Below are 64,998 nucleotides of genomic sequence, written 5' to 3'. Positions count from 1 at the left end.
CCAGTTGAAAATGACATCATCACGCCTGAATCTGCTTCCAGGAGCTGTCCAGCTCAGGCTTGTTCAGGATTTATAAGCTTGATAGTGTTCAATCTTCCTAACAGTTGAAAAAAAAACAGAGAACAAAGTTACTATATAAGATTATAATAAATAAAAAGAAACTATAAATAAAACTACTTCTTTCATTTAGAAAAAGGTCTATCAGTCCTCTTGTCGTGTGTGTTTGCAGCTCACACAAGACGACTTACTGGATCCAAAAGGTGTATCTACCAAATTCTTAATGTGGAAAAATGTCCATGTGTTTTCTTCTCCAGGAGACGATGAGACACCGTTTGTCTGCATGATGCTCGTTGCTCTTTGCTTCCGATTTGCAAAGTGAACAATTTCAACCCAGCGAGCACCGACCTGAAGCAACACCTTATGAAAAGTTTAGAAGACAGCATGTAGATGCTAAGATGACTGAAAAGCTGTGTAACACAGAAATATCAATGGAATATCTACAAAATTGACAACAGTTGTAAGGAAACCAACACATTCTCCTCAGCATTCCAGCAAAGGTCAAAATCCATTTGTAGAGGTGTGGGAGGTACGATGAAAATAGCGGCATGACGTATAGTACCGCAACTTTCGCATAATTAAATGTAAGCTAAAGCATCAGGGAGCCCGGAAACCAGCTGCCCGTTGAAGGCAGGTTTCTACCCACAGGATCTTGTCGTGAATGTGAAGGAAGTTACCTGTGCACTTCGACGGGACCTTCTGCCCTCTGAGAGCAACGATGGCGAGCAACTATGAGAAAGAGTGGTGTGGCGGGGGGGCGTGGTCTGCGTGCTGCTGCAGTGAGATGGATGTACCTGCCTGCCTTGCTATCACGCCTCGCCAACTTAAAAGGCTTTCTGGCTGTCTGTTGTTGGTGTTGTGAGTGTGTTGGCTGGCAGTCCACAGACAGACTGATTACACAACTGTGGAAAAAATAAATAAATAAATAAAATAATTGGAAAACATAGATGTGTCATATTTCATATAGATTTCAAATAACATACCTTTGATGTCAACAGTGTTTAGTTGCATTTGCAGTGCTCGTGCGTGTGTTATTTTCTTATGATCTGTTCATTTATGAGTGTATCCTTCAGCCTTGCTTCACATATTTACTGCTGCTTGATCAGCTTTAGTCCGCTAGCCATCAGCACAGGTAGAAACAGATCCACACAGAGAATCGGCCGTGCATCTAAATGCAAATGGAAACTAAAATGAAAACTAGATAACTTAGCTGAACTTCATAGATCTGAAAGTTGACCAATGCATACATAGTGCTAAATGGTATCGGGAGGGAAAACACATTATTTTATATTATGCTGAAGTCAATTGTTATCCCTTTTTAAAACTATATATAATAAAGTCTGTTTTGAGTTTACTCTGGTAAAGAAAATATTTTAAGGCTTTCGATATACTGTAACTTCACTAGGTATGAACCATCAAAGCATTTTCATCAAATATAAACTTCATTAGGTAGATCTGTTTCAAATACTCATTAATGCACAATATCTGTCACATACAGCAACTCAATGCAGGTGTAAAAGGTGAGGTCTAAAAGAACCTTTAAGAAATATGAATCCATTCTATCAGTCTTTAATTATGAAGCAATCGCCTACTCCCTCTGACAAACAGACCTGTGGCCAATTTATAAACCACTTTGACTTTTCCAAGGTGAATATTGTTCTGGCAGCAGGTGCCCTTCCCCTCCCAGATCCCGGTTCATATCTTATTTTCAGCTCTTAAGTTTATTTTCTCTTCATAACAACTGTGCAAGGATGATTTCTGAGGATGTGACTCATTTAAAATGCTTGGATGCTGACATTTGCAGAGTCAGCTGGAAAGGCTGCTCTTTGTGACAGGTGGGTGCTGTCATACATGGGTGTAGCTGCCAGCTGTCCTCGAGGCTTCACCTCTGCTAACTTGTGTTCTCTGAACTTGACCTCGTCTCATAAACTCTCCTGTGATTTTTTTTGCAGCCTTGGTTATTCAAATGAATTAATATATTTAATATAAATCTATACAGTTGTCCACACTGGATATGACAGTAAGAGTTAGTAAGCTCTGTTAACTGTTCCCTCTACAGCCTGTTGTTTCTTAGTTTCACCAGTGAAAATGAATTAAAAACAAACATAGATGACTATTGTCGCCTAGGCAACCACCAAGCTCCCCATGCCTACAGACCTTCACTAAAACATGCGGTCGTTGGACTGTTTGAATATACTTTAACTAAATATCAATGTTTCGACATGTCTAGTTTACCTTATTACACCAGTTATTATGGTGAGCATGTCTAATATTTTTCCACTAACAGTCGTCTTCTACTTTGGTTAGGTTTGTTGTAACAACCATTTATAAAAACTTGTGTTGCTTTTGTTTTATTTTAACTGCCATTCTGGTCGAGTACTTTTATAGTGTAATTCAACATTACTACAAAATTAAATGACTTTTAAAAGTACATTTGTGGGCAGTTTATTTTGGAATTATCCAATCACAGAATCAAAGGCACAAGCCTGAGTCATCAAAGGCACAAAGCTTGTGATGTCATCACATTTGTCATTGGAGGAGAAATTCAGTCAACTGTAGCAACTCTTTGGTGGCAGAACTACAAAACAACCTGTTTGTTTAAAACCAAGTAAGGAAGACACAGAGACGCGAAGCAGAGACGCAGAAGGAGAAGCAGACGCATAAAAAATGGCAGAAGCACCAGATGGAAGTGGTCGTGAGCCCAAATAACAGTTTTGCAAGATCGGAAAATGACCTCCAAAAACCCCAAACACCCAAATCCTGAAACACGTCCTCTGGCACAAGTTCAAACCGAAGTGGTCGTGAAAGGCAAGAAAAGGGGGCAAAAACAGAAAGGTGGCTGAAGAACCCAGACGACCGATTATCTGGCGTATGCTCGGGCTCTTCTGAAGCCCAAAACAACGTGGCTGATGGAAGCAACCTGAGAAGAGAATGAAGAAGTGTCAGGAAACCCTGAGGAACCTCGAAGGGAAAACCCTGGATCCCTCCCTATGTCCGAACCCAAGGCGGACGTGAATATGGAGACAGAGGCAAACATGAATAACGCCAGTGGACAAAACCCTGGGCCAAATGGAGGGCGTGGCAACATCAGCCAAATCCCAGATTTATACCCCCATCAGCAGAGTCCAGTATTGATTCTGTTGTGAGATTGCGCTCTCTAGGCATCAACTACAAGCTTCCCAAAACCACCAGAACGAGCTTCTGCGAAACTGGTAGCTGCTATAGAGGGCTTCTTATACCAGTCTCGTGACCAAACTTCATGCCATGATCGCCGACAAAAAACAGCATGAAGAAACAATTAAAGAGCTCATAGAGCAACTGGAGGGGCTAATGATAATAATAAGCCTGATAAGAAGCAAAACAGGGTTCAAGAAAGGACAACCCGCAGTGTCATGCTGGTGACATGATCCGTGTCCTGCACGAAGACGTCAGGGACCCCTACCCAGGCAGTGTGTGGATTCTTCTACCACAAACACAGAGCTTCCACACGGACTGTAGGTCTGAAGGAGGCTCCAATTGAAGTCCAATACAAGACTCAACAGAGCAAATAGGAACACTCCAACAACAGCTCCTAGAAGCTCAACACCAACTCACAGGAACATGAAGATAACATAGGCAGGAACCAGGAGACACTGAACATGGAAATCAGTGAGCTTAAATCCAGCTCTGCTCCAACAAGGAGCTTCATGACATGAAAGTAGAGACTCTTTATCAAGAGTTGAAGAAGTCAAGCGTACACATTAAAATCACACAGGAGCAAAATGAACACATTCCACACAGCACATGGAAAATCTGAGCTTCTGGTTGAAAAAGACACAAAGAAACAGGACAAGGAAGAAGAGACTCCTGACATCAACTGAGATGTCTCGCAGACTCTCTACAACAACAGAAGACAGAGAGGAAACAACAACTACCAATCAGCTGAACTCGAAACTGAAGCTAAGACTGTGTCAGAGAAAAAAAACCCAAGAAGAGAAGAAGAAGAGGAAATGCTGCGTCGGCTTTTCAGCTGTACCCGTCCACAGACAGACTGATTTACACAACTGTGGAAAAATAAAATAAATACAAAAAAAAATAAAAAAAATTGGAAAACATTAGATGTGTCATTATTTCATATAGATTTCAACACATACCATTGATGCCAACCTGTTTTAGTGCATTTGCAGTGCTCGTGCTGTTATATTCTTATTGATTCTGTTCATTTTATGAGTTGTATCCTTCAGCCTTGCTTCACATATTTACTGCTGCTTGATCGCTTTATCCTGCTAGCATCAGCACAGGGTAGAACAGATCACACATCAGAGAATCGGCCGTGCATCTAAATGCAAATGGAAACTCAAATGAAAACATAGATAACTTGCTGAACTTCATAGACTCGAAGTTGACCAATGCATACATAGTGCTAAAATCAGGTATCGGAAAACACATTATTTTATATTATGCTGATGTCAGGGCTCTGTGTGCGGGCAGGTGAAATGTGGATCCAAAGCAGGACTCCGAGACGAAAATGTAACACTAATACACCACAGCTTTTATGCTGGCATGAAACAAAAGAAACACGAAAACCAACCCATAAAAACCAAGCAGTGACACACAGCCGGGCTGAGGGTACGCCCGCGGACCACCGAGCATGTGGGAAACACGGGCTTAAATACCCAGCGGTAGTAATGAGGGAATGGCCACAGAAGGGAGACACCGCTGGGGGAGCTGAACTCATAGATCTGAAAGGCCCAATGCATACCTAGTGACAACACAATTTCTTATTATGCTGAAGTCAATTGTTCCTTTTTAAAACTATATCCTATAATAAGCTGTTTTGAAGTTTCTTTGGTAACAATTCATCTTTTTAGGCTTCGAGAAACACGTCATTCACTAGGTATGAACCAACAACCATTTTCATCTGAAAATAAAACATAATCTAAAGGAGATTAAACATCACAACTGTTCAACCAAGCATAAGTCCATTTTGAAACAAAGAACAATGTACACTCAGCCAATCACATGCGCAACTCACTGCCGTGTAAAGGGTAGATGTAAAATTAACAACAATTAAAAATGCAGTTTATTACCTTGCAGCGGGCTTACAGTGACATACCGTGAATAAACGGTAGTATACCAATTTCTTAATCACAGTATGATGTTACTTTGTTGACGTAATTTACGACATAAAGACATAACGGTATCTCACTGGCGTCACTGTCGCCAGTGAGATACCGTAAAAAAAGGCTACGGTGCGTTACCATAATTTGTCCAAGAGTATTATACCACACCAGCAAAAAACGGTATCATCCTGCAGAACGGTAAGCTACCGTAACACGGCGTCACGGTATGACGCTGGCAACAGTGACGCCAGTATGTTACCGTAAAGTGGCGATGAAAAGTCTAACAGTGTACGAGTGTGCGTATATGAATACCACCTGTCTCCCTTTACAGCATGGCAGACTGCGCGTTTATGCATTTATTTCCTCTTTTAATGGTCTTTTCTAAAGGTAAGCTGTGTTCCGTGTAATCTGATTTGTGTTTTAAGGCTGTGTGTTGTGGCTGAAACAAGAAAAAGTTTACTCGTAATAATAAAAAAAATGGTTAAAAGAGGTCATAAATATGAGAGCTTTGTCTCTGAAGCTATAAAGAGATTGTATTCAATAGAGATTGAGAAATTATTTCCATAAACTTTTACTGCAACAGATGCTCCATATGGAAAGACATGTAAATGAATGAATGAATGAATGAATGAAAACTGAAGCATCACATGTATAACGAAGACAGACCATCCATCCTTTGGGAAGCTCTGTGATCAGTTTTCATGGTCTGCTGGATCAGCGCACTTAACATTGTGTATGTACTGGAGTTCACACCTTGATTGGAACATTTTAAGTTCTTTAAATGTAATGTGGTTAAATGCTAAACTGTGCCTTTTTTTCATCTTGGGATGAGCCACTCCAGCTATTTTTGCACTGTTTTTTATTTTTTGTTTCTGAAAGGGTTTTATAGATCAGTCCCAAATTGTAATTACACCACTGATTACTAACACTGCAAACACTGGATAATACAGACTACAGTAGCTGTGGGTCAACAGCATTTACTGGTGTTCATTGGTGAGACTTGTCTGCACAAGTTTTATTTATAATTCAGGTTAAAGGACCCAAAGATAATCTGTCTTGGGCTGATTCATTTTGTGACGTGACAACAAAGAGACTTATCAATTTCATTGGCAGCTGTCTGTTTTCAGACACACTCAGAGATCAAGTCTCACATGTCAGTTTGTTTGTGCAGCTCTAACAGCAGTGATCCAAACACAGCAGACTGTGCTGGCAGCAGTGGGAGAAGATGCTGAATTCAGCTGTCAGCTCTTGGAGACTAAAGACGTCCTTCAGGTCACATGGCAGAAAATCTCTCCTGATGTGGAGACAAATGTCGCCACCTACAACAAGTACTATGGTCAGAGAGTGAACGATGGCTTTACAAATACATTTAAGTTTAAACATACTGAACTACAGAACTGCTCCATAGTCGTCAGGAATGTGACGGTGCAGGATGAAGGCTGCTATCACTGTCTGTTTAACACTTATCCTGAAGGAGCCTTTACTGGTAGAACCTGCCTCCAAGTTTATGGTAAGAACTTTTACCTTCTTTAACCAACAACAGGAGACTCAAACTAATGTAATGATTTGATGTAATGATATTTGTCAATCCATCACAGAGCTGCATGAACCTGTTGTTGATGTCAGAGAGTCAAACTCTACTGAAGAGTGGGTTGTTTCCTGTTCAGCCACTGGTCGACCTGCTCCCACTGTAACACTCAGTGTCTCACAACAAGACCTCAGCTTCTCACAGTACAACACTGTCAGTGTGTCCAACACCAACGCTACATTCACTGTCACCACTACAGCTGTGCTCTCAGGTTCACGTAAACACAGCACACAGGTGGGATGTGCAGCACGAGTGCTCTCTGCTCCTCACAGAGAGGTGATGGTGACGATTCCTGAGGTCCAACAGACACCTGATGATGATGGTGAGAAAATCTAAGTCATATATTTACAGATGAATGATAAGTGGGTCCATTTAATTACGATCTAATAACACTGACTTGTCTCACAGATTCCACCTCAATCATTGTAGTAGCTGCAGTGGTGTTGATGGTCTTTGCCTGTGTAGCTCCACTTGTCACTAGTTCGTGTTAAACAAAAACAGAAGAAGAGGTAACTTTCACTTTTGTTTCAACATGTCTTCTTCTAACATGTCTCTGTGTAATAATATGATAATAATCCTAGCACAGGATACAGTTACTTTCATCTTTATCTTTTAAACTGGGCGTCCTTCATGAGGCAACGCTAAAGGGATTTGTCTCCTCTCAGAAATGAACCGAGCATCTTTTATTTGTTAAATATATGCATGAACCATATGCTTGTATGGAGCCACTGTTTGCAGTGAATTCGAATCGTTTAAATCATTTAAGTCCAAAACATTAGAAAAAGCAAACATTAATGGTAACAGTTAGCTAATCTGTAATTTGGAAGACTGACAGATGAGCAGTAGGATTTAAAGTACACAGAGTGGAGGCTAATTGGCCTGAAGAAGGATATCAGAAAGATGATTGGACTAGACTAGTATGTTAGAGAACCTCTTAAACAAACAAACAATGTATGATTAGACCCTGAAAAACTGGACAGAAAGGAACAAAGAGTAGATGAATATTCATATCTATAAAGGACAGATTGTGATTGAATTGTATCGCCAAAGACTATTCACTCATCAATAAAAGGTCACCTACAACACTTCCACTGTCAGGGTCCTGGGTCTGAGCGACCCAGGATCTCTGAGCAGTAATAGACTTATGTTACTTGTGTATTTTTGGTGTTGCTACCTCTTTTCTATGATTTTACATATGTGTGTGTGGGTGGCTGTGTGTCTGAGCACTCGTTTACAGGCGCCTTCAGGCCTGGTGGGTGTGGCCCTGCTAGGGGACTGGCCACACCCGAAACCACACACATGCTGCTGATCAGGCCTCATCGGGGGAGCTACTTAGGAGAGTCTTGGAGCTCCCACCGACGCGGGATCATTGCGTGAGACTCCACGTTAGTCATCCAGTTGAGCTTAGTTAGTGTGTGTATGCCTGCGGTTAAATGTGTCCTGACGGCTGCTTCTATTGTGTCCCCAGGAGAAGTGTGGAGCGCCAGACAGCAGCCAGCACGAGGAGTGCTGAGACACGGACTGTTCACGGAGAGACACGACACGGGAGTCAGGGGAAAGCGCAGGGATTTATTGTTGTTATTTCCACACACTGTAAATAAACACACTGTTTATACACAGAGCACCGCGTCTGGGTCCTCCTTCCCCACATCCCCACGGTCTGCCATGCCTACAGTGACATCCACACCATGCAACACTGAACATATCTTAAGACATGGAAACCTTTAAGAAGTGAAAGGACAGACAGTGAAGGTTGAGAAAGAATTGCACTTAATAGATTTTTTCAGACCATTACAGTACTGGTATGTTTACTCTAGAAAAATGGTTGAATCATATTCCATATAGTACTTACTTAAAATGAACACACTTCAAGCCTCCAAAAATGACTGACAGCATCTGAAACGAAACAACGACAGATTAAGACTATACAAATACATGTTTATAAATGCCTAATACCCGGTAGAGGAGCTGAAAACGCTTGAACAGCAAGTGATAAAATTCCTTCAAACGAAGAATGTAAGTATTCAGAGCCATCATATTGCAGCATGCCACACGCTCCCCAGAAAAGACAGTAAAACAAAGCCATCAATCATTCTTCGGTTTGTGAGTCGCAAAACAAAGATTGAGTTACTGAAACAGGGTAAGAAGCTAAAAGGGACTGGTGTGTATTTAAATGAACATTTAACGAAAAAGACTGCTGAAATTGCAAGACAGGCACGCAGCCTGAGAAAACAAAATAAGATACAAGCGACATGGACGAGGAACTGCAAAGTAATGATAAGACTAAATGGCAATCCCGAAGAAGCGAAAGTTGTGATGATAAGAGAACTCAAAGACTTAGAGCAATATAAATAATCAGGAATCTGCTATGGAATCTATTGGAAAAGTGACGATTGGATAATGAACAATGGGTATGGAAAGTGTTTCTGGCCTTATGGCTCAAAAACAATGGAAACAACAACAACAAAAACACATAAATGACAAGTTTGGACACAGATTATAGGTTTCCATTCGGAGATATTGAAGAGGAAGACTTTGATTATGAAAAGGACTGTCAAGGTGGTTATTTTGCCACACACGCTGAGAAAACGAACTTCAAAACGTTTAACTATGCAGAGCACAACATGAATGACCCTGAAAGTAACATTGACCCAGATACCCACTTCTACAATAACACCAATAATACTTGTGAGTACTATACAGATGACCAATTCAATGTGAATATTAAAATGGCAAATGCATTGTCGGTCATACATTTCAATAGTAGAAGCCTGTATAAAATTTTTTCTAAAATTACAGAATGTTTAAGTAAGTTAAAAAAGTTTAACATAATTGCAATATCAGAAACATGGCTCGATAATGAGAAAGTTAGTGAAATGGGACTGGAAGGATACCAATTATTTACAATGAACAGGGTGAATAAAAAAGGAGGCGGTGTTGCTTTATATGTAGATAAAGTTTTGAAATGTAGTCTGATTGAATGCATGTCAAGCACCATAGATAACATATTGGAATGTGTCACTATTGAAATTCATGTTGAAAAAGCTAACAATATAATTATAAGTTGCATCTATAGGACACCAGGTTCATGCCTTGAGATATTCAATGAAAAACTTGCTGCTATGTTTAGCAACCTAAATGATAAAAAAGTGCAAATAATTTGTGGTGATTTTAATATAGATTTGCTAAACCCAAATGGACATCAGAAAACAACAGATTTCATAAATACAATGTATAGTAACTCCCTTTTCCCTGTAATTATAAAACCAAGTAGAATAACAATTGATACAGCTACATTGATAGATAATATATTCACAAATAAAATTGACCATGAAATAGTAGGTGGACTTCTTATAACTGATATAAGCGATCATCTTCCTGTTTTTGCAATTTTTCAAAATTATTTTGGGATTAAAACTAAACAAAAGAATCAAATATTTGATATGATACGACATAGAACAACAAGAGCCATTGCTGCCCTCCAGGTGGACTTAAAGGAACACAATTGGAATGAGGTTTTTGCAAATGAAGATTCAAATAGTGCGTATGATGCATTCTTATCAACTGTAATTTCACTATATGAAAAACATTGTCCTTTAATGAAAATCACTAGAAAGCATCACAGATCAAATAAGCCATGGATCACAAAGGGGATAGAAGATGCATGTAAAAAGAAAAATAATCTATATAAGAGATTCATAAAACAGAGGACAAAAGATGCTGAAATAAAGTACAAGTTATATAAAAATAGATTAGTAAATATTATAAGAACAAGTAAGAAAGAATATTACCACAAATTATTGGAGCAAAGTAGAAGTAACACACAAGAAACATGGAGGATATTAAACAGTATAATCAAAAAGGGCTCAAAAAATAAGAATTATCCAGATTATTTTAAAAAAGATAAAGATATTGTGCTTGATAAAACTAAAGACATTGCAAATGAATTTAATGATTTCTTTGTAAATGTTGGCTTTAATTTAGCAAAAGAAATTCCAGAGTCAAGAAATAATAACGACCTAAATAAACATATTACTCAGAATGTGTCCTCCATGTTTATTGGTGCTGCAACTCATAGAGAAATAATTAACATTGTGAAGACATTTAAAAATAAAAAGTCCACTGACTGTTTTGGTATTGACATGATATTAGTTAAAAGTATTATAGAATATATAGTGCAACCTTTCGCATACATTTGTAATCTGTCCTTTCAAACTGGTGTGTTTCCCTCACAAATGAAAATAGCAAAAGTTATTCCAATCCATAAAAACGGAGAGAGATGTCAGTTTACCAATTATAGGCCAATATCACTACTCCCACAGTTCTCAAAAATTTTAGAAAAGTTATTTGTTAATAGACTTGATAAATATATTGAGAAGCATAATCTCCTAAGTGATAACCAATATGGCTTTAGAGTGAAAAGGTCCACTTCAATGGCAGTGATGGAACTTGTTGAAGGGATATCTAATGCAATAGATAATAAGGAATATACTGTTGGTGTTTTTATAGACTTAAAAAAGGCGTTTGATACAATTGATCATTCTATATTAATGAATAAACTAGAGAGATATGGCATAAGAGGGATAGCATACAAGTGGATGAAAAGTTACCTGGATGAAAGATATCAATATGTCGAATTCAATAATGTAAAATCTAAGCAGTTGAAGGTAACTTGTGGTGTTCCTCAGGGCTCTGTGCTGGGCCCTAAATTATTTATATTATATATAAATGACATATGTAGTGTTTCCAAACTGTTAAAATGTGTATTGTTTGCTGATGATACCACTCTGTACTGCTCAGGTAAAAACTTAGAACAGCTTCTGACTACAGCGGAAAAGGAGTTAAATATATTAAAAAACTGGTTTGATGTAAATAAGTTATCATTAAATATAAAGAAAACAAAATTGATTATTTTTGGCACTAGACAAATGAAAAATGTATCTAAAATCAGGGTTAATGGAATTGAAATTGAAAGAGTGTACGAAAATAAATTTCTTGGAGTGATAATTGATGATAAGCTGAGTTGGAAGTCTCATATAAACCACGTGAAAACAAAAATGTCAAAAACCATTGCTATTCTCTATAAAACAAAGCATGTCCTGAACAAAAAAACATTATACACACTTTATTGTACTCTGTTGCTTCCATATATGACTTACTGTCTGGAGATATGGGGTAATGCATATAAAACGAACACTCTTCATATTTTCAAGTTACAAAAAAAAGCTATAAGAATTATAAACCAATCAAACTATATAGAACCAACTAACATTTTGTTTATTAATCTGAATACCCTGAAATTTTATGATTTAGTTGAATATAAAATGGCACAGATAATGTATAAAGCACAAAATAACTTGCTTTGTCCCAGTACTCAGAAGCTGTTCAAAGTCAGAGAGAGTCAATATGACTTAAGGGGAACAGATTTCTTTAAAAAAAACAAGATAAGGACAAATATAAAGCAGAGATGTGTTTCTGTTAGAGGAGTTAACCTGTGGAATAGTTATGACAGTGATTTAAAAAGGTGTAGTTCATTTTCCTTGTTTAAAAACATGTTTAAAAATAGAGTAATAGAAAAATATATAAATCAAGAATGAAAAGAGCAAAAAGGAGAAAAAAAAAAAAACAACCTCTTGATTCTTTTGCTTTGATGTAGTTACTTATCTAAGGTGGAAAGTTTTTTTTTTCTTCGTTTTGTTTTTTTTGTTTGTTTGTTTGTTTGGTTTTTGCTTTGTTTTATTATTTTCTTCAAGCCCTGTGTACAGGAGCTGCATACAAAAAGATATTTTGTGGTACGGGTTGGCGTAATAAGCAAATGCTTCAGCCAATACCTTTTGATTAGCCTTGTCTCATGCTTTCTTTCTTTATGGTAGATTTTTGTTCTGTTTTCACTGTTTGTTTGGTTTTTTTTTTTTCACTGTTTTCACTGAGATTGGAATTTGAATGCTAATCAATAAAATCAAAAAATCAAAATCAAAATCAAATCTCATATTTATTCTATCTATTAAGATGGACAAATTCTAAGCATTTGCTGAGCTCTTGACTTGTCTGAAGTGAAGGTAGATACTAAACGTATTCTGTACTTTAGGTAATAACAATAAAGCTGAATTTAATATTAACAATAGATAATTAGGAATGTTTTGCTCATTTTTATTCCACCTCACCACGTTACAAAAGGAGCTTTCTCAGCAGGTCACTCTTCTCAGCTGCCCCGTCAATGACCTTGTCAGAGTCCAATGACATGAGAATGTCCTTTTCAGTGGCCATCAGCATAAATATCTCCTGCTTGTTTGCAGAGAGGCTGCTTCGGGCTCTGCTTTTAATGAACTTGAGTGTGGAGAATGTTCTTTCACAGGCAACCTGAGTGAGGGAGAGGGTCAGCAGGTACTTGTATGCCAGCCCAAGGAGACGATAGGCATCAGACAGCATGTTGAACCGCCTGAGTATTTGATAGCAGCACAGTGGGCAATTTTTGCAAGAACCACAGCCTTTGGTCACAATTTCACTTTCTTCGTCCCATTCTTCAGATCTGTCCTTTGCTGTTCTGGTCCTGTAGTCATCTACATGTGATGTCTTAAGCCTTTCCCACTGTTCAGCAAAACGTTTCAGTTCTTTTTTCTTTTTTCTTTTTCTTTTTTTTTTTTGCCTGTCCCATTTGGTTCTTTAGCCGTCAGAATTGTTGCCTGAAGACCAACAAGGATTCCCAATGGATTTACTTTGCCAAATGGATCATCACCGCCTTGCCGTATTGGTCCATTTGATCAACCCTTGTTGTTATTTTTTATTATATTTTATTTTCAGTTGTTACAGACGGGACAGACATGACTGAGGGATAGGAAAGGGAGAAAGAAAGATGAAGGAAAAGAAAAACAGAAGGGAAGAGGGGCAGTGAGAATGGGCACTTAAAAAGAGAAAGAAGAGGAAAAAAAATCTCCTGGATCACCTGTTGAGAGAAAAAGAAGAGAAAACAAGCAAAAAGACAAAGCAACATACGAAACACAACACCATCATGTTAATCTAGCTAAGTGTAAACAGCAGTAAATACTAAATATTGAATGTTGTTGTGTAGCAAGCAGGACCGACAGCGCACAATGTGCTTGGAAGTAGCAGCCAATAGAGGTTTAGCTTATGTCTATGAACAGTGAACACCCATGTGCACACCTGTGTGGATCAGCGCGCTCGTATTCAAAAGGTTTCCCCATGTAATGGTCTGCAAGAGGATGTAGAGAGCCATAGCCCCGTCCCCCAGGGCATGAAGCAGGCATGGAGGAGATCCAGGCTCCAGACATCCAGAGGCCCCAGAGTGCGAAAGCCCAAGGAGGACCCCAAACCTCTCTCCTCTCGCCCATGTGTAGTGTTGCTGCGTGTTGTTCTAAGGTGCATTTAAAACACAGGAGAGCATGGTGCTGCTGCCAGAGAGCAGCAGGTGTTAGCACGGCCTCTCCCGAGAACCCTCAATGTCTACATGGATTTAAAATTGAGAGGTGGGCACCAGCGCCAGAGGTGGGGTTGAATACACAGACCGTCCACTGGACGCCTTTAACGTGCCCACCCTCAAGGCCCTATATGTATGTGTTATGAGAGTGTGAGTAATGTGGATGTCTAAGTTGTGGAATAAAATTGAGGCACAGGTGGCCAGAAGGGGACGGGGGGGTGCCTCCCCTGCACCCTGGTGACACACCCGCACCCCAAGGCCCTACTTGTGTGGGTGGGTGTGTTGGAGCGGGAAGAGGGAGGCAGCCGGGGAAGGGGAGGAAAAGAAGGGAGGAGCAAGATGCCCCCCGCTGACCCCAGTAGGCACTCCCGTCCTTCGGCACCCATCAAGGCAAGGGAGCCCAGGCCCATCCAGATCGGAACCTACGGCAGCAGGACCACCCCGCCCCACAGGACCCGGGGCAGCCCACCCGACCCCACCACAGAGGAAACTGTACCCACCCTAACATTCAATCATCTCCCAGACTGCACAAGACAGTAGACACCCAGGTTAAGTTTATTCTCCACCTCTCCTATGACTCTCCCCCACGTTTCAGTTCTGACTGAAGGTTATTAACTGTAGCCCTCCTGTCAAATTTAAGTAGACGGGTGCTGAGGTTTTGATATGCATTACTTGGAAGAGAAACTGTTCTGACCTGGCTAAACTTCCTGGAGTCCAACCATGCCAAATCCGCAAGAAGAGGGCCATGTATGACAAATCGTCTGTGGATTGCTTCAATAACTGTGTCCAGGATGATGTTGTGCCTCATATGATTTCTCAGCATTGATTTGCAACTCATCTTCAGTCACTCATGCCTGTGGGCTCGTGTCAGTCCACCTTGCAAATGCCAGACACACAAAGCAGAACAATAAATGGCGTCCTTTGCAATAAGTAAGCCACTTCCTGTTGGTGCCATCTTTACAGCTGAACACCCTCATCACAACTGCACTGCTGCTGTTCTGCTGTGGGTGGTAATCTAAGAAGGCCTGTAATATGGCAGGTTCAGGGCGAGCAAAGTAATCTATGCCCTGGCTCTCACTCTCCTGTTCTTCCATCTCTCTGCTGCTCTTCTGTCTCCTCTGTCACAGACTTCTCCCCTTGTGATGATCACAATCAGCCTGGTGCAACATGTAAGGATTGGCACAATTTGTTAAGATTTTGAGGAGTTTGAGAAACTAACCTTAAGCATAAAATAAAATTCACTATCACTAACACCATAGCACCCGCCCAGTAGTATAGAAACTCCGTCATGCTAGCTAGTACGCAGTGCGAGTTATTGTAATCGACTGTAAAAAGTCAGCACAACGAAAATAAACTCCACCTAAACTTGGTTTATATCTGACCCAGATAGACTGCAGGTCATAACTTCTTACCTGAAGTTCAGTTCACCTGACACTCGAACCGACTGCTGCCTCGGGTCTGTCCTCCTCCTGCCTCCCCTTTCCCTCATCCACCTGCTGGCATCCACCACTTGCTTATGTTGCAAAATCTGTGGAAGCTCCGCCATAGCCACCACCAAACAATTCAGTTATTTTTACACATTTGGCAGCGTCTGCCTGAAGGGCTTGTTTCTTTTTTACCCTCATTTTTTCTGCACCTCCTTTCCTTTTTTTGTTCTCCATTTTCTTTAGTTTGTCTATAGGGCTTTGGAGCGTGATGTCACGGGAGGGGACGTGGCCACGATTTTTGGTCGAGCCACCATGTTTGTAGGCCAAACAAAGGGCTACAGGAGCGAAAGCACACGTAAACATCAGCTATGGCTCGTACTTGCTATGTTGTTGGTTGCAATGTTAGATCGCACCATTGGGAAGGGAACAAGCTGGAAAATGGGCTCTCTTTTTATCGTTTCCCCTCCTGGAAGCAACATGAGGGTTCTCATGTATCTGATGTTACCAAACGAAGACGTCAAGCTTGGATAGCAGCGGTGAGACGAGCTGATATCGAGTTCTCTGCCATCATTTTTTGTTGGTGTGCTCCCAACATTTTCATTCCGGTAAGTTCTAAAGAAATTCATATTGCTCTTTATAGGCTTTTAGTTTTATTTTCAATGCGCTGAGGTCATAGAAAATTAGAACAAACATCCTAGTGTGTGATGCAGCAGAACTATGTTCTGTTTATGGAGTAGCTTATCGGTGACAACTCCTCCAGAGTAGCAAGTGGAATTTGCCTTTTTTGCGGACGGCTCCTTTTGCCTTTCACTGCAGTGTGTTTATGTTTTCATCTAGAGCAACTTTTGGGGGCAGCTGCTGAGCAGAAGTCAATGTTATGTGCAACCTCTGGCTGTATCTTGGTCATATGGTCATCGTACTCACAACATGGAGGCTTAAAAACGGCCAAATCTTGCACTCAACCGTTTGTGAATTAGATGTGCACCTCCAGTGATTTATAATTCCGAAAATGATTCGCCATGTATGCACTGACTCCACAGACAAGGTACGAGAAGGTGTCAGGGTAGGACAGTGGCGGTAGGTCTTCAGGGTTTCTACTCCACTGCCGTGTTTCATACGGGTCCACATTACCAATGCATACTATTTTTTCCAAGTACTGTCTCTTGGCGTCCGGGCGCAATCAGTCTCGATACAGTCCTTTGACTTCTGAGCTGATTTTAAGCATGGTTCTGGCAGTCGTCCTTCCAACACTGTGTGTTTGCTTTGATTCATGGCCCTCTAAGATGGTGCCGTGATCCCACAATGCATTGCGGCGTTACGTCAGCTGCAAAGCCCTATACCAGGTGCTGTAAGCTTTTCACTTCTTCACACAAACTGCAGAGGGCGCTGATGCTCATTCAGCGTTGCCCTTTGAAAAGATACAAATAAGAGTTTAAACATTGAAGCTAATTTGAGCTGTTTTATCTCATTTTCTAGTACAGGTTTGGGTTGTGAGTTCTACACAAGGAGCACTTCCACAGATGCTGTAAGGTCAAATTTTTCAAGCATTATATCAATATTACTGTACATGCACAGAGCATTTGTACATGGTTTTTGTGCCCACGACCTCCAAAATGCAATACGATTGTATTCTAATTTTGCCGTAATTTGCAGGTATGTCAAAAAATATTATATTTAAAATAAAATATTTAGAGATTAATAAATAATTCTCACTCATAAAATATATGTGGAAATAGAAGTTTATCACAAAACATCAGTGATGGGAACAACGGTGATAAAAGTAATGCCGTTATTAATGCCTGTACTTTTTTCAGTAATTAGTAATCGAATGAATTACTATTTCTATTGTTACAATGCCGTTACACTTACTAAAAAGACAATGTGGTGCAGGCGCATTACTATTTTTCAACACACAGACGAAACTGTCTTCAGCTTACTGCCAACTATGAGGGCAAAACAATCGCACAAGTGCTACTGATTTGCATGATAAACCAATCGCATGACCAATTTACAGTTTTTCTGAATTGCTAAAATACATTTCCTAAAATCTCATCTCTTTGTCTCAAAACACTAAACACAAACTGTAAAAATTCAAGCTACACTCACAAAAAATTCGACTTGTTTTCCAAAAAAACCCCCAATTTTACCCAAAACTAATTATATATTTATATATTTATAAAGAATTTCAAACAACAATTAATTGATGGTCAAAGCAGGTTTATTTAATTAATATCCAGATTTCCAATTAGTTCCGAATTCATTCAGCAGCAAATCACATCACCAGTCACTTCAAGGCTGTATGTATTATTGTAAGGTAGACCCTACAATAATACATACAGAGAACCCAACAATCATATGACCCCCTATGAGCAAGCACTTTGGCGACAGTGGGAAGGAAAAACTCCCTTTTTACAGGAAGAAACCTCCGGCAGAACCAGGCTCAGGTCGGGGCGGCCATCTGCTGCGACCGGTTGGGGTGAGAGACGGAAGACGTTTGTTGTAGGTCTGATTGAAGGACTGATGTGATGGTAAGTTGTCTGCTGCTCCGCTTTGAATATTGAGAGATTAGTTGATGGATTTCAAGCCAAATTGTGCCCAAGTTTAAGACCACATTCATTGCTTGTTTTTGTTGATGTTATTGTTTTGGGCTTTTTTTTTCCACAAGAATTTCTAGCTCCCCTAGAATTCTGGCCACCCAAACGATGATTGCTGCTGAGAGAGCACAAGGTTTTGTCCCCCTGTACTATTGATGTCAGTGCAGGGGGTTCTCCTTGAGAGGCCAGGGTGGAAAAAGGGATGCTTCAGAACCTCCGAGGGTGTTATGCGCTGATTTGCATCCAAGGCCAACATTTCTTTGATTAGCCTTACAAATAATGATTGGCCATTTTCCGGTCCTCGCCTAACCTTCAGCAGTTGTTCGAGGTCATCGAGACGCTTAAGTTTTATATATCGAGTTTCCTTGGATCGATAATGTGTCTCGTATTGAAATTGTTCTTTGGTCTTAAATGTCCAGCGCTGTTTGTTGTGGTTATCCTCAATGAAATAGCTGTCAGTGTACAAGCCAGACTCTAGAAGATGATCTGGTAGCTGACCCTGGGTTTCAATTATGAATTTTAAAACATCATAATCGTCTTCCCCAGGATAGAGAGGCACCCCTGTAGCAAGCTCCACAGCTACCAGCCCCAGAGACCACATGTCGATTGCTTTGTCATATGGAATGCCAAGCATAACCTCAGGTGCACAATAACCAGTTGTCCCCACACAGTCACCAGGAATCACTGCAGAAGCAGGACATGCGAGGCCAAAGTCTATGAGTTTGACTTTGACGGGAGACTCACTGCGGTTCACAACCATGATATTTCCAGGTTTGAGGTCAGCATGCACTATTCCCACAGAACCCAGGTGGAACAGAGCATTTACGAGCTGATGCAAAATTGGCCTGAGTTCTCTCATTGGGAGACCTCGGTTATTCCGGTCCCCAATGTAGTCCCACAGGCTTTGGTCGAGCAATTCGAAATTCAAGCAAATGCGCTCTCCATCGAGGAAATAGCCGTTCCATTCGACAATGTTGCACCTGTCTGGATCCAAGCGTCGTAGCTGCTCCAGGATGAAAATTTCCAGTTTTGCCTGGAGCAGAATTTCAGGGTCGCTCTTGTTGACTTTAATAGCAACCGTTTTGTTGTTTTTTGTATTGCGACATCTGGTTACTAAACCAAAGCCTCCTTCTCCAAGGAAGGCCTCTACCACGTGGTGATCTCCTAAAATGGTCCCTTCCGTTATTTGAAGATCATCTTCAGAGGCAGATGGGTTGGCTGAGGTGTTGATGTCTCTTTTTTGAGGAAATTCAACTGAGTTTTGGAAACTGCAGCTGAATTTTTGCCATCCATGACTTTTCCAGCTTGAAGGCTGCTGAGAGAGCACAAGGAGTTCTCCCCCTGTACTATTCATGTCAGTGCAGGGGGTTCTCCTTGAGAGGCCAGGGTCGAAAAAGGGATGCTTCAGAACCTCCGAGGGTGTTATGCGCTGATTTGCATCCAAGGCCAACATTTCTTTGATTAGCCTTACAAATAATGTTTGGCCATTTTCCGGTCCTCGCCTAACTTTCAGCAGTTGTTCGAGGTCATCGAGACACTTAAGTTTTATCGATCGAGTTTCCTTGGATCGATAATCTGTCTCGTATTGAAATTGTTCTGGGGTCTTAAATGTCCAGCGCTGTTCGTTGTGGTTATCCTCGATGAAATAGCTGTCAGTGTACAAGCCAGACTCTAGGAGATGATCTGGTAGCTGACCCTGAGTTTCAATTATGAATTTCAAAACGTCATAATCGTCTTCCCCAGGATAGAGAGGCACCCCTGTAGCAAGCTCCACAGCTACCAGCCCTAGAGACCACATGTCAATTGCTTCATCATATGGAGTGCCAAGCATAACCTCAGGTGCACAATAACCAATTGTCCCCACACAGTCACCAGGAATCACTGCAGAGGTGTTACATGCGATGCCAAAGTCTATAAGTTTGACTTTGACATGAGACTCACTGCGGTTCACAACCATGATGTTGACAGGTTTGAGGTCAGCATGCACTATTCCCACAGAACCCAGGTGGAATAGAGCATTTGCGAGCTGATGCAAAATTGGCCTGATTTCTCTCATTGGGAGACCTTGGTTATTCCGGTCCCCTATGTAGTCTGACAGGCTTTGGTCGAGGAGTTCGAAATTCAAGCAAATGCGCTCTCCATCGAGGAAATAGCCGTTCCATTCGACAATGTTGCACCTGTCTGGATCCAAGCGTCGTAGCTGCTCCAGGATGAAAATTTCCAGTTTTGCCTGGAGCAGAATTTCAGGGTCGCTTTTGTTGACTTTAACAGCAACAGTTTTGTTGTTTTTTGTATTGCGACATTTCGTTACAACACCAAAGCTTCCTTCTCCAAGGAAAGCCTCCACCACGTGGTGATCTCCCAAAATGGTCCCTTTAGATATTCCAAGCTCATCTGAGCCGAAGGATGGGTTGGCTGACATGGTGTAATGTGTCTGTTTGCGCTGTGAATTGGTGAGAAACAAAACTGAACTTGTTTTGGTTTCTCTCGTAAATTGCTCTCAAAACTTCTCAAAAGGGTTTTAGTTGCTGCAGGTCAACGTCCGTTAAGCATAAAGTAACAGGTGAGCGCTCCTATTTATAGGTTTTGGAATCAAAGCAAAGTTATGACATCAGAAAGGATCAAAGCAAAGTTATCACGTCACAAGCGATCGAAGCGATTCTAATATGTGCGCATGCGCACATATGAGAAGCGATCGAAGCGATTCTAATATGTGCGCATGCGCACATATGAGAAGCGATCGAAGGGATTCTAATATGTGCGCATGCGCACACACGTGCTTGTTTGTGTAATATTGTTCACACTAAACTTGCACCCTAATCAATTTAATATCAGTCAATCAAAGAAAATGTTAGTTTTGGAAAATTTTAAAATGACATAACTGACAGTTAAAACATTTTTTGTTCATGTATTTGTATTTGTATTGTCTTCGGGGTTTTTTTTTTGCATACCATGTTAAGCTTTTCTGTATATAGTCATGTCGTAGATTTCGGAGCAAACAAGAAATTGAATTGGATTTTAATATTGCAGTGCTTGGATTTCGGATTTGGTGCTTACAACTTCTTGAAACTGTAACCGTATTTCATTCACCACAAATAACTATCTGATTGAATAGTTTTCTTATCAGATAGAGAAATAAAACGAGTCGCAAAGTCTAAAAGCAACATTTCTCTGCCTGGGCTGTACCTCTGCACGTTAGTCTGTTTCAATGTGTGACCCCCCACCCCCTCCCTGATCAGTCGGGGGTGAGTGCGCTAATGTGCCTGGAGGCCGTTTTAATGAGTGTTTGCTGGAAAACGAAAAATACAAGAAGGATTTGTACGTTTTCACAACGGGGGAGTTGCGTAAGTACTAGTAAATAATTTTGTCGAGTGTGTACGTTACACATGTTATTTGTTTAAAATTGGTATTATTATTTTGCTAGCTAGCAAACTCGCGGGATAAAGGATTGAAGTGCACTCAGTGCGATACAATACGGTGGCGCTATTCTAACAGTTAGTTATTGCAGGGTAACTTGTAGAATATGCTGTGAATTGAACCAAGATTACACAGCAGTAGCAGTAATACGAGTTACTTCCCTCAAGTGAAAGCGTTAAACGTTAGCCCGATGCTTAACTAGCCAACGTCAGGCTTTCTGATTGAAGGCTAAAAGCGACGTTGTCACCAAGTAAACAGAATATTGATGATATTTTTGTGTATCGCTGCAGCCTTTTCAAGTATTAACCTGGTGTCTTTGGGAACAGCTTAGGGGGAAATGACGGTAATATGACTGAACCATATGGGAAGAAAGAATAGGCACTTTTTTGTGCTAGCGAAGTTTCCTCGCTTTCATTCAAAATCTGTTTATCATTAAACAATTGAAACATAATGGCTTCAAGCTGACATTGAGGCCTGTGGGGCACTATCAGCCACTGAGACAGTAGACAAGTGACTATTTCACACTTTAAGGCTGCCTGTTTATTTAAGGGAGATGAACAGTACATTCTAACTGTACATAATAATATCAATGATGATAGATTAAATAAATGGGTTTTTGAAAGACGCTTGTGCATTTTTAAAGTCTAAAGTGTTGAATTGATCTGAGTATGTCATCTGTTCAAAGCCTCTCCCAGTCAGTGCTGTTCTCTATGCCTGTCTTACTCTACATGATGTTATTAGCACAAACACTTTAAAGGTGATAATTAGGTCTACAACAATAACACAGACTGCAATGTAGTTAAGCGTCTTACAGTTAGTTTTGAATGAATGAACTTAAAAAACAACACAAGCAAAGATCTGTCTCCTCCTGTTTTTTGTGTCACATAAGAAAGAAGCATCAATATCTGATGAGAAGACTTATTAATTTGGCCTTTCACGTGCTCTTACTCAGGTGATGCGAAGTGAAATATGCATCCTTTTTATGGTAATGTGCTGGAAAATGTTGAAAATGGACATTAAACGTGCTTACAAAGTGCTTGAATTTGACCCTGAAAGGTGTATGAAGCCAGAAAAAGTCACACTTGGAGTAAAAACCTCTCATAGCAAGTTAATCATATTCAATTGATTTGATGCTTTCAGCACAAAATTTAGCCACACAGTCAGGACAGCGTCTGCTTTACCTTCATCGGTAAACGTGTTTATGCAGTACATAGTAACAGTGTGGCTGAGTCCTCTGGTTCAAATCAGTTCCAGTACATTTGGAGATGTAAGTCTTAACCTTTCACATGCATCGGGAAGGAAAAAACATTTAATCTGCACAGTACTGCCGAAGTGCAGCGATACATTGTGAAGTGCACATTTGCATTTCTCATACAGTACCGAGCAAAAGTCTTGAACCACCCCCTTATTTTTTCGTGTTTTGCCAGGTCAGTCTGTGTTAACGGTGTTATTAACTGCATTCTTCAACTAAAGAAGTGAGAACAAATGATGTGGGCTTTTGTTTTTTTGCAATAGGCTGCAAGTAAATGTGTACAGATACAATTTAAAATTGGTTCTTTGTTAAGTTTTCTGGTCCTTTCCGTGACTTAGGTGTCTGTTTATGTTTGAATGTTTCAGAGATTAGTGTGAAGGGTCTTAACAGACAAAAAGTGGTCAAATACAAGCCCTGGATTAAAAATCAGAAACACTTTAAAAAGCCTGGAGAGCTATTCCTTAATACCACTTTAAAGATTACAGGGAAGTCCGGATCCCTGGAAGCAAATGAGGGATGGCTCAAGACTTTTGCACAGTGCTGTACATGTCATGTTCCCTGTTTTATAGCTCAGCTCAAACTGACACGTTCTCACTAACTGCTTCTCATTTTCTCCACAGTAAACTTTGACCACTTCCAGATACTGCGGGCCATCGGGAAAGGAAGCTTTGGAAAGGTAATGCAGCCTCCATTTTTCACGCGACTTGTATATTGTTTGCCCTTAATTACCCACCACGGTCGTCATCTCTAAAGAATCAGTGCAAGCGAAGCGAAATGTGCTGGGATTACACTTTAGTTCTCGTGTGCTGCTGTTATTTAATAACAGTTATAAATGCAGCTTCTGTAATTATTTCTATAAAGTCAGTTAGAGGAGAGCCGATTTCTATTTCATCTCACTCAATCTAGGTGGGAATTTTGACCCCACGTCTCAATTTAATTACACAGCAGCAAAATTCTGCGGCTCTATTTGTCATCGCGCTCAACGGTTGGGCTGAAGGCAGGAGGAGAACTTAGTGTGTGTGTGTGAGATACACAATTGGGGCTGCAGAGATTGGAATAGTTTACCTTCATTTTAAATATCACTGCCCTGTGCACATTGTCGGCTTTAAAATTCAAACTTAAAGAGTTTGTAAGTAAACTGGCTGAGATGAGACAGACGATGCACCGGGTCCTCGTCTGAGTGCTGGCTTTCAGTTGTGCTGTCTCTCTTGCCCAGCCATGCACACACAGACACTGTGCTACACTTACACAGTGAGACAGATGCTCACAGAGACGTCCAGATACATTTTGTCCTTGCTGGAGGTCATCTTGTGTTTTTTGGCCCACTGTGGCCTCACACCGAGCTCCTGCTGTTCTTTGAACACTTTAACAGCTAACAACTTTTAGCTTCCTGTTGAACACACTTAAGTGGGGGAGGTGTTATTATTAGTGGTAAATGATTTGTGTATTTGTTGGACGCACCTCAGAGCAACAGGAAACATGACACGACACGCTCCAGTAACCTGCAGTCTTTACAGTGAGGACACACAAACATTAACCCTCTGCTCCTTACAGAAACTCTCTAAATCCTGTAAGTTTCTTGACTTGCCACTTGGAAAGTTGAAACTTCAGCTCCCTCCACAGATTTTCTACAGTACTGATGTCTGGAGGTGGATCAGCTGTGAGAGGGCGCTGCTCTTGTGGCGACCTGCAGCAGGCGTTTACTGGCCTTTTCTTTTTGTTTTTAACTTTGTTTTAACTCTGTTCTTAACCGTGGTTTTAACTTTTTGCCGAGATGGAGATCTTCTACACCTTAGTTTTATTGTTGTTGGCGATATTCACCTGGAGTCATTCACTCTCACTGACAATCACTTATACACGCGAGGAACTACTTGGATTACAGTGGTCCTGTTTGTCTATGTACGACTCTTCTAATGCTCGGACAGATGTGATTCTTGGTGAGGATTTATTTGCCCGGTCAAAGACTAATTTTGGAAAGCCCCGCCGCTTGAGAAAACGCAGAAAGAAAGGCGGCGCACGTCAGCGTGTAAAAAAACTTGGAGGAAGAATCGTGTTCCTCTGCCTTCTATGATTCTGGCCAATGTCCAATCTCTTAGGAACAAAACGGATGAATTACAAGGAAATGTGCTTCATCTACGGGAATACAGGGAGGCTTGTCTGATGGCGCTTGTCTGATGGCGCTTGTCTGATGGCGCTTACCGAGACGTGGCTGACCGATATGGACAGTGACACTTCACTGCGAATCAGCGGCTTTGGGACCCCTGTCAGATTGGATCGGACCTGTGGAGTAACATGCAAATCTCACGGAGGAGGGGTTTGTTTGTATATCAACCAGGGCTGGTGTAATAACTTTACTGTGCGGGAGCGGTTGTGTCTTCCTGACATCGAGCTCCTTTCAGTATCTGTCAGGCCTTTTTACTTACCGAGGGAGTTCCCTCAAATTTTTGTCACTGTTGTTTACATTCATCCTAAAGCTGATGTTAAAGTTGCTGCCGACGCCATTTTTAAAGTGGTACACAATCTGCAGACTCTCTCACCGGATGCTCCTAATTTTATTCTTGGTGATTTTAACAATTGTAATCTTAAGAAATCACTGAACAATTTCTTTCAATATGTCACTTGTCCTACAAGGAATAACAAAACGCTGGATTTGTGTTATGGACCAATTAAGGGGGCATATAAGTCTGTGGCCGGACCTGCGCTAGGTTCTTCGGATCACAATGTTATTCACCTCCTCCCTGCTTACAGATCTGTGATTAGGAGGGAGAAGGCCTGTGTGAAGCGGACTAATGTCTGGACAAAAGACAGTTGTGTTGCCCTTCAGGGGTGTTTTGATTGCACTGACTGGTCCTTGTTTCAAGAGAGCACTTCTGATTTGGATGAACTCACTGATGTGGTGTGTAGCTACATCTCTTTTTGCAAAGACTCTGTGGTTCCAGTCAGAGAATTTAAGACTTTCCCTAATAACAAACCGTGGCTCTCTAAAGATATTAAGGATCTGATTCTTAAAAGGAAAATTGCTTTTAACGAGGGAGACGTTCCCACTATGAGAATATTGAGGAAGGAGGTGAGGGCTGCAATAAAGATCGCCAAGATGAGGTATAGAAATAAGACTGAGGCAGAACTCAGCAGTAACAACCTCCAAAGAGCTTGGCTTGGTATGAAAACAATGGCAGGGCTACAGACGAAAGGTAAAAGTAATATTACCTTAGAGGGGTTTACCTCTGACAAACATCTGGCAGACAGTCTTAACAGTTTTTACTTTCGTTTTGAGAACTTTGACTGTTCTAGGCAGACCAGCACACTGAAGGAAAAGACCATCACTCCCCCATCAATTTGTATTGATGAGACAGGGGTAGCTAATCTCTTTAGACACACTAAAAGCAAGAGTCCTGGACCTGACAACATCTGTGGACAGGTACTGAGAACTTGTGCTGATCAGCTGAGTGGGATTTTTCACCATACCTTCTCACTTTCTTTAGAGCTACAGACAGTACCTAAGATTTGGAAACATGCTGTCATTGTTCCTGTTGCTAAGGGCAGTTCTCCTAAGGCACTGAATGATTTTAGGCCCGTGGCTGTGACTTCTTTAGTGATGAAGTCATTTGAGAAGATGGTAAATGGTAAATGGCCTGCATTTGTATAGCGCTTTTCTAGTCCCTAAGGACCCCAAAGCGCTTCACACTACATTCAGTCATTCACCCATTCACACACACATCCACACACTGGCGATGGCAGCTACATTGTAGCTACAGCTGCCCTGGGGCGCACTGACAGAGGCGAGGCTGCCGGACACTGGCGCCACCGGGCCCTCTGACCACCACCAGTAGGCAAACACGGGGTTAGTATCTTGCCCAAGGATATTTGCTATGCAGCCAGGAGGCAGCCTGGGATCGAACCACTGACCTTCTGATTAGTGGCTGACCTGCTCTGAAGATAATTAAGAAGGAGATTTTAATGCATGTTGAACACCATCTTGACAAATCTTGACCAACACCTTCCAGTTCAGGGAGAGGTGTGGAGGATGCTGCTGTCACACTCCTGCATCTCTTGTATGAGCATCTTGAGGCCCCTCACACCCATGCAAGATTATTATTTGCTGACTTTTCATCAGCATTTAATACAATTCAACCCTTCTTACTTGCTGACAGGCTTTACAATCATTTCAATGAGTGTTGCAGCAATTTCACAAACAGACACATCCTGAAGTTTGGTGACGACACAGTAATCGTCAGTCTTCTTGTGGGGGACGAGTCAGGCCATGGACAGGTTGTAGATGATTTTGTGAATTGGTGTGATGAGTCCTTCCTTTCACTTAATGCGTCAAAAACTAAAAACATGATTATTGATTTTAGGAAGTCCTCTTATAGCTCATCACCCACTATCATTAAAACTGCCGATATTGGGATCGTTGAGAGTTATAAATATCTAGGTGTGGTACTTGACCATAAACTGTGTTTTGAATCTCATGCTGATGCCACTACTAAAAAAGTTCAACAAAGACTGTTCTTTTTAAGGAAAATGAGATCTTTTAATGTCTCATCTCAGATGTTGTCTTTGTTATATAGATGTTTTATCGAATCTGTGATGTCTTTTTGTATCGCTGCCTGGTTTGGTAACCTGACGGTGAAGAATAAGAATCGGTTGGGACTTCTGGTAAAAACTGCTAGCAAAATTTCAGGGCGCTGGCAAGATGGATTGTAATTAAAGTATCACTGTAAATAAAGCAGTGTATTCACATCAGTTTGCCTTCCTTTGCGTCTGCACTTGAGTCCACACACACAGCCTGGTCCTCTCAGTCGTAACAAATCTGAGACTGAAGAAGTAACTTGGATGAGTGATGAAACGTTTCTCCCACTGAAAACGCTACGTCCAGATGAACAGAATCAACCTTTTGGAATTTTTCAGTTGCTGAACAACTTTAACAATTTCATTTTCTGTGAAGGAAATCAAAGGACATTGGCAGATACATCTGTCATCTTGTTATGAGGCACAATGTTAATATTTTCATGGAGAATAAGGAAATCTTCATTTTCATGTATTATTCCAACTCCTTGAGTTCATTTGCCGCTCCCATTTCAGCGCCACTACCAAAAAATATCAAAATCAGCCTTTAAATTGACTGTAAATTACAACATTTTCGTGGAGTTTTACCCCCAGTAAAGGACCAGTAAAAACTTTTTGGATGTTTTAGTTCAGGAATTATAGCTAAATTCAAGGTTTTTCTGATGGTAAAATGCATTTCCACCGAGAGCCTCAAAAAGAAAAAAAGAAATATAGAAATAAAACTGCACGATCACTAAATCACATAGAATATCTGGCCAATCACAAGTGGCATCTTAAAGAACGATTTGAAAAGTTAAAATGAACTTTTTCCTTTAATAAAGCCTGAGGAATTAATAATGAGATTCATTAAATTGTGTTTGTACCTGTGGAGCCGTTGGCTAAGCAGCAGAGCAGAAACACAGCGTTGATAATGGAAGAAGAAGGCATCTTCTTCACTCTTCTCATCACATTCAGGTCCAAACAGTTACTCAGTCCAAATCAGGGATACATGAATATCCATCCCACATAATAGGCCTTCTAATGACGTGAAAAAAATACAACAGAACAAAAACAAATGAACAAAAAACATGAAACAGAAACAAAAACAGCTGCAAACAAAGCAGAAAGCTGGCAAATGTCCAGCCACCTGATGCAATCCAGACTGTCTAGCATATTCTTAAGTTTCCCTTTTGGTTATCAATAAAATATATTCCAACAGGAATATTGCCTCAATTTCTGGCTATGCAGAGTGAGGATGACGTCACCAAACGCAGCAAACAGAAAGTGAAAGTAAAAAAACAAAGAACAATAGACCAGACTGTGGTTAGAGCTGAAAATGTCTCTTGTATTTAATATTATTTATTTATTATTTAAAATAGAGGAATCTTTCGCTCTCTCTCTCTTTCCGCTGTTATAAGTCAGCCCAGCTCACCCACTCTCTCTTTAGCTCCTCTTTATCACAGCAATCATGGATACTGACCACGTTCGTCTTCGGGGTTCACAGCACACGTAACGTTGATAGATTTGCATCGCTTTCTTACACGCGCGTATTAAAAACAATGATTCTGTGATCACAAAGTTTAGACCCACCCAAAGCAGTGTGGATGTGGACGAGGCCCAAGTTGCAGTGAGGCTATCAGACAGCAGATGATGATTAATAAAGTCCATGTGATCCATAAAAGAATCATAAAGTAAAAAGATGATGATAAACGTGAATCTACATACCAATCAGAAGGTGTCTTCTGAATCAGGGAGGAGGCGGTGTGATCCTGGGAACTGTGATCATGAAACCGATCCGCCCAAAAACAGAAGTAAGTGAATAAAAAGTCACATGATTGGACTTGCGAATAGATGATTGTAGCTAATTCTGCTTATAAAAAATTATAAGACGAATAAGGGGAAGTAGAGTAACAAGGTCTCAATTGTTTAAAGGTTTTAATCAAAAATGAGATTTTTGCTGCTTTTTGTATGATTTTTTTTCAAAGTTCTCACCAGCCTTGTTCCTCTTTTTTCTGCCAATATTGAAAGTTGTGGATTAAAAGCGCATCGTCCATCACTGTACTGTGGGTTTCACTGACTTCACAGCCTACAATCTGCTTGTTGCTGCTGCTGAGGACTTTAAATGTTTTGGGAGTTTGACGTGTCATCGGGTTTGTTTCAGTCCAGGTAGCAGCAGTCAAGTGTCCAAACTGGCGCAAAATACGCCAAAGCCTCAATTAGTAGTGGTCACGTGACTTGGGTGTCTCCTACCAGTGTTTGATTCCTGCCGGAGAAACTGAATAAAGGGTTTAAAGACTCTAACTTGGCCTGAGTCTGGCAGCCTTGTTGTCAAATCTGATAGATATGTTCATTAAATTCTCTAAACCAGGGATGTCAAACGTAAGGCCCGCGGCTATAATCGGCCAACAAAAGACTCCAATCTGGCCCCACTGCGCTGGATAGGTTTGGAAATTGTGAAGGAGGGAATAAATTTTGGACTTTTAACTGAATTTTCATACGTTTCACAAATTTTCCATTCATGCTACACTAAAGTAATGAAGTAAGAAATGACAGAAAAGTTTCTGTTTTTTCTGTTTGTTTTTTTTAATAAAGAAAAGCAAAAAAAGACACTTTCTTATAATTAACACAAATTATATTTTTATAATTACAGGACAGTCTGGACGTTTAGCTACCAGAATCGCTTTTTCCGTAATTTTACTTTACTTATTATTCATATGTTCATGCCAAGCCAGGAAGAACCCTGCCCATGATACAAAATTCGTTTGCTCTAAACTTTTGACTTTGTCCTTCACTTGAGTCCTCAGTGTGAACCTTGATATGTGGTAATATATTAAGTCTGTTAAGTTTTTTTTATCATATGAACAGATTATTTTTTTGTTTTACAATTTTGATTTTATGATCTACATGTGCAAAATCTTCTTTGTGATTTGTTCATCATATGAGTTGTTTGGCCAACCTAAACATCCACCCTGTTGCTGCTTTGCACAGTATCACAGTGGACACGCAGCAATAGGAAGTTGGATCACTGAGGTATAATGTGCATAATTTTGTGTCCAAGTGCATCATTTTCACATCAAAACAATTCTAGAAATGAAAAGCAGGGATTTATTCTGTAAAATATTTTTCGTTTCAATACATTTCAGTGCATTCAAATAATTTACTAATAATTTACAAGACTGTCTGATTTTGTACAGATTTTGGCACTCTTAAAATAAATCAATAAGTAAAAATAAAACTCACAACCATGTGGCTCCTTCAGACAAATCAGTGTAAATTTCATCTTTTTGTAACTGAGTCTGTGTTGACTAATATGGTATTCAAACTGCATGTGTATCAGATTTATATCAGTGTAACTCTGTGTGTACTGTTTGCTCAAAGTCACCGTGATCACACACATCATGGCTCTCTGCAGAAACACCCACATGGATGATGGTGTCAGTGAAAACCTGGTTCTTTCTCCATCAAGCAGATTCTGATTCATTCCTTCAATTTTGTTTAAATTGTAAAGTGTTTTTTTTTCTACTTTTACTTTTCTCTTTTTCATCCTCTTCCCCATTTATTTTTATTTATGGTAATTGGTTGGTTATTTCTGATGTTCTGAAACATGAACAGTGACTCTGTCAGTATTTGCAGATGTCCACAAGGTGGCACCATTCCGTACACATGTACATGGTACAAATGCTTCTCCTTATGGTACTATTACGGTAATAATGAATGAAATATCAGTTTATTTTAAGATATGCAGCAGAACCGGCTCTCTGTTTAAAATAAATTAAATCTCTGATCCTATGATTATTACCCAGTAGGCAACCACAGCTTAGATCTGTAATTTTACCCACTTATTATCCATTGATCATGCCAAGCCAGGAAGAACCCTGCCCATGATACAAAACTAGTTTGCTGGGTATCTGAGTCTTAGAACTGAAGACTCCTACCCAGTTCTAAGTGCTTCTCAGTCCTTTGGGTTTTAAATTAACCCTCCTGTTATGTTGCGGGTCAGACTGACCCAGAACAGAAGAGATGTCACATGTCATCTGCATCACTACAGAAAACGAAAAAAATCAAAATTCTAAAAGAAAATTGTAAAATAATCAATGCCAGTGTTTCTGACACTTCTGGATGAGTAAATTTGCCTAAGTTAAAATTAACCCAGGAGCATAATTGGTGTTCCTGGAAACCAACATAACAGGAGGGTTAATTATAACATATTATAGGCATCCTGCACAGATCACGTGACTTCATCATTAAGGCCAGACGGTGATGATAATGTTATTTTCTGTTGTCTCTCTTCAGATCACAGTGTGCCCAGGTGCCAGGTTGTGGGACGCTGCTGTTTTCTGCCTCTTTGTTGGTGTTGACAGCTGGCTGCTGCTGGTAGCGATGCTCATAATAACGAGGCTTTTCCTGTTCTTCATCAGTCCACTGCAAATAAAGCTCCCTCAAATCTGTTAAAATAAGGACAGATGAAAGATCAGACCTGGAGAATCACCGGTCATCTCCTAATGTTTTCAGACAGGATTGTGTCAGCTACACAAGGATAAATAGAAAGAATTAGATCTCCTTTGTAGTCAATATACTGTAGACAGCTCAATGGTAAACTGACACATTCTTATATAGTGCTTTAAACAGCACAGAAAAAGCACTTTTTTCTATTTCTAAGTGCTTTCTATCTAACATTCACACTGAGGTGAATGCATCGGGAGCAACTGGAGCTTCACTCCAAGGATACTGTGCAGACTGGAAGAGTCCCCTTCTCTTAATGTAATGTTTAATTAGTTAAACAAATTAAAATATTAAATGAAAATACTTTATTCTGACTCCACTCTTATTTACAGATCAAATACACCCAAGCAAACTTTTTAATGAACTTTAAAAAAAAAAAAAAGTAAATTTAAAAAAAGGTTCAAATGAAGTTAAATGAGATCATTTTAAATGAATACGTGCTGCTTGCATTTGCATTTTTTCTTTAAAGAGCAGATTTAAATTCTATGTCCATAACTTAAGAGATTTTGTTAAGAGATCCTAACACAAAATGCATTTGAATTATCTGCAATTATTCAAAAAAAGTTTTAAATGTGTTTCACGTACCAGAAATATAAGTAATTTAAGCATAACAACAAGTATAGTGACCCTCGACGGGGTTAGACATTTGCAAGAGAAGCGAGCATTTAGCACATCTTTGGCTACTCTCGTCAGCATCATCTCTTTTTCTGCCAGCTTTTTATCATCCATAAACCATTTGATCGTAAAGTTGTTCTCATTCTGTGCACGAAAATATAATTTCTGGATTAGTTGAAAGTTTAGACTTCAAGAATAACATCAAAAATCCAGTAAAAAATAAAAGTCCTGTAATAGAAGGGTTTGAGTGTTCTGTTATCCATAGATTTTGTGTATCTGTGGATGTATGTGTGCACATGTGTGTGAGAATTTTTTTTTCCAGTGCAAGGTTCAGCAAACAATTTCTCAGGGCTTTTTTTTGTTGAAAAAATATAAATATGTATGAGTTTTTATTTGGAGGGAACTTTAGGCAATAAACTCAACATTAAAAAATTAACAAAAATGAGTGAAAACATTAATAACTGCAGAATTAATCTTTTGAAAACATGATCGACTAATCGTGACCCTAACAAGAAAAGAGAATAATTACTCAAAGCAGCAGTTAATCTTTTCTTACACTCTGGATTATTTTCCAATTTATATTGTAACGATGGTTAAGTGTTATTGTACATGTTGGTTATCTCTGCACACTGTTGTTGTTCCTTTAAGATTCATGTTTGGTTGTGCTGCAGGAAGTAGGGAGGGTGGTGTGGAGGAAGGGGAGGGGGGACCTGGGTTCTGTGTTGTGTGGGTGCCAGGCTGAAGAGAGGTGTAGCACGAGGGCGCTCTCCCCTGAGTTAGCAACCCGCTTGCTAATGTGCCGAATAAACGGACAAACTGAGACCCAACCGTCTGGTTCTTGTGAATGTTACATTGGTGTCAGAAGTGAAGAAAGAAAAAAGAACCCCAGAACGCCCGACACCCTGTTGCTGGCGACGCTTGCCGTTACGAGACGAGGATGTTGCCGGGCAGGATTAAGAAGGAGACGGAGGTTCGTCCGCGCTCGCCCGCCCATGGAGTGAGGGAAACGGCGCTGCGGCTGTCTGCCGAGGCTGGATTTTCTCCAGGTTTGACTAGGCTCGGGAACTGTTCGCACAGCGGCCGCGATTCCGGCGGGAAGGAGTCGACCTCGCTTGGCGCGCCGTCACGTGATGTAAACAAACATGGCGGCGCCCAGCAAGCTGCAGCGCATATAAAAACGCCTAAGTTCAGCGGCAAGACGCCATGGGAAGTGTTTATCGCACAGTTCGAGCTGTTAGCTGTTGCAGCTGGCTGGTCTGAGGAACATAAAGCTCTCCAGTTGGCTTTGTGCCTGTGTGAGGATGCAGCTGCATGCCTGCTGCTGCTAACCGAGGAGCAGAGGGGAGATTATAATGCTCTGGTCGGAGCACTTCAGAGGCGCTTCGGGCAGTATAACCAACCAGTGCTGCTGAGGTCGGAGTTCCACAACAGACGCAGATTGCCAGGTGAGCCCCTCCGCATTTTGGCCCATGAAGTCGAGTGCCTTTGCCGGAGGGCGTATGACAGCATGCCACCATCAGTGCAGGCGGAGTTAGCTCGGGACCAGTTCCTGCAGGCCCTGAGCCCTAAAGAGCTCCGTATGCAAACTCAGCTTGCTCGGCCGGCCACACTCAGTGCAGCCCTGGAGCTAGCGTTGGAGAGGGAGATGCTTGCAGGATCCTCTGGGGGCGCTGATGACGCACACGTGGTGAGGGCTGTGTCAGCACCTGTGGAACAGACGGAGACGCCAGCGGGCCTGTGCAGTTTGGTGCAGGCGGCTTCGCTGCAGTCGCCTTCCCCTCGGGCTGGCCCACACCGCCGACCGCAGAGCTGCTGGGGATGTGGACAAGTCGGACACCTCATCAGGCAGTGCCCCAAGCTTGCAGCGGTTCAGGGAAACGCCCACGGGCCCGTGTAGGCGGGAGTACACGGGCCTGGGAGAACGACTTCCCCACTCCACCGCCACCTCCACCCGGTGCGGCCATCGCTGTGGGCTGGACCCAGGTTGGCGGCTTTTGCCATGTTCCAGTGACGATTGCGGGGGTGTCCTGTACGGCCCTGCTGGACACGGGGTCCAATGCAACGCTGGTCCGACCCGATGTTGTCCCACCCGGAGCTGCTGTGCAACCGACTAATGTGCAACTTAAGACTGTGACCGGTGATCTGGCCCCAATGAGAGGGAGGGGAGTGTTCCAGTTCAAGGTGGGGGACCTCGGTGTGTCTTATGCTGCCTGGGTGGCTGACGTGCAGGACGCCTGCATCCTTGGGCTGGATTTTTTACGAGCCATTGGTGGTGTACTGGACTTAGGCAAAGGCTTCCTCGCACTCCCTGATGGGAAGAAGGTGCCGCTTATTCCCCCCCCGGTCTGCACAGCATCTGCCGCGGCGTCCACCTCCACCGCAGAGACCCCTGCAGACCCGCCAGCAGAACAGCGAGCGGAGGAGGAGGAGAGGCTCTCAGCAGTGAGGAGTATCTGGTCAAAGAACTGTGAGGGGCTGACTCCACAGCAGCAAGAGAGTCTATGGCAGGTACTAAAAGAGTTTAGTGACATTTTTGCCCTGAAAGAAAGTGATGTTGGCTTGACACACTTGGTAGAGCACGTCATTGAGACCGGGGATGCCCAGCCTATTAAAGTGCGCCCCCGCCGCCTGCCCCTGGCTCATCAGGAGGCTGCAGACAGAGAGTTGTGTGAAATGATGAAGGCGGGCATCATAGAGCCATCTGATAGCCCGTGGGCCTCCGCGGTGGTGATGGTGCCTAAGAAAAAAAGTCCTAGGATGCGTTTCTGTGTGGACTACAGACCACTCAACAAAGTGACGAAGAAGGACTCTTACCCCCTTCCCAGGATTGATGAGTCTCTCGACTTAGTAGCCGGGTCCTCCTGGTTCTCCACCCTGGACCTGCGGAGTGGCTACTGGCAGGTGCCACTGTCCCCGGAATCCAGACCGAAGACAGCCTTCTGCACTAACAGGGGACTATGGCAGTTCAAAGTCCTGAGCTTTGGTCTTTGCAACGCTCCTGCGACCTTCGAGAGGCTTATGGACAGTGTGCTGGCTGGCGTCCCACGGCAACGGTGTCTGGTTTACCTGGATGATCTTCTAGTGCACGGGAGCTCCTTTGATGCTGCCCTGGATGCCCTGAGACAAGTGTTGGAGAGGGTGGCGGCTGCAGGCCTGAAGCTGCATCCCGACAAGTGCCACTTCATGAGGAGGGAGGTGGAGTTTCTGGGCCACAAGCTGGGTCGTGAGGGCATCAGCACTTTGGAGGAAAAAATTCACACCATTACCGAGTGGCCCACACCAGCAGACCAGAAACAGCTCAAAAGCTTCCTAGGACTGGCGTCTTATTACAGGAGGTTTGTGAAGGGCTTTTCCTCCATAGCCGCACCACTCTTCCACCTGCTGCAGAAGGACCGTGACTTCATCTGGACCCAGGACTGTCAGCAGGCGTTCAACACCCTCCGCAGATCGCTGACAGAGTCCCCAGTCCTCGCCCCCCCTGACCCCACCCTGCCTTTTGTCCTGGACACTGACGCAAGTAATGTGGGGCTGGGAGCTGTGTTGTCGCAGGTTGGGCCGGAAGGTGAGAAGGTGGTGGCGTACTTCAGTCGGGTCCTGAACAGGAGTGAGCGGCGCTACTGTGTCACACGACGAGAGCTGCTGGCTGTGGTGGCAGGGGTGAGACACTTTAAGTACTACCTGTGCGGCACAGCATTTGTTATCAGAACTGATCATGCTGCCCTTCAGTGGCTGATGTCTTTCAGGGAGCCAGAGGGACAGGTGGCTCGCTGGCTGGAGGAGCTCCAAGCCTTCAATTTCACTGTGGAGCACAGAGCAGGGACGCACCATTCTAACGCAGACGCCCTCTCTCGCCGCCCATGTGCTGCAGCTGGCTGCCGTTACTGTGAGAAGCGAGAGGAAATAGAGCGGGAACTCACGACAATAGACGGAGCAGCACAGCTCGCCTGCAGGGTTCTTCTGGTGGTGGATGCAGCGGAGTGGAGGGCACGGCAGGAACAAGACACGGACCTGCTGCCGGTCCTGCAGTGGCTGGAGAAGGGGGAGCAACCCCTTTGGGATGAGGTCACTGGGTTTTCCATCTGTACCAGGGGGCTATGGGCCAAGTTTGCAGCTCTCAGGCTGAAGGAGGGGGTGTTGGAGCGTGCCTGGAAGGATCCTGCCACAGGGAAGGAGAGGTGGCAGGTTGTGGTGCCAAGGTCGCTGAGGTCAGCGGTGCTGGAAGCCTGCCATGGGAGCACTGGCTCCGGCCACTTTGGGGTCTCTAAGACTCTCCGCCGCCTCCGCCAGGGCTATTACTGGGGTCAACAGCGGAGGGATGTGGAGGACTTTTGCCGCAGCTGTGATGCATGTTCCTCACACAAAGGGCCACAGGACCAGTCCTGGGCTCAGCTTCAGCAGCAACCAGCAGGAGCTCCAATGGAGCGAGTAGCTGTGGACGTCATGGGCCCATTTCCTCGCACAGACAGAGGAAACCGCTATGTTCTTGTGGCCATGGACTATTTTACCAAGTGGTCGGAAGCATACGCCATCCCAGAGCAGGAGGCTGAGACTGTCGCTGATGTATTAGTGGAGGGGATGTTCAGCCGCTTTGGAACAGCAGAGACCCTCCACAGTGACCAGGGGCGTAACTTTGAGTCCAAGGTATTTGCTGCCATGTGTGAACGCCTTGGGATTAAGAAGACCCGCACCACCCCACTTCACCCCCAAAGCGATGGACTGGTGGAAAGGTTTAACAGGACGCTGGCCCAGCAGCTAGCCATCCTTACCTCAGAACACCAACGGGACTGGGACTACCATCTTCCCCTTATCCTCATGGCCTACAGGTCGGCAGTGCAAGACTCCACCCAATGTACGCCTGCCCTGCTCATGTTAGGGAGAGAGCTGAGAACTCCTGCAGAGTTGGCTTTTGGGAAGCCCCCGGACGCGCCAGAAGCACCACCAGGCCGGGACTACGCAAGGAAGCTGCAGGACCGGCTGGATTCTGCACATTCCTACGCCCGGGAGCAGCTGGCGAAGGCAGGCCTGCGCCAAAAGAGGAATTATGACATCACCACTAAGGGGAGGCACTTCCGTGCTGGGGAGCTGGTGTGGGTCTACAGCCCTAAGAGAAAGAAGGGACGGTGTCCTAAACTGGATAGCAGCTGGGTGGGGCCTTGCAGCGTCCTAGAGCGAGTGGGGGAGGTTGTTTACAGGGTGCAGTTGCCTCCTAGGGGGAGGATAGTAGCGCTGCACAGAGACCGGATGGCCCCCTACAGAGGGCAGTCCCTCCCCTCCTTTCCAGAGGGACGTGTACAGAGCGTCCATGACCCTGCTCAGAGGGGCCCCCAACCGGGGCTGCGTTCCCCTCCCTCGGACTCTTCACCCCAAAGCCCCGACGCTCCGCGCCCACCTCAGGGGCTCAGGAGGTCAAGGAGGGAACGTAGGCTACCACCCCGCCTCAGAGACTGTGTCGTTCCCTCGGGGACGAGGAACTTATTGCTGGGGGGGCAGTGTAACGATGGTTAAGTGTTATTGTACATGTTGGTTATCTCTGCACACTGTTGTTGTTCCTTTAAGATTCATGTTTGGTTGTGCTGCAGGAAGTAGGGAGGGTGGTGTGGAGGAAGGGGAGGGGGGACCTGGGTTCTGTGTTGTGTGGGTGCCAGGCTGAAGAGAGGTGTAGCACGAGGGCGCTCTCCCCTGAGTTAGCAACCCGCTTGCTTATGTGCCGAATAAACGGACAAACTGAGACCCAACCGTCTGGTTCTTGTGAATGTTACAATATAATAAAATAATAAATACATACAAACCCAAATCTTGCTGTTTTAGCAGCATCGTACAGTCAACACAGTTCAACTCATGCTTGGTTTCAGTGGAGAAGTGAAGACCTTTGTCCACAGAGTTTTCAGCAGCTTAATTATGAGTCAGTTATTTGAAGAACTCTCTATATGAAATATCAATAAAACATGAAATATTGTCCTCAGCTGACAAACACAAGTAAAACTGCCATTGTCTTATTGCCTGTACACGTCATCATCACAGTGGGCGTCTGCACACAGTCTGAGAAAAGAAAATGTGATCATGTCAACATTATAAGAGGTAATCTTCATAATACATTAAAAATAATAATAATGCTGTATGGCAAAACTAGACAGTAACTTTAGTACATTAATAAACCAGCAGTTTTCTGTGGGTTAAATGTGTGACTAAAATGGAAACAGACAGAACATTTACTATAAAGTACATTTGTATTACCAGAATGAATGTATGTATAATGTGTTGTTACTTACCTGATACACACAAATGCACACTCGGTAAATTTCCCCCCACATTTATTCCCTCTGTGCTGTGAAACTCTGGTCTGTATCGTCTTGACTCGTCTTTGCTCAGTTGAATCAGCATCATCATTTTTCCCTCTGATCACCTTTTTCTGTCTGCGATGAAAGATTATCCTTGCGTCCTTGAACCATCTCAGGCTCTCCGATTCCTTTAACTTATATTTAAGTGACACAGTGAAGTTTGAGCCTGTTGCAGCGTACACACAATCATCCCGAGAGCCTTTGAAACAGAAAGATGGAGAAAGAGATTAGCCATGTTAGAAAGGCTCTGATTTCAATTTATAAAATTTGAAGGATATTATGTTATTTATACTAAATTCAGGGCTGTACCTAAACTTTGTTCCATCTACAGACTTCTTACAAATTTCCAAAGTAGCTGCCAAGAAATCACGATGCAGATAAAAAGTGTCAGACACTAACATTTAATTTCTGTGTTCATGAGCAACACTGCTTTGCAAAGGTGTCCACATAGCATAGCTTGAGTTAGTACACAGCATGTAAACACATTTTCTGCATGTACAAATATCTTTGTGAGAATTTTCAAAATCTCCATGGAGATGTTATATCGTGTTTTAATTTGATAAATCATTGACAATCAGCTGATATTTCACAATCTTCTCAATAATGTCGACTACTTTAGAAGCTGACTACTTTTAGATTGACTGGAACTTTTTCAGATCACGATAATCATCATGACATTGCAAAGAAAACAAATATACTGTGAGTGTGCAGGTATTGTTTTGAAGAGAAGAGGCCTCGTCTGCTCTCATAGATAAAGAACAAAGCAAATGTGATACTTAGAACAAAGACTTGCTTCAGCAAATAATATATTTAAATAAAATCTGTGATTATATAGTCGGAGATGTTGAAGAGGTAAGCAAGAACTGTCCTAATTTGGGTGATTATTAATAATTTAGACATAAAATATAAATGTATGTTTTTCCAAAATGACTTCTTCTTAAAATCTGATAATACAAACTGATTTTTGTTGTTGCCGCTACAGGGTCCTTTTCGTTTTTTCTTTCACTGTCAGAAGAAAGTAAATTAAATTAAATTGCATAAGAAAATTAATATCCCGTCATTATTTTGTAAAATTAAATGTGTATTTTATTTCAAATAAGTGAGAAACACTTCTGTGAGTGTCGTGTGGCAAATAAGGTATGTATTATTAATTTCAGGAGATTCGGGGTGTCCAATGAAGCAAGATTAATGGGTTATTGAGATAAGCTGAACCTGAGTCAGAGCTCAAACTCTGCATCATGTTGTCACTGAAATGTGTAAGTACTCCTGTTTGGACGTCTATGCAGAAAATGTTCAAATGTTCTCTGTTGTTGTTTTTTAATTACAGCCCAAAGCTGCTGACAGGTCTTTTTTAAATATTGCTTGAACTGCAACTATAAAAAGATGTAAGTGCTTTTTATGCAATTTTTGCAAAGATATGTGTGGAAGGAAACCATGACCTAGGACAAACTGATGGCATAAGATGTAAGTACAAGTCCTCCGGTTTGATATGCAAAAAAAAATTATTGCGCTAACTTATGTGATTGCAGTTCTACAGGGATTTAAGAAAAAATATCCTAATTGAGGTTATAATTCATGCATGACAGGGTTAAATAACAATAATTACAATGACACACGTCATACATCTACAGTAACATTAAACGACCAGTGGGTGGCAGGGTATGGACACATCAGTGCCCAGTGTTGTGGTTTATGTACAAGTACACCATCAACCAGTATGTGTGCAAAGGGCTAAATGTGGCTTCTGACTTTCCTGTGCAATTCTTCATCACTACAGAGTTCTGCACATAATCTGAGATCGGATTATATCTATATAATGTTTATACATTAATATTATATTATATGAAGAATTGCTGATGATGCATTAAATATATTATTGTGCTAAACTGCATATGTTACAACGAAAACATGCAAACCTTCTTTATTAGCTGCAGCTTCAAATTTGAGCTGCAAAGTTGCTTTTCCCGCATTAACATCACCATAAGAACAATTTAGTTTATTTCAGCAGTGTTAAATTGACAGAGAGCACACAGTGTGTTAGGACGATTTGTAGGTCCAACATTTTTGTCTTTTGGAGACTTTCACTTATATATAGAACATAAGAATATAAGCATGTGTGTGTCATCACAGCACGTATAAAAAGGTAGTTTCTGCACTGTCCTCTCATTTATGGCCATACCACCCTGCACACGCCTGATCCCGGAAGCTAAGCAGGGTTGGTCCTCGTCATTACTTGGAGTCCTGTAAGCTTTTTCACTTCAACACACAAACTGCAGAGGGCGCTGCTGCTCTCTCAGTGGAAAATACTGTTTCTCTTTTCTTCACCTGGTAGTGGTTTTGAAATAATGAACTGTGAGGCGAGAGAAAAGAGTAAAATAGTTTATTTTATCAGTAAAGATCAACAGAAGGCACGAATAACAGAAGCCAAGGGCAGAAGAGAGACCAGTGTCAGTATGTTATACAACCATGTGATCAGACAGCAAAATATACCTTTATGTCCATCTAGCTGCAGGAGTTCATGGGTAAATCCTTGGAAAGCTGAAGAAATACTTCAGCAGGACAAATCGCAAAAATATATCCATTTATAATAATACACCTTTTCTACACGTCGGAGCAAATACACTCTACAAAATGCAGAAAACTATCCGAGGACATGAACTGTTGATGCGTTCATAAGGAAGGCCAAGCTTATTATTCACATTAGAGTATTACTGATTAAAAAAATAGAAGCAGAACTTTTTGTCAAACAGAAGAGGAACACAAAACATTTCAAACAGATGTTTATGGGAGAATTCATAGGTCTGAAAATACAAGTCAGTCCCTTTCAAGCAGTTTAAAACAGAAACAGTAAAGGAATGCCATGGCTTTGAGATACTTTGGTTGTAATACAAATCCCAGAGTTCACAAGCAAGAGGACTACAGAGATGGCCATGCTATGCTATGCTAAATCACAACTGTTTAAAGGTAACATTTTAAAAAACCAAAAAGTAGAAAAAATGTTAAAAAAGTCAAAATATAAGTGTCATCACATTTTTACAAGGACAAGCTTTTCCACACAGACAAGTAGACGACAGTATTCCAGGAATAATCTAGTTTTTCCACATCTTTTAAAAATACTGTAACACATGAGTCTTTAATAAAAATGAGTCCATCAATGTTGATCAAATACTGATTAGCACTTGTTTAGACTGATCGTCTATATGGGTTCATTGACCTGCTCCATTATTGTGTGCACATTTAACCCAGTTTATACAGTCAGTGTACACAAACGAGGGGTCCTAAACACACCGTTTCATCTCAGCACTGAGGCTGGATAATGATTGTATTTTTTCCTGTTGTCTCACTCAGAGGTTCTGGGATGCTGCTGGTCACGATGGCGTTTAGATGAGTTATTTGAGTGTTGCAGGCCAGCTCACTACAGCTGCTGCTGCTGTTCCTGAGTGATCTGTAAACGAAGCTCCTCCTCCTCTGTTAAAATAAGCATAGACGACAGGTCAGAGGGAGAATCAGCTCAGTTCAGTTGTGTCAATACTGCGCCAAATCATAACAATAGTTGATGCGAGACACTTTATATTGTCAAGACCCTACAGTAATCCAAAGAAACAGAAAACCCCAACAATCATATGACCCCCTATGAGTAAGAGCTTTAGTGACAGTGAGAAGGAAAAACTCCCTTTAAGCAAGAAACCACCAGCTCAGGGAGGAGGAGCCATCAGCCGCCACCGGTTAGGGTGAGAGGAGGAAAACAGGACAAAAGACATCCTGTGTCTTCACATCACAATCATCTCTCATCATTTCTCGCAAAACCTGCTCATACTAAGACCCTGGCTTTGATGTGGTGTTGTCAGCTAAACAAAGATGAGCTAGAATCAAACTTCATCTGCTTTGCAATCAACGAAATCTAAAAGCTCAACACATCTTGGAGGTGTCACTCAGATTTTAAAAAATAAATAAAAAATAAAAAGGAAATGAAATCCAGACCACAGACCGCCCAGTCACAAAAAAGGTCATTTCTGCAACACGTGATGATTTCTGACCATGTAGTAAAAGATAAACTGCTCAAAACATTAAAAACCTAATTTCCTTCTTTGACACAATAATTTGTGTGTCATCTGTAGCCTAATCCAGCATCACATGCTCAGACTGGTTTGTTTAATCCTAATGTCAATGCTGCACTGTGAAATTCATTACAATGGCTAAACCTAAAGAAAAATGAACTTATTGTCTCAATACTCAAGGAAGGAAAGTTATTGAGCTTTCAGTGAAGTATACGCCCTGCCACCAAACACCAGCCAAAACAACCCAGCAACAAAATAAAAAAGGAGACGACATTTTTGAAAAGAAATCTTACGGATTTTTTTAATCCGCTTTTTCCGTCTGGACTGGACACAGCAAATGACGACAACAAGGATGACCACCAAACAAATACAAATGCCTGATGGTGAAGAATAACAGCAAATCGTGTTTGACATGTTAAAGTGGGACTAGAAATAGACAAATGATGAGTTCATTGTGTGAAGTTTAATTCCTCCACATTTCATATAAGATGTGAAACATACCCACAGCGATCCAGATGCCACTGTGATCAGCTGCAGAATAAAACAACAGGAGCAGAAATGTATTTATTTGGAGATGAGTGACAGGTGACATGATATCACATCATACTTGCACAACCCAGTGTCACTGACTTGACTACTCACAGGGCTTATAGCATTCTTGTTGAACAGGCTGACTGATCTCAGAGCTGACGGGGTTAGAAACATTGCAAGAGAAACGAGCATTTAGCACGTCTTCGGCTGGCCTTGTCAGCTCCTTGCCAGTCTCTTTTTCTGCCACAGGTTTATCACCCATAAACCATTTGATCTGAAAATTATTTTCACTCTGTAGACAAACAGACAATTAGTGGATTTAGTGGAAGTTTCAGATTTTAAGTCTAACATAAAAAGTTCAACCTCACCAAAATTAGAAATATAATAATCTTTTCATACATTTTTGGTCATTTTCCAGCCTATATAATTAAATAATACATACATAGAGACCCAAGCCTCACTGAAACAACATCTGAGTAAATGCACACTGCAAACTACAGATTCTTCAACAGCTTAATTATGAGTCAGTTATTGGTAGAGTACTCTAACTTGTACCTGAAACAATAAATATTGTACTCACCTTAATAACATTGCAAGTAAAAGAGACATTTGTCTTATCACCTGCACACATCACTGTTACTTTGGGCTTCTGCACACGGTCTGAGTACAGAAAATTTCTTTATATCAACATTATATAAACTACTGCTGATAATGCTTTTCTACAATAACCAACACTGTTGATTGATAAGACTGAAAAGTGACGTCATAATAAAACCAAACACTCTTAATGACAAAGTATGACTAAGACAGCTTAGCACACTTGCTTGTTGTGATAGAAGTAGTACAAACACAATAAATACACATATGATGTTATTTTCCTTACCTAATACACACAAACGCACACTCTGTAAATCTCCCCCCACATTTATTCCCTCTGTGTAAACCTCTGGTCTGTATCGTCCTGACTTGTCTTTGGTGAGTTGTGTCAGCTTTAGTGATCCAGTTGAATCAACATCATCATTTTTCCCTATGGTCACCTGTTTCTGTCTGCGATAAAAGACTACACTTGTGTCCTTGATCCATTTCAGGTGATCTGATTCCTTCAACTCATATCTAAGTGGCACAGTAAAGGTTGATCCTGTTGCAGCGTACACACAATCATCCTGAGAGCCTGAAAGACAAAGAAATAAAGAGGAATTTCATGACAAATTAAGAATAGTCATGCTAGTCATCAAATTTGAAGGAAATTATTATTTTTTACTTCTTGGTGTTTTTTTTTTTATGTTTAAAAGGTGAATGAAAACCTGGTGTCAAGAAGAAACAAAAGTGCAAAAACATGCATGCTCAATCATCCAGGTAATGCCAAAAAGTTGATTCTGTTCATGTGGACGTAGCATTTTGTTTGGGAGAAATGTTTCGTCACTCATCCAAGTGACTTCTTCAGTCTCAGCCAGTGATGATACTTACGGCATTACTTACTTCCAATAACAAGTAATCTAACTAATTACTATTCCTATCGTCGTAACGCCGTTACAGTTACTAACAAGGAAACGCGGTTCGTTACTATTTTTCAACAAACAGATGGTTGAAGCTGTGTTCAGCTTACCGCAGTTTATATCAGTTGCACGGAAGTAGCTGTAAGTAAGTAATCTGGACTCTACAGCTTTAAGCAGCTGTGCGCTCCCGCAGACGGTAATCACGATCACTGTCTAGCCCAACACCTGGGGGCAAAACAATCACATGAGTGCTGCTGTTTGACTGAGGAAGAATAAAGTAGTCGTGGTAAGCCAATCACATGACCACTTCAAGACAAAGCAACAAGGCGATATATACCAGTTTATACTGAGAGATTTTTGACGTTTAGCATGTTTGGAGTGTGTAGTTAGTGTGTGGTGTTGTGGATAGTTTTGTGTGTCAGAACAATGAGGCGACTGCTGTCTCCAGGTAGAAACAGGAGTGATACACCTGCTGCTGTCAGACCTGCAGGTATCAGGCTGTGATGTTCTCCTTTATAGTGGACAGAAATTATTTTTTTGGAGTGGCACAAATAATTTGTGTGGCATCTTATTGAATGCAGAACAGCTGATTGTTCTATAAATATTTTGAAATGGTTATTTAAAAAAGGGTAAAAGGTAAATGGATGCAAATAACTTTGTTGTTTGCAAAACTTGTGCATAAGATTTTAAAATTGACAATTTATATTTGCATTTAAAGTTATGAAAATGATTCATTAAACATGTTTGTGGTTGTTACAGTAAAAAAAATATAACTTTTTCTACTCTGATTTTATGTTTTGTCTTATTTTAGATCAATTGTGTTAATACAGTATGTCAAAATGAAAACATAACTGTAGATTCAGACACGTGAGGTTGTGCTGAAAAGAACGATACCAAACAAGGCAAATAAACTGTTTTTATAGGTGAAACGTGGAGGGAAAATCAAAAGTAGTTAAAAATGGCCAATTATACCCTGGACCCCAGAGGGTTAAACGTTGTTTTGTTTTTTTAAGTAACGCAATAGTTACTTTTCAAGTAATTAATTACTTTTAGAATCATGTAGCTCAGTTACTACTTCAAAAAAGTAACTTGCCCAACACTGGTCTCAGCTGACTGTAGGTTTCCCCAACCAGAAAGCTCCAGGCAATCCAGGAGAGAAGGACGACCGCTGCCTAAGCGAAGACTCGTAGTGATCCCGTATGTGTCAGGAGTGTCGGAGCAGTTGAGACGCATTTTTTCTAAACACTGAATCTTTGTGGGTTTCAAATCCCAAAACACGCTGCGCCAAAAATTGGTCCACCCAAGGATCAGGTCCCCCGACACAAACAGAGTAACATAGTGTACGCTGCTGAGTGCCAGGAGGATTGCCAGGATTTATACATCGGAGAAACCAAACAACCTCTGGCAAAGAGGATGGCACAACACAGAAGAGCCACCTCGTCAGGCCAGGACTCTGCAGTCTATTTACACCTACAGGCCAGTGGACACTCTTTCAGTGATGAGGATGTAACATCCTGGACAGGGAGGAACACTGGTTTGAGCGCGGCGTCAAGGAGGCCATTTACGTGAAAAGGGAAAGACCATCTCTGAATCGAGGAGGGGGCCTAAGGGTTCATCTTTCACCATCTTATCCCGACATGGACACACAGGGCGGCTGCTCTCTGTCCCAACAAAACAGTGTCTTTGTTTTGCTCTTTTTCTTGTGACACAAGGCCCACACAGTCGTGAGCTCCTTCTCAAAATCAAGAAAAGCAAACTGACTTTATCAATCACGGAAGAGCTATGAATTACACTGAGGGACTGCGGACTGCTTCGGAGGCACCTACATGTCAGTGCGCCCCAGGGTGGCTGTGGCTACAATGTAGCTGCCATCACCAGTGTGTGAATGTGTGGATGACTGGTTGTCTAAAGCGCTTTGGGGTCCTTAGGTACTAGTAAAAGCGCTATACAAATACAGGCCATTTACCATTCAGCGAGCCCTGCTACTAGATCTCGCACACAGATGGAACGTGTCAGGCGGTGCAAGAGGAAGAAGACCGGTAAGTGTGGAGGCATCCGGAGTAGGCTAGCAGCTAATTCACACAAATCCGCTATTTCCCCCCATCGCACTGTCCAACGTGCTCTCCCTAGACAACAAGCTGGATCAGCATAGAAGAGCCACCTCCACGGGACAAGACTCTGCAGTCCATCTGCATCTAAAGGTCAAAGGTCACTCTTTCGAGCATGCCAATGTTCACATTTTGGACAGAGAAGACATTTATGTCCACTGCGAGCAACCATCTTTGAACAGAGGCGGTGGTTTACAACAATAACTGTCTGCCATCTATAATCCAGTTTTGAGATCCCTTCCCAGGCGCCTTAACACCCATTCACAACCCGGGCCATCTGACCTCAGGAAATCACATGATAGGGTGGGGCCAGGTTTCACAATGAGCTCACCCGAAACCTTGGCTGTCACCTACACCTGTTTTCACACCTTGGATCATGTGATTAGGTAGGAGATCAATAGGGGGTCCATGACCCTCCTGAGGGTCTCCCCCAAAGGGCTTAAATCTGGGACTCTCCACCAATTGATCTTAGAACTGAAGAAGCTTCTCATATGAGAGGTGAAACGTCTTCAAGAAACTTGAAGAAAATTTTCTTTCCAATCTCCTTAGACTACGATTACCCTGACGACTGAGAACCTTCACAGACAAACTGTCATTGCCTACATTTCAAAGTGCATCAGTGATGTCACAGAGACCAGGACTGTCACTGTCCGGGCCAATCAGAAACCATGGCTGGATGTGGTGAGCCTAAGAACAGCAAGGGCAAAGCCATCACGCTGCATCAGAGATGTGAAAAGCCAATCCTCCAAGAGGATTTTGCAAAGCTTCAGTGACAGCAGAGATACTTTAGTTCAGCAATTATTGCTACATTCTAGGTTTTTTGATGGTAAAGCACATTTCCACTGAGAGCCTCATAAAGAAGCAGAGAAATATAGAAATAAAACTGCACGATCACTAAATCACATAGAACATCTGGCCAATCATAAGTGGCATCTTAAAGAACAATTTAGTTGAAAAGTTAAAATGAACTTTTCCTTTAATAAAGCCTGAGGAATTAATAATGAGATTCATTGAATTGTATATATACCTGTGGATCCGTTGGCTAAGCAGCAGAGCAGAAACACAGCGGTGATAATGGAAGAAGAAGACATCTTCTTCACTCTTCTCATCACATTCAGGTCCAAACAGTTACTCAGTCCAAATCAGGGATACATGAATATTCAAAGGCCTTCTAACGACGTGAAAAAATACAAAAGTGAGCAAAAATGAACAAAATGTATCAAACAAACAAAAACAGCTGCAAACAAAGCAGATGTGTTTTCGGGAAATTGTTGAGCCAATTGATGCAATCCAGACTGTCTAGCATGTTCTTAAGTTTCCCTTTTGGTTATCAACATATTATATTCCAACAGAAATATTGCCTCAATTTCTGGCTATAGAGAGTGAGGATGACGTCACCGAACACAGTAAATAGAAAGTGAAAGTGTAAAAAAAAAAAAAACACTAATTGAACAATAGACCAGACTGTGGTTAGAGCTGAAAATGTCTTTTATTTAAAGGAAGGAATTTACTGCGCAGCTCTCTTGCTCTCTCTTTCCGCTGTTAAGTCAGCCCAGCTCACCCACTCTCTCTTTATCAACACAATCATGGATACTGACCGCGTTCGTCTTCGGGGTTCACAGCACACATAACGTTGATAGATTTGCATCGATTTCTTACACGCGCGTATTAAAAACAATGATTCTGTGATCACAAAGTTTAGACCCACCCAAAGCAGTGTGGATGTGGACGAGGCCTAAATTGCAGTGAGGCTATCAGACAGCAGATGATGATTAATAAAGTCCATGTGATCCATTAAAAAAAAAAGAAAAAAAGAATCATGAATTAAAAAGATGAAAAAAAGATTTCTTCTGACTCGGGTGGAGGCGGTGTGATCGTGGGAACTGTGATTATCAAAGCGGAAGCGACTGCGGACCCGATCCGCCCCCTGAACTGTCATTTCCAGGATCTGTTTGGGATCATTGTGGTGGCGTGTTTTCAAAATGCCCTCATAAACATACTGAAGTATCAAAAAAAAAAAAAAAAAAAAATCCACCTGGCCATTTAGACAGCTGTATAAAAGTTTGGATATTTCTTATGAAAGAAGCAGTGTCACTCTGGCAACTATTGATTACATATTCCACCGCGGATTCCTCGTTTCCACTGATAGCAGTTTATTAACCTGGCATCAGGTTATCTCATACATGCCGCCTTCAGACAAAAAACACAAAACATGCTGGTTAAAATGAACAAAAGTGGAAGTAGGGAGACCGGGGATAGTTGTAACATTTTTGACATTTCTGTCTGTAAATTGGAGCTCTTTTAAGGTAGTGGATTCAAAATGTAATGCAAAGTATTTACATGTCTCTGCTATTAAATAGTGCAGCTATTTTCTCTGCAGCACAATTACCCATTGCATGGTATGGTCTCAAACACAAAGAGTGAAATGTTACAATTAACCCCATAGTCTGGGTTAGTTGTAACATATCCTGGGGTAAAATGTAACACAATGAAATAAGGGTACTAACAAAACATTAACGTGTAATCTTTGTTTATTCAACACATGAATGCACTTAGAGCCATTTATGTAGCTGTGTGTGTGACAGAATGCAGAAATCTAGCTTTTGAACATATTCCAACCCCCCAAAAAAGACAAATTATGGAATTTTCTGCAACTGAATATTTCATTAATTTTACGACGCTGGATCATTGCGTGACTTCACGTTAGTCTCTCGGCCAGTCAGTACGGATAGTCTGCCGCATTGTATGTGTCTTACGGCTGCCTGTTTGTTATCTCCCCAGGAGAAGCGTGGAGACGAGAGGGCAGCGAGCACGGGGTGCTCAGACACTGAGGAGCGGAGACAAGGAACACTAGCACTGGGAAGAGGACATTTCACGGGAGTCGGGAACGCACTGCGGATTTATTGTTATTTTCCATTCACTGTAAATAAACGCACTGCTTGCATTCAGAGCTCCGTGCCTGGCTCCTCCTTCCTCACATCCCCACGGTTGACGCTGGCCAACCGTGACAAATAGCTTTTCTTAGATTCATTATTAGTTCAACATTGACAAATAGTAGTTGACTAATATCAGGAGCCAAAAAGAAAACAAAAAACAAACTAAATAAATATTTCAGACGCTGAAAATAAATTATTACGGTTGTTTAAATTTGCTGTCAGCAAGTTAGGTCTAATACATGTAGTCAATCTAATGAATCAATATTACATGTAAAAAGTACAGAACTGAAAATGAAACTAAAATATAACGGTAAATGAACTGGTTCTTGTATAAAACGTTTCTACTCTCTACAACTTGCCTCATTCATGCACTCACTTTTTTCTATGCTTTTTCTCTGTAAGTGCTTTCTATCTAACATTAATACGCATTCATCCTCCCGATGGATGCATCGGAGAGCAACTTGGGGTTAGCATCTTGCCCAAGGATATTTGGCATGCAGGCTGGAGCAGGCGGGGATTGAACCAGCAACTTTCTGATTAGTAGGTTTCCTGCTCTACCTGAGCTACAGACACCCCAATTTGTGGTGCTCTGGAAACAACACGTTCTCATCCCAACAGGTAACGATGCTATGTGACAAATCATCGGTATGTGTAAATGTGTTTTTTGTTCTAATCATGAATCGCTTTGTAAAACAAGACCTGAAGGGTTAAAGTTATGGTTAGAGTTAATGTTAGGGATAGGGCTGGAATGGACGGCTGGAGCCTCTCCTCCAAGTGTGTGTTACTGCCGCGAACAGCATTCTGTTGTATTCTGTTGTATGCTTTTCTCTGTAAGCGCTTCGAGCCTGTACTTTTTTGCTTTAGCTGAGTAATGAAGTTGAATCAGTACTTTAACTTTCACTGGAACAATAGTATTTTTACTTCTACTTAAGAATGTCTGATCTTTTGCCAACTCTGGCTGTCTCTCAGTCTTGGAATACCCACTTGTTGTCCAGCGGTGTCCTGGGAATATGGGAACTAGACAGACTGGGGAAACAATGGGAGGAGACACAAAGATGGAATCACTTTTACCATCTTTGATGTATTTGCTGGTCGTCTTATTTCTTCTATTTTGCAAGCACAGTGTTGCAATCATTGTCTTTGTGGTACAATGACACAGGTAGAATGCAGGTGTTTTCATGTAACACGATGCCAGAAAGATGAGTAATGTGTTTTGAAGAGAAGATAAAACATCATGTTTGAACAAAGATAAGCAGCAGACACGTCTGTGTGTGAGTTATTCAGGTTCAGTAAGAAGGTAATATGTCTGCAGAATTTGTAATTCTTATGAAGATATTGCTTGTACAATAAATAAAATCCCTTTAACTTCTTCTGGAGAGTGTCTTTATATATTTAGTCATTTTGGGGCGATCCTTTATTTAGTAGTAACTCTAGTCGGGGATATATATCAGAGTTTACTTTCAGATATGAGCATTGTGTTTTCTGTGGATGAATGAATGAATTATTTATTTATGTAATTTTTGAAAGACTGGCTCATGTAAAATATCTGAAAGTATGACAAAGCTCTCCTGTTACACTTTATGGACTCCTGAGCTTCACCATGAGGGCCTGTCTTTATTCACTGAAATCCACTTTTCTAATGAATTCACAGTAATCACTGACACCTTCAGAGCATTACATTCATTAAAGACGTCTTCTACACCTACTCTTCCAGACGACCGACACATACTTCAACCACTGCAGGTTAACCAGCCACTCATCAGTAAAGCAAAAACTAAATGTAAATGTCCTCATGTGGAAAAGACTGAAACACAACTCCCATATATCACTAATGTAACAGATCCATTTAGGGAGAGTGAGAACACTAGGCTGGATGTGTTTTAATGCAGGAACATTCATCATGTCTTGAGTTCAACAAATCATTTACATTGAATATGTGAGCTGGATGGTTACACGATACAATGTGATTGTCAACAATAACTGCAATGAACGCTGGTTTGAGGGCGGAGTCAAGGAGGCCATTTACGTGAAAAGGGAAAGACCCTCTCTGAATCAAGGAGGGGGCCTAAGGGTACATCTGTCACCATCTTACAATGCTGTGATTGCAGCCGTTCTCCAACTCTCTGTGAATGGTACTCAAGACCATTGATCAGTGGTTGGTGATCAATGGTCATGAGAATTTGCATAATCATGATTAAGGAACTGACCTCCCAGCCCATTGTTCCTTCAGTCGGCTGGTTTCTCTGACTGAAAACGCTACGTCCAGAAGAACAGAATCAACTTTTGGAGATTTACTTCCCTGGATGATTGAGCACGCATCAAGACCTTTTAATCAGGCCAACAAATATCTTGTACTCAATTTTAGCAGCAGCCATTGTGACACTGATGATAAAACTTGTGTAAAAGTGTGAAGCTGTAAAAAAGTAATTATAAAAAAGCATTTTTGTAGCTGAATGTTACTGGATAGCTGTTTCATCTGTAACACATCAAAATAACCTGCTAAGGTTTAATAGGCTATAAGGAACACACTCACTTCCTGAGCCCTGGGCAATAAGAGACGTTTTGTGTTTTATAATTTATTGATATGTTTGATCCTTTCTGACCTGCGTTAATGAAGCAGTCATTAGAGCACCATGTCCGCTGTAATAGTTCTGTAGTTTGATGCTTGAGTCGTTGCAGACTTGTTGAAACTCCCTCACCTGTCAAAGCAGCGTCTTTGTTATTGGAGTCCAGCAGATGGCAGTGTTTCACTGTCTGACGGCTGTCTGAAGCTTCAGCTGGATTATTCGTTTGCTATGTTTGCCATGTTACAGTGGGGAGGAAAAACTCCCTTTTAACAGGAATATCTAGACATGAGTGATTACTGCAGTGGGGCACTATCTGTGCTATCTATAAGAAATGTTAGCAACAATAAAACTCTGAGTGTTGCGGCTCTTCCAACCAATGGCCGCGGCAGGCTAAACATGAGGACACCGATGACGCGCAACAATTAACGCACAAAATACACTTCTATATCATTTGCTTCTTTATTTCCGCATGCAACTGTCCGAACCACAAATCAACATATGGGATTAACTGTCCAACAAACTCACAGACTGCACAAACAAATAACTGCAACTTACGAATAACTGCACTAGCTACTATGTCAAAATTACAAACTGGTCTATGGCATCAATTAGTGCACAAATATACAAACACCATCAAGTTACAGTCCAACTATATCACAATCATTCAAGCTGCTATCAATTGCGATCACGTTGTGTTCAATTTGCATTCATATTGCGATAATATTACGATCATCAGAAAGTTTTGCCTCGTGCTCACCCTACCTTCTGCTCATCACATCAGGTGCTGTGAACAAGTGAGTGCAACCACATTTATCTTATACCACAAGCATGCGACATGCCACACACCCATGCACCAATACAGTGAGTCCATTTAAACCAACCGACTTAGTCAGACAGAGACAACTTATATGGCTCCTACAAGCGTTGTCATGAAGCTTTTCCTCAAGCTGCCTCCACTGAGTGAGCAACGGCGCCCTCTGCAGTTTGTGTGTGGAAGTGCAAAAGCTTACACGACCTGGTATTCCCAGGCGGTCTCCCATCCAAGTACTGACCAGGCCCGACCCTGCTTAGCTTATGAGATCAGACGAGATCGGGGGTGTTCAGGGTGGTATGGCCGTAAGCAAGGGAAACCCGCTATAAAAGACCTTTTATACTTGGCAAATGTCACACACTTTAAAATATAGGGTTGTACTAAGCTTCACATGTTACAGCGAAAACATGCAAACCTTTGTTGTGAACTGCAGCTTCAACACTGAGCTGCAAAAATGCTTTTCCCGCGGTAACGTCACCATAATAACACATGTTACTTTCTCACAGCACAGTGTTAAAGTGACAGAGAGCACACAGTGTGTTAGGACCATGTTGAGCTAGTTAATAGGTATGCCCTCGTGGTCATCTGTTGTGATTTTATTTTGAAAGGATGCTTCCTGTTATGCTGCAGAGTGCACGCGAGAGTTCAATAAAAACTAAGTGTTGTTCCGGTGAAAGCCGATGCCCCACGTGTGATTATTCCTCCGTATAGACAATATAAGTATCTTCAATATTCATGCAGATTCTGCTGGAAGACCTGTCTCTGCTAACAGGTTATGGGCCCAGGAAAACATTGAAGCTACGCCAGGGGAAAGTTTACCACCGGAAAAGTCGCAAAGTACAGCGTGTTCGGTGAGGGCTAGCGTGCTAAGTTAGCACCATGAATAAGCGTGCTGGTGAGCCCAGTGGCCGATGGGCAAGGTTGGTTTTTGACGGAGATGAGAAGAATTATGAACTGTGGGAGACAAAATTTTTGGGACATCTTAGATTACAAGGTCTAAAAGACAAAATATTGAAAAGTGATGACGAAGATGAGGACGACGAAGATAAAAATGCCCAGGCCTATGCAGAGTTAATACAGTTCCTGGATGATAAGAGTTTATCGCTCGTGATGAGAGAAGCTGCCGATGATGGACGCGAGGCACTGAAACTTTTAAGAGACTATTATGCAGGAAAAGGTAAACCAAGAATTATCAGCCTTTATACCGAACTGACTTCTCTGAAGAAAGCAAGCAGTGAGAGCATCACGGAGTACATCATACGCGCAGAGACATTTATTACAGCCCTGAGAAATGCTGGAGAGACACTTAGTGATGGTCTGCTTGTAGCGATGGTGTTAAAAGATTTACCAGAAACATTTAAACCTTTTTCCGTTCACATTACGCAAAGTGAATCAGAAATCAAGTTTGCGGAATTTAAAACGAAACTCCGCAGCTATGAGGACACTGAGAATATGCGCTTAATGGAACAAGAGGATAACATCATGAAGGCGAGAGTGCAACCCAGCGCGAGACCCGCAGCAGCTGCTAATGACCACAGGAGAGACATGTCAGACATAGTCTGTTTTAAGTGTGGCCAACGGGGACACAAGGCCAGAGCATGCCGCTACAGACAGTGGTGCGGTCACTGTAGGAGCAACACCCATCGAGAGTCGACTTGCAGGAGACGACAACGGAATGATGAAGCACGCACAGCCTCGGAGGAGGGCGACAACGCAGAGAGCGACGACACCTATGTCTTCCGGATGAGCGATGGCTACGCGGCACCTCAACAGCCACAAGACATCAGGACCAAAGGCCTGATGGTGGATACTGGCGCGACATCACACATCCTGAATGATAAAACAGCGTTCAAGAAATTTAATGACGACTTCCAGCCGGGAACGCACTGTGTGGAATTAGCTGATGGCACCAGGTGTAAAGGAGTGGCTGAAGGCAGAGGAGATGCAGAGGTGTGCTTGATTGACAGCAGAGGGAGACAGTGTAAAACAACACTGAAAGACGCTCTATACATTCCCTCATTTCCACAGAATATCTTCTCTGTGAGAGCGGCCACCACGAACGGAGCCACTATCATCTTTAAGAAAGGAAGGAACGTCCTTCAACACAGAGACGGTACAAAGTTTCACATCCATGAGCACAACAGACTTTATTACCTTGAGACTGTAAGTGAGTACGATGATAAGTGTAATAATTGTTTTGATGTGCAGACATGGCATGAAATTTTGGGACATTGCAATCATAGTGACATTCTGAAGCTACAAAATGTGGTTGAAGGTATGAAAATCAAAGGGAAAACTGACAAAGAAAGTTTGAACTGTGAGGTGTGTATTCAGGGAAAATTTGTCCAGACTAGGAGTAGAAACCCTGACAGGAGAGCTGAGAAACCTCTCGAGCTGGTACATACGGATCTAGCAGGGCCGATAGATCCAGAATCACGAGATGGACACAGATATGCATTATTGTTTACCGATGACTTTTCCGGTGCAGTATTTGTATATTTTCTCAAAAACAAAAGTGAAACAATGCAAGCAACTGAAATCTTTTTGGCCGATACAGCCCCACTCGGGAAGGTAAAATGTATCAGGTCAGACAACGGCACAGAGTTCATGGCAAAGAGTTATCAGGTATTGTTAAACAAACATGGAATAAGACATGAAACTTCAGCCCCATATTCCCCTCACCAGAATGGTACAGCGGAACGTGGCTGGTGAACACTTTTTGATATGGGGAGGTGCATGCTTATTGAGAGTGCCATACCAAAGGAATTATGGACATATGCAGTTCAAACAGCGGCTATCGTGAGAAACAGATGCTTTAACAACCGGACAGGGCAGACACCTTTCTTTTTGCTGACTGGGCGGAAGCCCAATCTATCCAGAATGCGAAAGTTTGGGTGTGAGTGTTATGCTTACAAGCAAAACAAGGGTAAGCTGGATTCTAAGTGTACAAAAGGGATTTTTGTAGGCTACGACAAAAACAGCCCAGCATACAAGGTTTATTTCCCAGACAGCGCCAAGGTGCAAAAGTTTAGGCTGGTTAAGTTTGTAACCAAACACAATGAGGAAAAGCAAACACAAACTGATACGACGTCTGAGGATGAAGACATACAGGTGAGGGAGAGACCAAACGTGAACAGGGAAAGCCCCAGTACCAGTTCACAGGAACCAGACACTGACAAACAACCAGAAGTGAACAGTCAGATGCCACTTAGTGATGAGACTGAAAACTCCAGAAGGTATCCTTCTAGAACAAGAAAGAAACCAGATTATCTAAATGAATATGAGTCAGGAGAAGACATTGATGATCAAGTGCTGACTAACATAGACTACTGTTACAGACTGATAAGTAACTCACCCGTGACATTCAGTGAAGCTGCAAGGTCACCCAACTCTAGAGAGTGGAAAGCAGCTATGGATGAGGAAATGCAATCCTTAAAAGAGAACAACACCTTTACCCTAACAATCTTACCTGAGGGAAAGAAAGCAGTGGGGGGTAGATGGGTATATGTGAAGAAAAACAGTGGTGATGGATCAGAAAAATATAAAGCACGGTACGTAGCTAAAGGTTACAACCAGTGTTTTGGGATAGACTATGATGAAACTTTTTCTCCGACTGCTAACCTGACAAGCATAAGAATAGAATAGCCTTTATTGTCATTGTACAGAGTACAACGAAATTGGAGTGCCACTCCCTTGGTGCAAGTTTCAATAATAAATATAAATGTAAAATATAAAAAGTACAGAAAAAAAAACAATCGTAAGTACTCAAACAATAGTATGTACAATATATACAGGGTAGCAGCATTAATATAATGACAGTATGAATAGCAGCATAATATAATGACAGTGACGGTATGGAATAGGTTCAATTGTTTTTGTGCTTATTTACTACGGTGATAGCTCTGGGAAAGAAGCTATCCCTGAATCTGTTTGTCCTGGTTTTATGTGACCTGTACCGTCGGCCTGACGGTAATAGTTCAAACAGTTGGTTGCTGGGGTGAGAGTGGTCCTTGATGATATTGCCAGCTCTGCTGAGGTACCGAGAGTTTGCAGTGACCTCCAGGCTGGGCAGAGAGCAGCCAGTGATCTTCTGGGCTGTGTTGATGACCCTCTGCAGTACTTTCCTGTCTGCAGCTGAGCACCCTGCATACCATGTTGTTATGCCGTACGTTAGGATGCTCTCTATGGTGGCTCTGTAAAATGTCACCAGCAGCCTCTCCTCCAGGTTGTTCCTCCTGAGCACTCTCAGAAAGTGGAGACGCTGCTGGGCCTTTTTAACCACCGCTGTAGTATTTGCAGTCCAGGAGAGGTCATCAGATATCTGCACGCCCAGAAACCTCATGGAGTGTACCCTCTCCACACAGCTCCCGTGAATGTAAAGTGGGGCCGGGTCTGCTCTGCCCTTCCTGAAGTCCAAGATAAGTTCTTTAGTTTTCGTGGTGTTCAGTTGGAGGTTGTTAACTGAACACCACTCACTCAGTCTGTTGACCTCATCTCTGTAGTCCGACTCATCCCCCCTTGAGATGAGTCCAACCACTGTGGTGTCATCCGCGAACTTTATGATGGTGTTTGAGAGATGGGTAGGGGAGCAGTCGGATGTGTAGAGCGTAAACAGGAGGGGACTCAAAACACATCCTTGTGGAGACCCGGTGCTGAGTGTGATGGTGCTGGACCGGTGGGGGCCGAGTCTGACAGACTGTGGTCTATTTGTCAGGAAGTCCTTGATCCAGAGGCAGATGGGGGTGGAGAGTCCCAGGTGAGACAGTTTCTGGACCAGGATCTCCGGGATGATATGATTGAATGCTGAGCTGAAGTCCAGAAAGAGCATTCTCACATAGCTTCCTCGGTGCTCCAGGTGACTCAGCGCAGTGTGGAGCGCTATGGTGATAGCGTCCTCGGTGGAACGATTTGTCCTGTAGGCAAATTGGTGGGGGTCCAGAGTGGGAGGCAGACCGGCCCTGATGTGCTGACAGACCAGTCTCTCAAAGCACTTCATCACTACAGGCGTAAGTGCAACAGGCCTGTAGTCATTTGGGCTGGCCACAGCTGTCTTCTTGGCGATGGGGATGATGGTGGAGGTTTTGAGGCAGGGCGGGACGGTGTTTGATGACAAGGAAAGGTTGAAGATTTTAGTGAAGACTCCGGTCAGTTCGTCAGCACATGCTCTGAGAACCTTTCCATGTATTCCATCAGGACCTGCCGCCTTCCTGGGATTCACTGACCTTAGAACACAGAGTATTGATGAGTATTGAACACAATAAGAGTATTGATGCAGTGTGCAATACAAGAAAACCTGATTTTGCATCAGATGGATGTAAAAACCGCATACTTACATGCACCAATAGATTTTGAAGTGTATGTTGAGCAGCCAGAAGGCTATGAAGTAAAAGGAAAAACAGATGAGAAACTGGTCTACAAGTTGGAAAAGTCACTTTATGGGCTTAAACAGTCAGGCCGAGACTGGAACAGGACATTACATGACTATTTGATAGAGAACGGTTTCATGCAGAGTCCTGTAGATCATTGTGTTTACACAAGGAAAACAGGAAAAGAAAAAGTGATCATGATCATATGGGTTGATGATATTATTATTGCAGCCAGTGATGAAAGGGTTTTGAAAACTGTGAAGGAAATGCTAACTGCAAGATTCAAAATGAAAGATATGGGGAAACCCAAACATTTTCTTGGTATTGATTTTGAGCAAACCCAAGACTGTGTAAAAATGTCACAAGAGAGATATGTAGAAAACATACTGGAAAGATTTCAAATGCAAGACTGTAAACCAAGATCAACTCCTTGTGAACAAAGGTTGAACTACAATAATGATGCTGAGAAAATGAACAATGTCAGAATGTACAGAGAGGCAGTAGGTAGCCTTATTTACTTGACCTCTTGCACACGACCAGATTTGAGTTTTGTTGTAAGTAAGCTGTCACAGCACTTCAAAGAACCAGCTGTGGAACATTGGACTACTGTGAAACATGTTCTAAGGTATTTGAAACAATCAAAGGACAAGACATTGTGCTACAGGAAAAGTGACAAAGATTTGAGAGTACAAGGTCACAGTGACTCAGACTGGGCTGCTGATGTGACTGACAGGAGGAGTACTACAGGTTACTGCGTAAGCCTGAATGAAGGAGGTACTTTGGTGTCATGGCGAACAAAGAAGCAGCCAACTGTTGCCTTGTCAACTTGTGAAGCAGAGTACATAGCTTTGGCAGCAACAACACAAGAATGTTTGTACTTGACACAACTGTTGCAAAGCATGTATGAGCATCAAAAGAGACCGCCAAAGATTTTTGAGGACAATCAAGGGACTATTGCATTGGCAAAGAATCCTGTTAACAGACAGAGGTGTAAGCATATCGATATCAAATATCATTTTGTGAGATCAACAGTTAATGCTGGAAATTTGATATTGGAATATTGTCCGACAGGTCTGATGGTGGCCGATGTTATGACAAAGCCAGCGACAAAGGGGAAGTTATTGAAGTTTGAGAAATATATGTTTGGAATGTAAACAAATAGTAAAGAAAAACTGTTTCTTTTGGAATGCATGTAAAGCTGACAACGTGAGTGCAAGTGGGGGTGTTGAGCTAGTTAATAGGTATGCCCTCGTTGTCATCTGTTGTGATTTTATTTTGAAAGGATGCTTCCTGTTATGCTGCAGAGTGCACGCGAGAGTTCAATAAAAACTAAGTGTTGTTCCGGTGAAAGCCGATGCCCCACGTGTGATTATTCCTCCGTATAGACAATATAAGTATCTTCAATATTCATGCAGATTCTGCTGGAAGACCCGTCTCTGCTAACAGACCATTTGGAAGTCCAACATTTTTGTGCTTTGGACAATTCAACTTATATACAGGACATAAAAACCTAAGCATGACTGTGTCATCACAGCATGTATAAAGAGGCTGTTTCTGAAGCAGTCCCTCTCTTACAGCCACACCACCCTGAACATACACACAGTCAAATATTTTTCATACGAGGTGCTGAAGGTTCTGCAATGTTCTGTCAGTGCGCCCCAGGGCGGCTGTGGCTACAATGTAGCTTGCCATTACCAGTGTGTGAATGTGTGTGTGAATGTGTGAATTACTGAATGTAGTGTAAAGCTCTTTGGGGTCCTTGGGGACTAAGTAAAGCGCTGTACAAATACAGGCAGTTTACTGTAGAAGTGTTTATGCTCAAGTGTATGAATAAATTAGTCAGTTTTAAACAGTTGCAATTTAAACAGTAGAAGAGTGGCACTATATTTATATATTTATAAAGAATTTCAAACAACAATTAATTGATGCTCAAAGCAGGTTTATTTAATTAATATCCAGATTTCCAATTAGTTCCGAATTCATTCAGCAGCAAATCACATCACCAGTCACTTCACGGCTGTATGTATTATTGTAAGGTAGACCCTACAATAATACATACAGAGAACCCAACAATCATATGACCCCCTATGAGCAAGCACTTTGGCGACAGTGGGAAGGAAAAACTCCCTTTTTACAGGAAGAAACCTCCGGCAGAACCAGGCTCAGGTCGGGGCGGCCATCTGCTGCGACCGGTTGGGGTGAGAGACTGAAGACGTTTGTTGTAGGTCTGATTGAAGGACTGATGTGATGGTAAGTTGTCTGCTGCTCCGCTTTGAATATTGAGAGATTAGTTGATGGATTTCAAGACAAATTGTGCCCAAGTTTAAGACCACATTCATTGCTTGTTTTTGTTGATGTTATTGTTTTGGGCTTTTTTTTTCCACAAGAATTTCTAGCTCCCCTAGAATTCTGGCCACCCAAACGATGATTGCTGCTGAGAGAGCACAAGGTTTTGTCCCCCTGTACTATTCATGTCAGTGCAGGGGGTTCTCCTTGAGAGGCCAGGGTCGAAAAAGGGATGCTTCAGAACCTCCGAGGGTGTTATGCGCTGATTTGCATCCAAGGCCAACATTTCTTTGATTAGCCTTACAAATAATGATTGGCCATTTTCCGGTCCTCGCCTAACCTTCAGCAGTTGTTCGAGGTCATCGAGACGCTTAAGTTTTATATATCGAGTTTCCTTGGATCGATAATGTGTCTCGTATTGAAATTGTTCTTTGGTCTTAAATGTCCAGCGCTGTTTGTTGTAGTCATCCTCGATGAAATAGCAGTCAGTGTACAAGCCAGACTCTAGAAGATGATCTGGTAGCTGACCCTGAGTTTCAATTATGAATTTCAAAACGTCATAATCGTCTTCCCCAGGATAGAGAGGCACCCCTGTAGCAAGCTCCACAGCTACCAGCCCCAGAGACCACATGTCGATTGCTTTGTCGTATGGAATGCCAAGCATAACCTCAGGTGCACAATAACCAGTTGTCCCCACACAGTCACCAGGAATCACTGCAGAAGCAGGACATGCGAGGCCAAAGTCTATGAGTTTGACTCTGACGGGAGACTCACTGCGGTTCACAACCATGATGTTTCCAGGTTTGAGGTCAGCATGCACTATTCCCACAGAACCCAGGTGGAACAGAGCATTTGCGAGCTGATGCAAAATTGGCCTGAGTTCTCTCATTGGGAGACCTCTGATATTCCGGTCCCCAATGTAGTCCCACAGGCTTTGGTCGAGCAATTCGAAATTCAAGCAAATGCGCTCTCCATCGAGGAAATAGCCGTTCCATTCGACAATGTTGCACCTGTCTGGATCCAAGCGTCGTAGCTGCTCCAGGATGAAAATTTCCAGTTTTGCCTGGAGCAGAATTTCAGGGTCGCTCTTGTTGACTTTAATAGCAACCGTTTTGTTGTTTTTTGTATTGCGACATCTGGTTACTAAACCAAAGCCTCCTTCTCCAAGGAAGGCCTCTACCACGTGGTGATCTCCTAAAATGGTCCCTTCCGTTATTTGAAGATCATCTTCAGAGGCAGATGGGTTGGCTGAGGTGTTGATGTCTCTTTTTTGAGGAAATTCAACTGAGTTTTGGAAACTGCAGCTGAATTTTTGCCATCCATGACTTTTCCAGCTTGAAGGCTGCTGAGAGAGCACAAGGAGTTCTCCCCCTGTACTATTCATGTCAGTGCAGGGGGTTCTCCTTGAGAGGCCAGGGTGGAAAAAGGGATGCTTCAGAACCTCCGAGGGTGTTATGCGCTGATTTGCATCCAAGGCCAACATTTCTTTGATTAGCCTTACAAATAATGTTTGGCCATTTTCCGGTCCTCGCCTAACTTTCAGCAGTTGTTCGAGGTCATCGAGACACTTAAGTTTTATCGATCGAGTTTCCTTGGATCGATAATCTGTCTCGTATTGAAATTGTTCTGGGGTCTTAAATGTCCAGCGCTGTTCGTTGTGGTTATCCTCGATGAAATAGCTGTCAGTGTACAAGCCAGACTCTAGGAGATGATCTGGTAGCTGACCCTGAGTTTCAATTATGAATTTCAAAACGTCATAATCGTCTTCCCCAGGATAGAGAGGCACCCCTGTAGCAAGCTCCACAGCTACCAGCCCTAGAGACCACATGTCAATTGCTTCATCATATGGAATGCCAAGCATAATCTCAGGTGCACAATAACCAATTGTCCCCACACAGTCACCAGGAATCACTGCAGAGGTGTTACATGCAATGCCAAAGTCTATGAGTTTGACTCTGACTTGAGACTCACTGCGGTTCACAACCATGATGTTGACAGGTTTGAGGTCAGCATGCACTATTCCCACAGAACCCAGGTGGAATAGAGCATTTGCGAGCTGATGCAAAATTGGCCTGATTTCTCTCATTGGGAGACCTTGGTTATTCCGGTCCCCTATGTAGTCTGACAGGCTTTGGTCGAGGAGTTCGAAATTCAAGCAAATGCGCTCTCCATCGAGGAAATAGCCGTTCCATTCCACAATGTTGCACCTGTCTGGATCCAAGCGTCGTAGCTGCTCCAGGATGAAAATTTCCAGTTTTGCCTGGAGCAGAATTTCAGGGTCGCTTTTGTTGACTTTAACAGCAACAGTTTTGTTGTTTTTTGTATCGCGACATTTCGTTACAACACCAAAGCTTCCTTCTCCAAGGAAAGCCTCCACCACGTGGTGATCTCCCAAAATGGTCCCTTTAGATATTCCAAGCTCATCTGAGCCGAAGGATGGGTTGGCTGACATGGTGTAATGTGTCTGTTTGCGCTGTGAATTGGTGAGAAACAAAACTGAACTTGTTTTGGTTTCTCTCGTAAATTGCTCTCAAAACTTCTCAAAAGGGTTTTAGTTGCTGCAGGTCAACGTCCGTTAAGCATAAAGTAACAGGTGAGCGCTCCTATTTATAGGTTTTGGAATCAAAGCAAAGTTATGACATCAGAAAGGATCAAAGCAAAGTTATCACGTCACAAGCGATCGAAGCGATTCTAATATGTGCGCATGCGCACATATGAGAAGGATCGAAGCGATTCTAATATGTGCGCATGCGCACATATTAGAAGCGATCGAAGGGATTCTAATATGTGCGCATGCGCACACACGTGCTTGTTTGTGTAATATTGTTCACACTAAACTTGACCCTAATCAATTTAATATCAGTCAATCAAAGAAAATGTTAGTTTTGGAAAATTTTAAAATGACATAACTGACAGTTAAAACATTTTTTGTTCATGTATTTGTATTTGTATTGTCTTCGGGGTTTTTTTTGCATACCATGTCAAGCTTTTCTGTATATAGTCATGTCGTAGATTTCGGAGCAAACAAGAAATTGAATTGGATTTTAATATTGCAGTGCTTGGATTTCGGATTTGGTGCTTAAAACTTCTTGAAACTGTAACCGTATTTCATTCACCACAAATAACTATCTGATTGAATAGTTTTCTTATCAGATAGAGAAATAAAACGAGTAAAGAAACGAGACAGCCGTAAGTGTGAATAGTCACTTGTCACTGCTCAGTGCTGTAGTGCCCACAGGCCTCAATGTCAGCTTGAAGCATTATTTCAATTGTTTAATGATAAACAGATTGAATGAAAGCGAGGAAACTTCGCTAGCACAAAAAAGTGCCTATTCTTCTTCCCATATGGTTCAGTCATATTACCGTCATTTCCCCCTAAGCTGTTCCCAAAGACACCAGGTTAATACTTGAAAAGGCTGCAGCAATACACAAAAATATCATCAATATCTGTTTACTTGGTGACAACGTCGCTTTTAGCCTCAATCAGAAAGCCTGACGTTGGCTAGTTAATCGGGCTAACGTTAACGCTTTCACTTGAGGGAAGTAACTCGTATTACTGCTACTGCTGTGTAACTTGGTTCAATTCACAGCATATTACAGTTACCCTGCAATAACTAACTGTTAAATAGCGCCACCGTATTGTATCGCACTGAGTGCACTTCAATCCTTTATCCCGCGAGTTTGCTAGCTAGCAAAATAATAATACCAATTTTAAACAAATAACATGTGTAACGTACACACTCGACAAAAATTTACTAGTACTTACGCAACTCCCCCGTTGTGAAAACGTACAAATCCTTCTTGTATTTTTCGTTTCCCAGCAAACATCATTAAAACGGCCTCCAGGCACATTAGCGCACTCACCCCCGACTGATCAGGGAGGGGGGGGGGGGTCACACATTGAAACAGACTAACGTGCAGAGGTACAGCCCAGGCAGACAAAGGTTGCTTTAGACTTTGCGACTA

General features: G+C 42.0%; 2 protein-coding genes, 2 long non-coding RNA genes and 1 pseudogene across 8 annotated transcripts; 2 read left to right on the top strand and 3 right to left on the bottom strand.

Moving 5' to 3' along the window:
• Positions 1 to 6,236: 6,236 nt before the first annotated feature.
• On the top strand, positions 6,237 to 7,238 carry LOC120743269 (OX-2 membrane glycoprotein-like; the record flags this gene model as incomplete). Its single annotated transcript, XM_040046856.1, has 3 exons — positions 6,237 to 6,669; positions 6,758 to 7,069; positions 7,156 to 7,238. Coding segments are annotated over 3 exons (828 nt in total), but the record flags the coding sequence as incomplete, so codon positions are not given.
• Positions 7,239 to 27,437: 20,199 nt separating this feature from the next.
• LOC120743276 lies at positions 27,438 to 29,572 on the bottom strand. Of its 2 annotated transcripts, XR_005698133.1 has the most exons (3): positions 29,143 to 29,218; positions 29,008 to 29,050; positions 27,438 to 28,455 (listed from the first exon to the last, which is right to left on the bottom strand). It is a non-coding gene; the product is annotated as an uncharacterized LOC120743276 (long non-coding RNA). The 2 variants fall into 2 exon arrangements; XR_005698134.1 differs by lacking the exon at positions 29,008 to 29,050 and having other exon boundaries at positions 29,143 to 29,572.
• Positions 29,573 to 41,232: 11,660 nt separating this feature from the next.
• Positions 41,233 to 49,040, bottom strand: LOC120743274 (T-cell surface antigen CD2-like). 4 transcript variants are annotated; one of them, XM_040046861.1, is made up of 8 exons: positions 48,775 to 49,040; positions 48,094 to 48,237; positions 44,346 to 44,633; positions 44,043 to 44,122; positions 43,574 to 43,754; positions 43,433 to 43,462; positions 43,225 to 43,308; positions 41,233 to 42,341 (listed from the first exon to the last, which is right to left on the bottom strand). In XM_040046861.1, the coding sequence occupies exons 2-8, from the start codon at positions 48,173 to 48,175 to the stop codon at positions 42,289 to 42,291; spliced, it is 798 nt and encodes a 265-aa protein (XP_039902795.1). In that variant the 5' UTR covers positions 48,176 to 48,237; positions 48,775 to 49,040; the 3' UTR covers positions 41,233 to 42,288. The 4 variants fall into 4 exon arrangements, with proteins under 4 accessions (XP_039902795.1, XP_039902796.1, XP_039902797.1 ...); XM_040046862.1 differs by having other exon boundaries at positions 48,094 to 49,040; XM_040046863.1 differs by lacking the exon at positions 43,225 to 43,308 and having other exon boundaries at positions 48,775 to 49,037.
• Positions 49,041 to 49,649: 609 nt separating this feature from the next.
• Positions 49,650 to 50,014, top strand: LOC120743277. Its single transcript, XR_005698135.1, has 2 exons — positions 49,650 to 49,768; positions 49,848 to 50,014. It is a non-coding gene; the product is annotated as an uncharacterized LOC120743277 (long non-coding RNA).
• Positions 50,015 to 53,572: 3,558 nt separating this feature from the next.
• Positions 53,573 to 53,691, bottom strand: LOC120743285 (annotated as a pseudogene).
• Between the last annotated feature and the right edge of the window lie 11,307 nt (positions 53,692 to 64,998).

This window comes from Simochromis diagramma, unplaced genomic scaffold (assembly GCF_900408965.1).
Source record: "Simochromis diagramma unplaced genomic scaffold, fSimDia1.1 OVJJ01000595.1, whole genome shotgun sequence".
Lineage (NCBI taxonomy): Eukaryota > Metazoa > Chordata > Actinopteri > Cichliformes > Cichlidae > Simochromis > Simochromis diagramma.
The sequence above is the reverse complement of the archived record's forward strand: the minus strand, read 5'-3'. Positions and strand labels throughout refer to the sequence as shown.

Excerpts from the sequence above, each read along its gene's own strand:
- LOC120743274 (XM_040046862.1), bottom strand. The coding sequence starts at position 48,175 with ATGAGAAGAGTGAAGAAGATGTCTTCTTCTTCCATTATCACCGCTGTG. Across the intron at positions 43,755-44,042 it reads TTACTTGCAATGTTATTAAG|AGTGAAAATAATTTTCAGAT; the intron begins GTGAGTACAATA and ends GTTTGTCTACAG. Across the intron at positions 42,342-43,224 it reads AAAGCGGATTAAAAAAATCC|AGGAGGAGGAGCTTCGTTTA; the intron begins GTAAGATTTCTT and ends TTATTTTAACAG.